At 34.7% G+C, this 72,089-nt stretch overlaps 2 protein-coding genes and 1 long non-coding RNA gene across 16 annotated transcripts; 1 reads left to right on the forward strand and 2 right to left on the reverse strand.

Moving 5' to 3' along the window:
- Nucleotides 1-12,151: 12,151 nt before the first annotated feature.
- LOC110737423 lies at nt 12,152-21,303 on the reverse strand. 14 transcript variants are annotated; one of them, XR_002514404.1, is made up of 8 exons: nt 21,029-21,300; nt 16,652-20,825; nt 16,151-16,286; nt 15,705-15,857; nt 15,287-15,355; nt 13,094-13,541; nt 12,809-12,850; nt 12,152-12,552 (listed from the first exon to the last, which is right to left on the reverse strand). It is a non-coding gene; the product is annotated as an uncharacterized LOC110737423 (long non-coding RNA). The 14 variants fall into 14 exon arrangements; XR_002514394.1 differs by having other exon boundaries at nt 12,152-13,541; nt 16,652-18,662; nt 18,782-20,825; nt 21,029-21,302; XR_002514406.1 differs by having other exon boundaries at nt 12,152-13,277; nt 13,374-13,541; nt 21,029-21,302.
- An 8,546-nt stretch (nt 21,304-29,849) lies between these two features.
- On the reverse strand, nt 29,850-31,157 carry LOC110737321. Its single transcript, XM_021917681.1, has 2 exons — nt 30,265-31,157; nt 29,850-29,997 (listed from the first exon to the last, which is right to left on the reverse strand). Exons 1-2 carry the CDS (start codon nt 31,155-31,157, stop codon nt 29,850-29,852), a joined length of 1,041 nt encoding a protein of 346 aa, XP_021773373.1.
- A 1,312-nt stretch (nt 31,158-32,469) lies between these two features.
- LOC110737424 (vacuolar protein sorting-associated protein 32 homolog 2-like) lies at nt 32,470-50,386 on the forward strand. Its single transcript, XM_021917788.1, has 7 exons — nt 32,470-32,897; nt 42,859-42,958; nt 44,410-44,495; nt 44,755-44,846; nt 45,774-45,888; nt 45,997-46,192; nt 50,023-50,386. The coding sequence occupies exons 1-6, from the start codon at nt 32,823-32,825 to the stop codon at nt 46,186-46,188; spliced, it is 660 nt and encodes a 219-aa protein (XP_021773480.1). The 5' UTR covers nt 32,470-32,822; the 3' UTR covers nt 46,189-46,192; nt 50,023-50,386.
- The last annotated feature ends 21,703 nt before the right edge of the window (nt 50,387-72,089 follow it).

A 72,089-nucleotide genomic window follows, 5' to 3' on the forward strand; every position in this document is an offset into this window, starting at 1 on the left:
GGGATCGAAGCTTTCGCTTTGTAGGACTGTTGGATTAGCGAGGAATTATCCTCTTTATAGGTTGGCTTATTCTTTTCTCGCCCAAACAGTAATCCCATGACGTTAAAGTCAAAGCATGGGGGTGCTTTCTCCTTGTGGATAGGAGTTAGTATTTCATCTGTGAAGTAGCAATCCAAGAAAATCTCAAATCCCGGTTGTCTTATGTCGTTTATGAAAAATGGCTCGGGAAATTCATGGCATGGATAGTCCTCTCCTTCTTTTATAAATTTACCATTAAGTGTAAGAGGGTACTGATCCATTAAGATTGCTTTCTTTTGAGTGCGAGCATCTCTACTTGCCTTGGATTTTTCCTAGGCTCGCTTGAGATCTTTCCGAGCCGGTTCGAAACCAAGTCCGAAAGTGTCTAACTTAGGGAGGCCAGGTGACTCCAGTGATTTTGATATTCCTTTCTTCTTTCCTAGGGTCATCCCAGGAAAATGTCCTTGTTTTTTCATCATAGCATTCACAATCATGTTGGAATGGGGGTCATGGAAAAGAGGGGTCCTTTCATCCTCCTGGATTAAGAAGACTTCTTCGTTAAAACCCCATAAGTCTTCATCATCCTCGTCGTGCTCCACATTAATGATTGGATTTTCTATAGACTTGATCCTCATAGGCGAAGCATCGATGGTGATAGGAATTCCCCTTACTATAGCTTTTACTTGTTGGTGAAGATATGAGGGGACGGCCTTTAGGCCTTGAAGCCAAGGGCGTCCCAACAGCAAATTGAACGAAGCTTTAATGTCTACTACTTGGAAAGTAGTATCATGTTCTATTACTCCTGCCGTCACATTCAGGGTAATTTTACTAAGATCTTGACGACAACTTTTGTCATAGGCCCTTATTCCTTGTGTAGACGGAGTTAAATCTTCATCCCTTATGCCTAACATTCTCGCAGTTCTAAGTGGACAGACGTTGATGGCCGATCCGTTGTCTACAAGAGTCATAGGAACATTCATTCTCTTGCAAACTACTGTGAGGTTTAATGCCTTGTAGTGTTTGTCACCTTCTGGGGGTAAATCCTTATCAGAAAAGGTGATCAAATTAATTGGACTAGGAAGGTCACTTGTGAGGAAGTTGGCTAATCCCTCAGGAGTAGTGTCAGAATCTATCCCTATTTTGTCCAAGGCATTCATTACAGCCAACCTATGTTCTCGAGATGTTGCCAAAAGTTTCCATACGTTCATCTCAACTTTTGTCTTCTTAAACTGCTTAACAATATCATTGTCTTCAATGATAGGTATGGGAACTTGTTGTGTGGTTGGCATAGGTTGTGTTGAAACAGGAGGTTACATTCTCCCGGATCTTGTGAGGACGTCTATCGATGAGTCTTCTTCAGCCCAAAAGTCATCCATGACACAGAAGGTGGAGATCCTATTATGTCTTTTAGATAGACATCTTCTTCATCACTGTCCCAAAATCCATTAATGGTTGCATCGTCTTCTTGTGGAACTTGGACTAGTTTCTTTTCATCAATCATTTTCTGAACCAAATCTTTGAATTTGAAACAGTTTTTGATAGTGTGACCCCCTGATTGATGACAGTAATACCTATTTTTCCTTTTCAATGATTCGAATGGTCTCGGTTCGAGAGGTTTGATCTCGCCACTCTTGGAAAGCATTTCGAACATTTGTGTATATGGGATCCCAATTGGATTGTAGATTCTATTACTCTTCTTGGGTTTTTCAGTGACTTGTAAAGGAAAACGCTTTGCCTCATAAGTCGTTCTCACTGGTGTGAATTCTCTTTTAGGTTCATCTTTTGGAAGTGGAACCTCATCACATTTATTTTGGGGTTCCCTTATAGCTTTGAGAGCTTCACGTAGTAAATGCGATACCTCCATCATAGACAGTGTGAGAAATTGTATATCTTCCTTACTTTTCGGTTCTGGAAGGTTATCCTTGACATCAAAAAAGGTTTCCTCCTCTTTTTCTGTGGCATAGATTTCTTTGACAGGTCTAATGAGAGACGAGGGGTCAACCTCGTTTTCCTCATCAGAGATAGCCAGGGCATGAGCGAGAGGTGCATTATCAATGCTGGGCTTCTTACTGGCAGGGGGCAACGACAGCTTGTTGTTGTCGATTAAGTCTTGGATAGCTTCCTTAAGCTTCCAACAGTTTTCGGTGAGATGACCCCTACCTTGGTGATACTTACAGTGTGCATTGGGGTTCCAATTAGCCGACCTCTTTTCGACTGGTGGGTCCCCAAATGGTTCAATAGGAGTTATAAGACCTTTTGCATTTAATCGATCAAATGCGGTGTCATAACTCATGCCAATAGGAGTAAAGTTCCTCCTAAATGGTTTCTTTTGTCCTTGATTGTTCATAGTAAGGACTTCTCCTAAATTAAAAGTGCCAACGTTGTTTGAGTGGGCGGATTTGAAAGAAGAAGGATTGTCGTTCTTCTTTCCTTTCCAGCCAATGTTGGAGTTATTATTGGCAGCTTTTAACTTAGCCAGGTCGTCTTCAATATTGATCCCAATGTCATAGACGGCCTTGAAGGTATGGAGATTATTTTGATACTTGAGATGCTTGGAATATTTTTCTTGAAGGTTTTTTATGAACAACCTTACAGACTCTTTTTCGCTTGGCACCTCAATCATCTTAGCTAAGGTTTCCCTCCATTTGTTAAAGAAAGAGGTGAAGCCTTCATTCTCTTTCTGCTTGAGGATCTCAAGTTCCCTATGGTCAGTCTCAACTTGAATGTTGCACTTGTACCTATCAACGAAAGCGTTTGCTATGGACTCCCAGGTAGAAGTCTTTTCTTTCTCGAGAGAAAAGAACCATTGTTGGAAAACGGTCTCGAGAGATAGTGAGAACAGAGAGGGAAAAACCTTCTTATCGATAACCTTAATACTCATTATTGTCTCGAAGGCTCTTAAATGAAAATAAGGGTTATCAGTTGCTCTGAATTTTGGGATGTCATTGGTATTGAACTTCTGCGGAAGAAGATCTTTATCCACTGAGACCCCTTGTGATGTAAGCCCTTGAAACTTGTAGTCGCTAGATAGCTTGCTTAGACTCTCTTGCATGAGGTCCATCTGTTGTTGCTTCACGGGATCATCAATCTTGAGTGTGAGGAGCTTCAGTGTCTCAGTCACGGTAACCAGTTGGTTCCTAAGCTCGTTGACTTCTTCTTGTGTTGCCATTATAGTCTTAGCTTTCCTCTTACGAGCTATGGGTTTGTCGAAAAGTTGGACTTGTACGAAAAGGTTGTCCTTGATTAACTGTCCTTCCTTTCTTGACCACGCGCTGTAATTTAAACCATTTTGTGTTTTAATTACTTGACTCGAATCAACTTGACTTTACGGTTTATTTTGAATAAAAAAAAAAAAAAAAAATATGAAAAATGGGTGCATATTTTTGGCAAAAATAATGTGCATATTTTTAGGGAACTAAGTATAGTTTTTAAATTGGAGGACTAATATCCGACTTACCCCCCTAAAAAAATGACGGAAAAAACGCGCACGCAAGACTCTCTTAAACATGGTCAAAGTATGCGTATTGGTGTGTGCGTTGAGTGTAAGTGACATGCTTGGACTCTTGTGTAAGACCATGGGACTTAGTGCCTAAACTCGATTAATGACTCAACCAAGTACTATTGATAGCGAAAATCAACCGAATTAATTAGCAAACTGGTTAATTAGACACTAGGTGATGACTCAACCAGTAATCCGAACTGTCGACAAAACGAAAGGATTGGCGTCACACTGTGTAGCTTGGCGCCAGACGACAGAGCTGTCGCCAGGTGCCACACTCCATCTGGTGGCGCTACAGTCCAGATTTTGGCGCCAATACTGGAGCTTCAATCTGGGACTGTTTTCGATGTTATTAATCAGCTAGGGTATGCCTAAAGTCGTACTAGGTCAATTCTGATTAAAATATTAGACTTTATTGACTCAAATTAATTAATTAATTAATTAATTAGGAAAAGTTCTTTAAGTCATTAATTTATTTAATCTCAACACAAGTCAAACAAACGGTTAAGAAAACATAGAATATATGCACAACATAGAAAACATAGAATATAATGCACAATTAGTCAAGTAGGCACAATATGATGCAATGAGTTTGCAACCTAACCATGGCTCTAATTCTCTAAAGTTCGGGATATGGTTTAGTAAATAGAGGGTTCATGGTTAATTGTCCGGATGCACCACGCGGAAGCCTAACCGTGAAGGGTTGGCGCGAGTGGATGGGACACCGCGAGTTTTAGAAAAAACTCGCTTCCATGGTTTGGTGAATTCAACATTCTCGGATGTACCCTTTGTTGCACGGAGCGTTCAATCAAGTAGATGGAGCATGAATTCCCAGAGGGTTATGTCCATATGTAGAACGCATATGGGTTTCAGAAAAGTGAGAAAAAATTCAATCAGGAAGTAGAATCGAGCAAACAATACGAAAAACTGGTCGAAATTAGAACGCATATTTCTGGCTCGGTATTGGGGGAAGTTGGCGCCAGCAAACAGAGACTAGCGCCAGTTTTTAGCTGTAGCGCCTGGCGCCAATGCTGACGTCTGGTGCTACGTCTAAAAGTCTGGCGCCAATACTCTGGCCCCTGGCGCTACTTCCCACATGCCTCAGCAGCTTTCTGTGCTCGATAAAATTTTCCAGTTTCGCGCAGTATTATTTCGGTCCTAGTTGTGAAAGATATTTCTCAAATTTCCTACGTGTAAAATCCAATGTTTTTAACTCATTATGGATGGTCTTTCCAATGAGATATTTTTTATGCATATGACAATAATGTTAATCAAAATTACGCACATGAAATACTTAGAACGTTTCGAGTCTCACCTACTCATTCTAAATCATTGCCGAAACAAATTCAGGAATTAAAATAGAAATCCTCCCCAGCGGAGTCGCCAAAAACTTTGGGGAATAAATTTCAAGCATTAACCTCCTAGCTTGAACCCCACTGTGATCATACACTAAAGTACGGTGGCGTCCAAAGGGAAATAAGATAGAGCAAAAGAGTCGCCAACAAGTTTTAGGAACTTGTAAACCGTTCACGAGGTGAAGGTTACACCCCATAACAATCCAAGAGATCGTCAACTCCATAAGGTCTTGAACCAAATAGGGTTCGGGGATGAAGGTACAAATCCAACCTAAAAGAGATTGAACCTGCCCTAATAATAGGCCTCTACTTTATTCTGATCGTATTCATGTGCGCTTTCTGACTAACATGTAATCAATAGGATTACCCTAAACCTGTTTATCTATGTTGGTTGAATATTAATGCACAAATAAACTATTATTGGCGATCACTTGAATTATAATCAAATTAACCCTAAACAAGATTATTAATTATCTTATTAAGCGATTACAAGTACAAATTCCCTTTAAACATGCATAAAAGGTGTGATCAAGCAATAACAATAAATATCAAGCAACATAATAAATATCATGATAATAATAATAATTATTATAGCAATAATAAGATTATAATCATAATCAAAACAATTATAAAATAATCATAAATCATGTTAAATCATAATAAAAAGGAAAATTTGCCAGGAATAATACCACCTTTCACTTGTCTTCCAATAATGGAACGACCTTTAATTTATTTCTAAATGGAACCACCTTTGACCCCTATTTTCTATAAATGGAACAGGTTAATTGTTAACCGGTTTGTGAAGGTAAACTGGTGACGTGGCCTTAAATTTGAAGGTTAAATTGGTGAGTTGGCATATTACCGTTAAGTTATGTTGCCTTTTCTTATAAATTAGGCCCCTTGATCTCTGTTCTCTCTATTCTTCTCCTTCCCCTGTTCTTTCCATACTTCATCTTTCATTTTGCGAAGGAAATCCTTTGACAATGGCTTTAAGAAAGGGAAATTCATACACTTCTGGTTCTTCTTCTACCAACAAAAGGGTTGTGAATGCAAAAATTCGGTGTGACTGTGGAAGGGAAGCCCTTATCAAGACTGTGAGAAATGGGCCTAATATGGGGATGAAGTTCTATGGTTGTCCTCTGTGGCCAGTAAGTTTTGTAATTTACTTAATTTAAGGTTAATTAGTTATTTGATAGGCTAATTGGATAACATTGTTGTGTTGTGTTGCGTTTTGTGTAGGATACACAATGTGAATTTTTTAAATGGGTGAATGAGCACACTGATTTGGAGGAGCAGCAGATGAAATTGTTAGAGAAGGATACTATAATATTAGAGATGGAGGTTGAACAAAAGATCAGAGATGAGAAGATTAAGAAGCTGCAATTAAAGAAAGGTAATTTGGAGGAGGAACTTAAAGACATGAAGAATGAGGTGTTTCAAATGAAATCTGAGATAATGAATTGTTCAAGGAATGAGAAAAATCTGTACATGGCTTTGTTTATTTCATGGCTTTTTTTTGTTGTTGTGTATTTATCTTAGGTATGTATTGTTGGCTTGACATGATTGAGTTTGTAATGGGATGGTTTCAATGGAATGAGAATGACTAAGGTCTATTTTGTACAAAGTGTTTTACAAGTTCTATATGTGATTGCAATTGGAAAAAAAAAAAAAAAAAAAAAAAACACCTCTAAATTTGGCAGCATAACTTCACCAAAAATCTGTTATGAGACTAAAAAACCTTACATTACTTAATTAATTATCATACAAATGGTGCCCATATTTAAACACCACCATGAAGTAAAAACATAGTTTTTTAAGTTGCAAAAGATTACAATACCCTGATCACAGTTTAGCTTGCCAAAATTACACAACTTTAACAAAATTAAAAAGATATCCCTAGTCTGAAAACATATGTAGTTCAAGTTGTTACAGCATCATTGTGGTTGCTGGTCAATGGTGGAGGTCTGGCTTGACTGAGTTGCTGACCTAGTCCTTGCCCTTGAACTTGAAACCTATTGTGTGTACATGCCAAAAAAAATGATGTCAGGAAAAATTAATAAAAAAATCAGATTAAAAAACAAAACAATGTCAGACAACATACTTGTGGGTTTCCATCAGCACCAAACAGCACACCAATACCAATAGGTGTGTTGTTTCTTCCCCTACCCCTTCCTCTTGCTCTCCCTCTTCCATTTCCTGAAGTACTTACAGCAACATCAACTTGACTCCCCCTTCCTCTTGCTCTCCCTCTTCCTTGTCTTGTACTAGCTGCAGCAACCTGAGTACCTCTCCCAGCTTGGCTTCCCCTACCTCTTCCATTTGACCTAGCAACTTCACCTCCCAGAATCATTCTACCACCCCTGCCAATAAGATTTGGTAGTACAGGAGCACTGTGATGGGCTGAGGAAGGTGTTGCAGTTGCAGGTGTTGTAGTAGTTGCTGCAGAATCCATCTGTGAGGGGTGGTCTGTTGGAGTTGGTGTTGGTTCAACTCTTGGCCTGCCTCTTGGTTTTTTAGGTTGTGGTTCAGTAGCTGCTGCAGATCCCTTGTCTGGGCACCCCCTCTTATTGTGACCCTTTGAATTACAAATGTTGTAGGTCATCTCAATCCCTAATCTAGTCAATGAGCCTATCTTCTTAGGATTCTCAAGTGGGTGTTTGATTCTGTTCTTCCTGGGCCTTCCAGGGCCAATTTTGATTGGAGGGGGATCCAAATTGCAGGGCACCCTTGGCCAATACCTTTCTCCTTCCAATTCCCTTTAAACATGCATAAAAGGCGTGATCAAGCAATAACAATAAATATCAAGCAACATAATAATAGTCATAATAACTATAATCATAATTAAAATAATCATGTTAAAGCATAATAATAGCAAGATCCTAGGCATGATACTAACAAGATTAATAACAAACCCTAGCATGTCACTAAGCGATAAAAATCAAATCTTTAACCCTAACATGATACTAACAATCATAAATATTAGGAAGAAAATAAAAGGCATCATAGCAATCATATTTAATATTAAAATTAACCTAGACATGATACTAGGAATTAATAACAACTTAAACATGATTTCTACATCATAACATCAATAAAAACCATTAAAGTACTTACTTTGATGCCTACCTCTTTGTAATAACAAAATACACACGTTAGTAACTTCAAGGAAAATAATAAACAAAACAATTAAATTAAATAATTGAAAGAGATATTTGGGACCAAACCCTCAGAAATTAAACCTTTCACGTCTAGGGAAAAGGCAACTTCGAATATGGTTAGGTGTTTCTAGATCTAATGAATGCGGAATTTTGTATGTAAAAAGCTAGTTTAGAAAAAGAGAGAGAAAGATGGTGAATGATTAAAGAGAATGAGAGAATTGAAAACTAGTGGTAGGTGAATGTAGATGAATGTTGATGAGAATTGGTGAATGAAAACGGAGTTTTTACGACGTTATTTATAGAGAAAATCAGCCAAAAAGATAAATTATTAAAACAGAGCATTGGCGCACAGAAAAACGAACCAGCGCCAGCGCTGGCTGTTGGCGCCAGGTGCCAACACTAGCGCCAAGCGCCAACACTAGCGCCAGGCGCTACAGTTGGCGTTTGGCGCTGATTTCAGAAATTCATGCGTTTTCTAAAATCAGATAAATATTGCAGTACAGGAGGATAAAATCGTATCTTTCCTCAAAAATGCTCTTTGATTTTAATTAGAACTCTGAAAAGTCAACAAAAGACAATTTATCAATGCTAATTGAATTAGGAATGAAAAGAACCTTCTAGAAGAATCTAGAAGACTAAAATCATTCCTAATTGCATTAGGAATGATAAATCATATTAGGCCCTCCTCTAGATCATTGGGCCGCATATAAGGCTCAAACCGGGCCCAGTTTAGTAAATTGGTCATAACTTCCTCAATATTCATCAGAATTGGGCTTATAATATATCATTGGAAAGGTCTTTGCAAGCCCCATCCAACTACACTACTATTGGACCCATATCATGGACCAACCAAACTGGATTGGTTGTTTTCTTAAAATAAGTTTTCAAAAACAGAGAGAAGAGAAAAGAAATTAAAATTATCCGCAACACTAAACTTTCCACACTTTCGCTTCATTCGATTACGATTCGACATGAAAGGTACTCATCACTGGGTTTGGTTTTGGGGAGACACAAATGGGTGTCTACAAATGTGTTTTTGTTTTGTTCTTGCTTTGGACATAATACTTTTGGACTTGTATAGTTGAATGCTTTTCTTCTTAAATGGTAACGGTGTGCACGGTTTGAGAGTACGCTTGGTTGATTCTAGGATAAAGCATGCTAAGGTAGTTGGTTAGAACTAGTGGGACCATGAAACCGGATTCTACTTGTTTGTGGCATGATGGTAGTTGCTCCCTATAGTTGATTTGACACCAATAGTGAGTTTTTGCTACATCCATGTGAGGTTCTTTATTTTTCAAGCCTTCAACATGTAATTGCTTGAGCGGCATGGATCCTTGACTATTGCGGACCTAATCTAGAAACTTAACTCATAATTCTCAAACTCGAGACCGAGCCATCTACGGAGGACAAAGACATCTTTTCGGGGTGGTAATTTTTCTTTTCTAGGTTAATTTTCTATCCTTTTTGTTCATTGGGTTTACGTACATTTGCCTTCTTGCTAACCATTTGAGCATTTTCCCTTCTTTTCAAGCCACATCTTTAGATATTGAGCCTTTTGTTTCATTTTCGTTTTCATTCTTGGTTTTGTGAAGCAATTGATCATTATTGTTGGATTTTTGGTGGAGGAGTTTGGATATTTGGTTCTCTTGAAAGCAAGTTTATTTTGTGATATTTGTGTGAATAATGACAAATGAATAAATGAAAAAAGTCGTCCAAAGTAAAAAAAAAAAAAAAAAAAAAAGGCAAGGACAATGCAAATGCAAATATTGTAAAAGTCGTCCTAAGTTAAAGAGGCCTAGACAATTGCTTTGAAAGAAATGAAAATACAAATAAAGTGAAAATAAGAAAAAACAAAAATATTTTGATGTGATTCTTTTCCCCTTTTCAAGCATTGAAGACAATGCTTCCTTTAAGCTTAGGGGAGAAGCGTTTACGCTTTTTGTATATATGATTGTGGTTATAGCTTTGAATAAGCTTGGGGGAGTTAGTTTGTTTTTGTTTGGCGATTGCTTGGTTATGAGGAGAAGGTTTGATCACCCTTTGCTTCACTAATTAGGAATACCGCCAAATTTTCAAATTTTAAGCCTACCCTCACCATTTTTGCCCTTTCGTTACAACCTTTGGGAAAGTCCTTTTGACCTAGTGGTTGAGTCATATATCGGGGGAGGGAATTATGAGTTAAAGCCAAAGGAAAGGGGATGCATTGTCAAGACGTCGAGTAGCCCAAAATTATCTCTTTTTCCGGTTCCTTCACGGAACTTTTGAGATGCTCACTAGGGGAAGATATGAGACTATTAAGGAGAACGCAGTAAGACCGTTTGGGATGAAAGTGGATTGCGTTTCTCTAGTTCCTATGCTTAGCATATTTATGTTTCAATAAACTAGGGTATCTTGAAACGTGCACTCCCTTATTTGTTTAGAAAGATTTGCATTCACTTGTACTTGTACATTTGGAAAAGTCCTTTAATGAACATTTGTTTGCTTTTCTTGTATTTTGGTTTCTTTTTCATGCTTTGCCTTGTTTGTATTACTATGAGATTTATAGGTTAATCTCCTAGGAAACATTTAGAGAGCATCACTCGTCCTCTAGGGCGATCTAGGGGTTTAAATGGCTTGTCTTTAGTTGCTAAAATTGACCGTGATTCTTGCAAAAGTGAGTTAGTGTATATTCTTGTCTCTTCTCTTCTTTTTGTTTGTTTTAATAAGCTCATCATTTCTCCCTTGGTTTTGTTTTGCTCGAGGACGAGCAAAAGGTAAGCTTGGGGGTATTTGATGGGTGTCATAATGGCACCCATTTGATGAGAATTTAGGTTGTTTTCTTCCTCTTTTCATAGCTTTCATGCTTAATAAACGCTTAGTTTTGTGCATTTGGTCTTGGTTTTACCTTTCCTCTCTTATTTTGTAGCTTTTATGCATTTTGTTTGTTTTTCTACTCTTTTCTCCTTTATTTGCTCTATTCTCGTGGTTGTAGGTATTGTACGAGGTTCGGGTCTTGTTATTGGTGAATTACTAAGGTGGGATATGCTTTTGGAGTAAGCTCATGGCAATTGGAAAGCTCAAGATGCAAGGAAGTGGATTCTCCAAGTTCTAGCTCTTGCGCTCTCAAGCAATGCTCTCATGAAGATGGGGTGTTGAACCCACAATCAAGTGCTTTTGGGACTGCCTCTCTTAGTGTTCATCATCATCGTAATTGTGCGACCTTAGCGAACGCACGAAGCCGCGAGAAATTTGGAGAAACCCAGAGATGCGCGGGCGCGCTACCCCTGCAGCACGGGCGCGCCTCCCGTGCAGCGCGGGCGCGCCTTCCTGGGTATTTGTTTGCTCGGTTTTTGTTTTCGCGCCTCTATAAATACCTTTGTTAACCCGATTTTTGGGGCAAGTTTAGAATAAGCTTCATTTCACATTTTTATCATAATTTTAGCTTAGTTGAGAGCTTCTCTCCCTAGTTTTAGGGTTAGTTTAGGAGTAGATTTTAGAGAGAGAAAGTGAGGAATTTCAGTGGTGATTGAGAGATTGAAGATTCAATGGTGACAATTGTGTTGGAGATCTTCTCTATTATCAATGAGCATTTCTAACTCTATCTCATTTATTGCTTTGTTTGATTTCATATTTGTTTGGTTTGATTTTGATGTTTGATTGTTGATGAGTGTAATTGTTCTCTATATTTTGATGACTAGTTGTGGACCCACGCGCGTTGCGCGCGGTTCCCCAAGTTATCGGTATTAACTTTTGATGGTTGTTTTTATTGTTTTTTGTATGTTCATCATATATTTATGGACATTTTCTCCTTGAGTAACCATTACTCCGTATATTCTAATTTCTCATGAAATAACTGGTTTATTAATACAAAGATTTTGAGAATAAAAAATTGGTATGTACTTATTATTTTATCTACAAAAAATTTTAAGATAAATAATTTCTCATTCCCGGGCCTTTTTTCTCGGTCCTTATATCTTTCAGCTGATCACTCTTTCTTTTTCAACTCTTCTCTAACTTGGCTCCTTCCCTCTCGACATACCCCTTTCTCTCTCCACATTAGAAAAAACATGATCAAATGAGATCTTGTTAAATTTTAACATATTAAGTTTTTATAAATTTTTACTAAAGTAAATGATGTAAAATGTTCATTGACAAATGCGAAAACTCAAACGTTGTCCATCTATAGTGAGCCTCATTCACCCAAATCTCTAGCCATTTTAAATTTGATCAGATTGATTGTAACAACCTAAGTACATGGTAGTGGTCTAGAGAGAGTAAATGCTAGAATTAATTAATCCTAAGCTAAACAATAATTTTAGCACAAGCCAAATATGTAGTGTGAGAATTTGTAAAAATTAATAATATAATTCCACCAAGAACATAAAATTTACAATTATTGTTATTTCTACCATTTATAATCTTCTTTATAACTTCATCAACACATTGGCCACTAAATTCACCGGCTGAAAGTTGGAGATCAAGAGGTTTCTGCATAGTCAGACTCATAATGCATATTGAAGTTTTAATATTGCATGTATTCAGCCTGAAAAAACATTAGTTTCATTGTCATATACTTGCAAGAAACAAGGGAAATTTGAGTATGACATTGGTACATGTTCAACTATAATACTACAACAAGATGACATCACATTTGTATAGTCCATAAGAAACATCCCATCCCAATCCACAATTCCTCAACAACAGAAACAAAAGTAGCAAAAGCATAAAAGATAAAAGTGTCAGTGCCATTAACGTGAATGGATATTGAAGTACTTCGCATAAGATAGCTTCAAACTCACCATGAACATCTTAAATTATTGTTGAAGCCTTCTTCATGCATACTGTAATTATGTAAATGTTCTTGTTTCAATTCTTCCATCATGGCTATTTTACTTTGTAAAATTCATGAAGAATTATGGAAAATAATTCAAAAGTTGAGTAAATTCTCATATTTGCACAAAAACATAGGACACAAAGGACATCCAGATTTTGCGACAAATAACCTTGAATCGCCAAATAATACAGAAAATCATATACGTAGTATAAAAGCACAGGATATATGTTACATCACATAGGATACTCACCAGTAAAATTGATAGTCTTCCACATTTATAAAGTTGTAGCTGCATAAAACAAAATACCATTTGTTCCACCACATGATGCTCGTTCCATGAACACAAGACTTATTGTAAGTCCAAAAGCATGCTTCATTTGGAACATGTCCAAGAAGCTACCTTGTGAGACATGATCAATAGTTTTAGCAGAGTCCTGCGAGATATTTAATGCTTACATCTTATATGCACTATATGCAATTAAATCAAGTAGTTTAAGTTCTCTGATACTCTTTTGAATAATGTGTATTACTTTGATTTGAGCTGCTTCATGAACTATATCAAATTCCGTTCAAAAAAAAAAAACTATATCAAATTTCTTTCTCCCAAGTCTTCATAAAGTAGACTCCCAACCTTTTACATGACCTTTACCTGCATTGAGTGTTTCTACTATCTTCACCATCTATTCAGAAGTCCCATTCTATAACAAAAGCAAAAAAAGTACAGATAAAAATATCAATATCAAAACTGGGGAAAAAAAATCAATTATCATAATATAACTGGTTACAATATGAACCATTTAAAACTCTAATCATAATAATTTTGTCAACTTGTCCAAATGATGCATATTAAAAAGATAATTATAACATCAATATATATATCTTAACACCAAAGGAAAAAAACACAAACCAACCTCGAAAATTTTTAGAAAAGCAGAAATCCTCAAAGAGTCAGCAACAGCTTTAACAGTTTCTTTAGAAACATGTATCATATCAGCTTTACCCTATACCTAAATGACCTCTCATACCCAGATAATGCAGATCATTTCTGTAGTCTAGAGACCCCTAACCCACCCTCTATTGCTTTTGTCCCGTTTAATAACAGTTATAAGCTTATCCAGGGTTTGACTGGATACACAAGTAAATCTGGCCCTTTCGCATGGCCTTCCATTTTGGATTGATTTATCATGAACTTCCCCAAATTCCCACTCAGTTCCAACTTCCAAAGATTTTTATATAACTAACCTTAAGAATGAACCTGAGCACTATCTCTGAAGAACCTTTTTGCACAAATACACACTAACACAGTGGTCTCATATGGCTAACAAGGTGTATGATAAAGTAGATTAGCATCTATAAGATATTAACATCACAAATTTCTTGCAGGGTACCTTATAATAATTGATTAAGCTAATTTACACAGAAATGTATATAAGAACACACATTTTTAATATTCAAATTATCAAAATTACAATTCAGATCTGTTCCAATTGAGCAATCAATGTAAGTAAAGATCATAATCGTCATAGTGTTCTTTACACCAAGCTCGTTTTTCCAAGTAAAAGTCCTATAACAAAAACCAATCAGCATGAAAGAGCAAAATAAAGCTCCAAGAACTCATTACCTAAACCACCTAGCTCAGTGAAGAAACAACAAATGAATTAAATCAAAGAGAGTGGTCATATAGGGTAAACCGACCCTCTTAAAGCTAACACCTTCCCCGGAAAAAAAAAAATATATGAAAAGGTCTTTAAAACTGGGCAAGCTTAACGATCTTAATCAAAAAAATAAATAAGGCCCTAACTTTAGAATGCTGAGAAATCAAATCTCTATTGTTTACATAATCCTCATCATTTTGGCAAATTATCAATTAGTCATTATCCAAATAGTCATTAATCAAAATTGGCCACATTTTAACTTTATAACTAATGTGTAAATAAATGGAAGGGAAGACAAAATAAATAAGAGAAGCCCAAGCATTCATTTTAGCACCCCAACCAACTCAACACAACAACACCACATAGGCATGAAATGAGCAATAACAACCCGCTGCGATAGAACCGGGGTAGCAGACCGCAGTAAATTCCAGAAGGCATAACTCCTAGCACATAACTCCAAATCGAGAAATTCTTGAGCCTAGATTGAATAACTTTTCAAGATCTAAAACATTGATGGAGAGACTATGAGCTAAAAACAAATTCAGGTCGATGATTTTTGGATGAACAGAACAGCAGTAACAGGACAGCACCGGAACAACAGCGGCAACAAACAACAACTACCCTCTATAGTCACTCACAACAACAATATCTAAGTTGACAACATAAATTTTGGCAGCAAACACCATATGCATATAAGCAAATTAAAAAGAGAAACAAAAATCAAACAAACCCCAATTAATAAATAATCTGAAATAAACCAAATTGTATAAAGTTGAGAAATTGCTCACCTTTATCACACAATCAGCTTCTTTATCCTCAATACAGTCAATAGATTAGCTTCTCACACTTCCCAAACCCTATAAATTATGAAAAATCAACAAATCAACACACCCAGATTCAACTTTCTCAGACCCAGAAAAATCTGTTCAATTTTAAACTACAATTCAATCCAAAAAAATTTTAAAAATGGGCACCTCAAAAATCAAACAAACCCCACTTAATAAATCAACTTAAATAAAACAAATTGGATCAGATCAAGCAACTGGGCTATCAAATTAATAAGTTCAGCATTGAATATACACCCAAGTATCAAAATTTAAGAAAATCAAAGGGTTTCAGAACATGAAATCAAAGGGTTTCAGAACATGAAATCAACATTAATTAAAAAATACTTAGTTCAATAAATCAAAAGAGGGAGAATTATACCAATCAAAAGAGAAGCGCTAGCTTAAGGAAGATAATAAAATTTATGGCGACGCAAAACATGACCAAGTACATAAGCAAGAAGCAGCATCATAATTTGAAGCAGAATTGCAACTCCTGTTGCTTGCTGCTCTTTCGCCAGACTTCCACACGCATCTGCCAGAAATATCAGCTGGTCATCCATTTAATTAGGTAATCAATTTTACACTAATTTCCATAACCCACAAAATGATGATTTTATTGGCGGGGTTTTGTGATTCTTTGAAATTTTGATGCAAAGAATTGGGGAATATTGATAAACAATTAGGTTTTTAGAGTAAGATAGCGGCATGAAACTCATGATCCCATTATTCCCATCATATCACCCCCACCCACCACCACCAAGGCGGAAAATAGATATTTTTGGTACTTTAGTAGCAATAAACCCTAAGATCAGAAAACATCTTTACCTCAGTAGCGGTGTCGACGAAAAAACAAATAGACATATCAGAAACCACTTCAAAGGAGAACTCAGAGGAACACTTCAATGGAGGAGGCTAACTGAGAGTATGCTTCAAAGGAAAAGGGGGAAAGCAGCCTCGTGTTCTCAAACGATAAAATAAGAGGATCAGAGGAAAATCAGGAAAACAAAAAAAAATTTAAGGGCACAAAGGGAAGTCCCCTGTTCCTAAGCAATAGTAACCCGAGTACTGTTCCTAAGCAACAGTAACTGAATTGCTCATATTTATAGAAAGGGTTAAAGATACAAACTATTAAAGGAGGAACTGTTTTTAAACATGTTCTTAATAATCCCTATGGTAACTGCTTCTTTTAAAATACTTGGATCGTATGCTTCCTTCTTTTACAAGATGGGCGCGATTAAGAAGATTGTATACCTAAAATTACAGTATGGAATTTAAAACGTACAATAAGTGTGTAAGTAAATAATAATAGTATAACAAATAGCATACCAAAAGTCAATAGCTTCACTTTATATTTCTTCCTCTCTCTGTGACGGACAATCAACACCCTTCTACTAAGATGCTGCAACAGAATCATTGTCTTTATTTTGAACAGAAGCGTTAGCGCTGGTGCCTTGTTCATTGCAGCTATGGTGACAACGCAAATCAAAGTCATAGACACTACGTACGTACAAAAATGTCAATTGGGACAACTTGTTATTAAACTACGAGTAATAAATAATCAAATAAATAAAACCTTCTCTATTGCTGACAAGGTGAGAAGGATAGGAAATAAGTATTCACAAAGAAAAGAAAAATATGCCAAATAATCTTACAAATATTTCAAGAACATAATTGGTTTTAGATAAGTGGTTAATACAAATATTCTTACAAAGGAAACCCAAAAAAATTTATAACTATTCATATAATTGCAAAATATCATCAACCCAAATTTAGTAATAAAATTGGATTAGATTTTGTGTTATTATACTTCCCCTTAGCTTATTTGACTTCTGCAAGTAACACCAATTAGCTTGTACCACATCATCCACATACTATTCATGGACAGAGCATGAATCCTTAAAACATGACAAAGATTAATTGGTGCTCGAAGAAGTAATAAGCTGCATAAGAGGGAAACATAATATTGGTTGATTTTCAGCCCACCATCTATTAGCCACTTTCTTCCTTGAGATATACTTCAGCTACCTAATCTATCAAATATTGCATTCAGTAAGCAGCTAGCAATAACTTTCCTTGGGCTAGCAATTAAGGTCCGGATTTATTTCAATAAAATTTAGAGCATCCATATTGATACCCACCCAAAGACACGACCATATTCACAGCTGTTTACAATTACTATAATAGCTTTCTAGAGAGTTAGATATATGAATAGAGGCCTACAATTGCCAACAAGCATCAATCTCGGGTCTGACAAACATAATTAATCAGCATGGACATAATATTGGGATGGCTACAATGATAATCTCAACCTCAATGGCTACAAAAAGGCGAATTATATTGGGATGAGCAACATTACTAAAAACGAGAAACATCCAATACAAGAATCACAAGCATTAGCATACCTTACTCCAATGTACTATGCGTACGAAGAATCATACCATTATTTTGCATTTACTTGTAGCATATTCAAACGGATTTGGGATGCTGGAAGAGAACCATTTGAATTTCCTAACTTGTCTAACCACTCAATAGTCTTCTCCCCGGCATTCTTAGTTAATAGTTTCTACTACTCTACTGCGAAATACAAAATGATTAGTATACTAGCAACACTGCATTGATTTTGTAAATAGCATAATTGACAAATCTGTACAAGAGGCCATCTGGCAGCAATACTGCACCAAAGAATCAAGTATGTTAAGTTTCTAGCACTTAGCAGTTAGCGCATTACAATCAAACATCCCTATATCAAAGACGCTCAGTTTTCCAATCACCTCAAGACAAAAGAACATTGGATGCAATTTTGAATCCGCTCCTACAGTCAAGCTTGCATATACTATATACATTTTTACACGATGATCAATATTTCGATGATTTCAATCCTTCATCCTTGTAATTCAAATCTTTAAACCAGAATATTTATTAAAAAAAATTAAAAAATTAGGGTATAACATATAATTATTAGTCAGACTTTAAAAATATTTTCCGGCCAAATTTCATGATTCATATAATTCTTCATGTAATCAGATTAAATCGCACACACATAGCAAAAAGTAGCAACAAAATTATTCATTATAATAGCTCATAACTTCAGTAATTAGAAAAAAAATATTTCAATGATTCCCTATATTGATTATACTAACAACTAAATGAAACAATGAGTAGAATTAAACCGTAGATTGTCAAATTCATACTCAATGGTCATAAAGAAGGATAAAAATTTACCTCAGATCACAAGAAGTTTCAATGTAGGAAGCTTAGATAACGCTTCAATGGGAAACTCGGAGTGCGCCACAATGGAGGAGAGAGTGAGAGGACAGAGATGTATGCTGGAAATCAGCTGCGCATAGGAAACATAGGAAAAGCTAATAATCTCTATCAGGCTTTATGAAACTCAGGCTCTTTATCGAACCACAATAGGTAAATTATCATGATAAGAAACCAGGACACTTTGAATACCTTCAAGAAAAGTTACTACTTGAACAACGTAAGATTGACACCTGCATTCAGTCCAAAGTCCAAACCTTGTTCTCATGTCCAATGTACTCCATAGTATGTTATATTGCAACCAAAGTTCCAAGAAGGATGTTCACTATGATTTTTCAGAAACTAAAGTATCTTCAGTTAATTATCCATTTCTATTTCCGGTTCTAATTACATATAAGTCTTCTATTTGTAAACATTGCAGAAAATACTGATACCCTTCAATGCTTTGTGCATTAACATTCATAATCGAATCAAGACATTATTTCAAACTAACATGTCCAAAAATAAGGGAACCATAGCTATTATTCAAACTATAAAGAACTACAATATTATATCATATGTACTCCACATATGTTAAAGTGTAGCACTGTAGCTTGGGGTGACTTTAAAAAGTTGTAAAAGTATTACCAAAATTCAACAATGCAACTTTTTTTTTTTTTAACAACAGGCTCAGATCCACATTTCATCAAATAATCTGGTGGTTTCGAGTTGGTAAAATCAACCATGGCGGCAATCAATAAGATTGGGCCAAATAATTTCCAAAGTCTAACTAAACCAAACCACAAAATAAAAATAATACATCGTATAAAATAAACCAACAATTGATCTTTCTGCCAAGCCAAATAAAAAAAAAATCACCCAAAACCTCAAATAATTCTCCATATTAAATTTAACTACTTTGAATGGTGTACACTCATCACAGCCTATAATGGTTGGTGATTTTTGTGGTTAGAAGGTCAAGAAGCATGCAATCAGGCATTCAGCAGAGTTAAACAGTCACAGATCAGATAGACAGATAAAGCAGCTATGGTTCTAAATAGATTGTTTGAGGACCGTTTTAACAGTGTCTGGATAAATCACCTGCAAAAGCTAACCACCGTAAACAATGGTCGCCTAAGGAGAGGGGCAAAACGGTCATTGGGAAACTCCCATTACCTCTCCCTGCCTCATTCTTGGTATTAATCAACGTTAAACCCTAGATTATAAACTGATGGTCACTAATTAAGAAAAACATCTTACCTCAGAACCTCCTTCAATAAAGGAGAGAAAGCTTACAAAGGCAGAAGCCATTTCAACAGAGAATTCAGAGTACGCTTCAATGGAGGAGAGTGAGAGATAGGGGACAAAGCATATTCATTCCCCTATTTGATCAACAATTCAACACAACCTCATAGTATATGCTTTAATCTGCGCTATTTGATCAACACAACCTCACAATATATGTTTTAAGAAGCATAAGTGATACAATTCTCATCGAATCCTAGCTTTCAAATAAATTTTACCCTCATACATAACCAATTGTCTTCTCTAGTCATGTTCATCAAATTTAAACATAAAAAATCAACCTTTGCCATCTGACTTTCAGTAATTCTAAAACAATTTGAACTTAAAATTTGTCCATCAAAACATCTTCAAATCATCGAATTCATTTTTTCATGACAAATAATGAGTTCTGACAAAAAAAAATTAAATAAATAAATTGACAGAGGAGGCTTAGATCAGCATAGCTTCAAACAAAAATTTTGGTTTTGCAACTCAAGCAAGGAAAAAATCAACCATGACGGCCAACTAAACCTGAAAAGATGCGTATTTGAGGAGAGAGAAAATTTCAACCCCATCAACATGCAAAACACCCATCATATTGCTGCCAAATTAAACCAAATGGCAAACTACCCAAAGCAAGAATGCCTTCAAAAATCAAACTGAAAATTGATTACTATCAAACTATTATTTATCATCACCGCCTTCAAGTAAATCTCTGATCATTCAATTATTAATTTAATCGTAAAAACAATTATCAAAAATAAAAAATCGAACTCAATTACATTCCAAAATCCAGAACAAAATACCTATTTCATCATTTCACGAGCAAGTACAAATAAAAATCGAAGAATTGAAAAAAAAAAATTGAAGAAGAAGATCGTACCCACAAGAGGATTATCGAGAAGACTGCTCATCTTTCAAGTTTGGACTCAAAGCCGAGTTTCGAGGTCAAGTCAAATAAATTTTTCTTCATCTGGGCGATCAACAGTTCACGGATATTTTGAAAATTGATGTCGATTAGAAGGTTTATTTTTTTTGAGAATTTGGATTTTAAAGAGAAAAAACTTCTATATATCGATAATTCCACATAAATTTGACTAACTGACAATTAAATTAGCGAAAACCCCAAAATTGTAGAATTGAAATTTGATGATTATTATATAATTAATTGCATACCTCATAAACTGCTTCAATGGAAGAGAGAAAGCTAAGAAGCCACTTCAACAGAGAACTGAATGAGTCGAAAATCGAGATTGAAGGAATGGAAAGGTAAGGGTCACCGGTGGAAGAGTGAAGAATTGAGATTGAGGAGAGAGAATGAGAGCTCAGATAACAATTAGGCATTTTTAGAGAGAGAGAGACTGATGGAGAATTGGATATGTGGAGACATGAGGAAAAAGCGGGGAAAAGTAGAAGAACTCAAGCAGCAAGTGGATGTAAAATTACACCGTTCGCAAGGACTAAAAAGGCATAAGTCATAACACTATTCATTAGCGGGTACTGTTCACAAGGAACAGTAGCAGAAGTTGGCATGTTTAATAAAAGGGTTTTAGATTCTTGATTTCTTTAATTGTTTGTGACTAGATGATGATGTTTGTGTAGTTGTTTGGCTAGGGATAGGGTGAAACTTGTATGATTGATTGATTGTGCTTAATTTGGGGATTGTATTGATTAATTGTTGAGATTAAAGTAATTAATTGTAATATCCCGTATTTTTTATACGTATTTTATTTAATATACATATATTTTATACGTATTTTATTTAATATATATATATATATATTTTATAAGGGTATTTAAATAACTCTAGCATTTTAATTATGATGTTTTAATTATTTATCCCATGTAAATTGGAAATATTTTACAAAAGGAAAGGTCGTTTAATTAATTAATTAATAGAAGTTGGGGTTTTATTTTAAGAAATTATGATTTTTTTTAACAAGTTTTAGTAGGGAAGGGATTAGGAAAAACTAAAGGAGGAAAGTTTAGGGTAAAAGGGGAGATAGAGAAGGGGTATAAATATCCCTCTTATGAGGCAATTCAACGTTGCCCAGAGTGGAGAAAACCCAAGGTAAACTTCTCTCCATTTTCTCTTTATTTTTCTCTTTCTTTTTTTTCTTTCTCTCTCCTTCCCTTCCCCTCTTGCCGCGCACAGCACCACCGGCAGCCACCACCACCACCACCGGTGGGCCGCCGGCCACCAGCACCAGCCGGCAGCAGCGGCGACCACCGGCAGTGGCGCCGGCCCCCTGCTGTCGGCAGCCCTGCTTTTCCGGAAAAAAAAAAAGGGTTTTCTTTTTAAAAATCAAATCTTTATTACCTAAAACTAATCTATGCTATAATCTAATTATAAATTATGAGTTTGGAGATTTAAATTTGATGTTTGGTCATTGTAATTGTGTTAATTAATTTCAGATTTGGTTTTTAATTAAAAAGCCCCAATTTTTGAAACCCTAGGTTCTTGATTCATGATTTATTGAAAGATTATGATGTATAATAGGGTAGGGCTTTGTTTTAAGTGTTTTAAAACCAAATTACAGCAAGTTTTAATTATAATAAAGTGCTGGAATTTTATGTAGAACACTTGATATTAGGTTTCTTGAAGAAATTTTAATTACCCATTAATTGGGACTTAATTTATGGTGTTTTAAATATAATTTTAGCTTATTCGAATTAAATTATGAAGGGTTTTAAAATAGTATATATTGCTGAAAATTTGTTTAGAGTGGATATTAATACTCTATTATGGATTTAATGTGTAGGAGACTTTGAAGTAAGCGATTTCTACTAGTCGTGGCAGTTTTAATAATGTACTCAAGGTACGTACGCGTACTTAGCATATTTTGATGATGTAGAATCATGATAGGCTTGATTTCAATCAATTACAAGTAGTATCATGCTAAGGTTTATGTATGGGATTGTGAATTTATGGTGTTGGTAATTGAATTGTGAAGCATGAATTATTTGTGATGGTTTATGGTTGGAAAATTATATTTTGGGCACGTTGTGTTTGAACCACACTTTTATTTATGGCATGTTAGAATGCATGATTTATTAAATTAAATGTTTAATTATGTTTGGAATATTGAAAAGGAATTTTATTATGGTTCAAATAATTTTTATTGATGCTTTAAGCAGGAGGAAGGAGCTATATAAGTGTCTATGTACACAAGGAATAAATAGTATGTTGGTGCCTTTGTGCACTTAAGATGTTTTTAACACCGAGGGATAGGATTTTTGGCGCATTATGCGTTTAAAGTGTCTTTGACACTAAGGTAGAATTAAAAAGGGTTCAACAATAAATAATATGTGGTCACTAATTATTCAAGAATTAAATTGGTATGTTTGTTTGATTGTATAATTATTGTTGATTGACTTATTATGCTTTGAGAGTCATCACCAAGTCTAATAATCTGTAAATAACGTAAAGTGAAAGAGATTACGCACCAAAACTCTTGGAACGTATATACCTTGAGTATGAACAACGGGGGGGGGAGTTATGGGGTTTCATATTTAACCATAACTTCTAATGGAGTACAGGACGATGTATATTCCTTTTTTATTATTTATTATTATGCGCAGGAATTCCGCCACCTTTGTGTGGTTTTGTCGCTGGCACGGTTAGCTCCCGTGCCAGTTAACCTCAAATTTATTTGGGGGAGGTTAGGAGGTGGAAACCCGTTCGATGCGTAATCAATGCAAAATGAATTAATTAGTGTCTAGTCATTGTGTTATGTTGATTGGTGTGTTTGTAAACAGGTGCAATGAGGTTTATTATGTGTTGATAGGTGAAAGCATGTTAGTGTGGCTAATTTACGCTTATGTACTCAGCTTTGCTGATTGTGTGTGTTTGTGTTTTTGGCCATGTCTTTATCTTGGCCCTATGATGACCCATTTTTAATGGAGAGTAGTGGAAACAAGTAGAGATAAACTTTTCAGGTATTGAAGCATGATCATGATGGGGCATGAGTGAAGAGTGAATCCTACTAGTTTTCATTAGATTACAATGTGTTTCATGCTTTATTTATTTATGATATATTATGTGTGGACTAACATAAAGGTTTGATTTGGGAACGGTTTTTGAATAAGGGCCTTTAATGGTTCCAAGTTGTAGTTTAATTTTATTTGACTTGTTCGTTTGGTTTTAAACTTTATTTTTGTTTGGTTGACTTTGGGTTGACTTGTTTAATCGGCTTTTAATTTTGAGTCTTCCGCTGTGTATCTTTGATAATTGCCTTAGCCGTTTTCACGGTGGCGGTAATGTCTTAGTTATTCCTAAATCGTATTTTTAAAAGAGTAGAATGGGTATTTAAAGGAAAGGAATTTCTAGGGCGTTGAATTAATGGAAGTTTACATGTATTTAATTCGACTAGGCCTTGAGAATTATGCTAGATTGCATTGTAGTTTCTAATGATACTGACCATTGTTTTAGGAATTACAATTGTCGATTGAGCTTGATTAGTGATGCTCCTAGTTAGAGTCTCTCGTAGTTGGCGCTAGCTTGACCTCTAGGAGATAGCTTGTTGACTCTTTTGATTGAGCTTACCATTAGTCTTCACAACCATTGACTTGCATGTATTTTCAAGTTGCTATAGTTGTCATGATTGCTTGTTAATCTCGTTCCTAGTGCTTTATTTGTTTGATTCTTCATTTTGTTAGTTGGTTTTAGTGTTTACCTTTAATCCTTAGACTTCGACCTATCTTGGGCGCATAATTGAGAGCGCTTGAACATTACCGTTCCTTATGGTTCGATCCTTGACTTGCCTCTATACTAGTATATAGGTTTGTTAAATGTTTATAAATTTTTTTTGACCGAGGGAGGATTAGTTTCAACGACCTAGTTCCACCCCTCGTCAAGGCCCCACATTGTACACATGTCAATTATTTATTGGATTGAAAAAAAAACTTAAATAAAAAACAAAAAGAACCCTAAAATCTAATTCAGCCACCACCGGCGCATATTCCCACCTTCGTCAGCACAACCCAGCCCGCCGTCGCCCAATCCTAACCGATCACCCAAGACAGATGAAACCAGCCTAGCCGATGATGAGTGTCATTTATGGCACTCATAGGGTAGTCTTTTAGGATGATTTCATCTTCCTTTTTATGCTTTCTTATCTTATTTTTGGTCCTTTTTCCTTTAATTCCTTTCTTTCTTTCTTTCCTTGTGTTTTTCGTGTTTTCTTCGTGTTTTCCTTTTATTTGGTTCTTTTTCCCTTTTATTCCTTTTCGTTGTTTGTTCTTGTAGGTACCTAGGATTTGTCTTTGCAAGGGAATGAAGATGGGCTATATTGACTAAGCAAGGAGGAAATAATCGGCTCAGAGAGGGCATGGAGAGGGCATCAAGCCCTGCCAGTCTGCCGTGGGCGCGGGTACGGAAGGCCGCGGGCGCGGGCTCTTATGCACCAAATTGGCAGATTTCGACCAGGAACTCTCCGCGGTCTGGTCGCGGTCTTGCAGCGGGCGCGGGTAGTTTAGAGAGCCCGCTCGTACCGGAGAGACCGCGGCCCTCTAATCACCCTTTGGGAGCAGGGGATTCGCCGCGCTTTTTCCGTGGGCGCGGGTGCTTTTACCGCGTGTGCGGGCTAGAAGACCCGCGGGCGCGAGTGTTGCCCAGAAAGCCCGCGGAGTTTTTAATGGGTTCCGTACCCATTTTTCCGCGGACGCGGGGTTTATTGGAGAGGGTGCGGGAATCTCGTTTTTCTTCTTTGCCTATAAATACACTTGTAATTCCTTTTTGAAAAAAAACTTTTAGATAACTTTCATTAGCTAAATTTTAGAGTGAAGTTAGAGAGAAGTTCTTGGTATTGGATTTGTATTTCAACATTGGATCAATTGAGCTTGGATTTCCTCATTTACAATCATTAATGTTAGTAAGATTTTCTTCTTCTAGTTCATCTCTTACTTGATTGATTTAGTTTCATCTTTGATTGTTTGTATTGCTTGGATTTGAATTGGATATTGTAGTTGATATTGCTTTCTCTTGATTTTGATTTAGAATGATGATCAATGCTAATTCTAATGATTTGTTCTTGAGTTACACAATGATTAGTGAGTAGATTAGTTGTTAGGGAGAAGGGGAAGCATGCTTGATTGATAATTTGTGCTAGTTGATGATCTTTGATTGATTGAATTGTTACAATTAAATTGGTTGAAATAGTTTTGCATGTGATTAATTAGATTAGGAATGATCAACCTATAAGATTAATCTAGATTGCATTGCATTTCTTAATGACATGACCCATCAATTTGAGAATTGCTTTAATTGATTGAGTTTGATTGTGAATTTCCTTGATTAGCCATTCATAGTGACCCCTATTTTGGCCTCTAGGAGATAGCTCTTGAATTCTCTTGATTTCTACTATTGTTTGTCCTTTGCAATGCTTGAATCAAACGAAGAAATTGTCGATTAGCACGATTATTGAATTAGCATGTGGAACCAATATCCCTAGCATTTAGCTTATTGAATTACTTGATTAGTCTAATTTTTCTATCATAACACCAACCATTTTCTCATTTCAATCTCCGAAATAGCTTGATTTAGGCTAAAGAGAACACCAACTAACTCCTTTGGGTTCGACCCTATACTTACCTATACTTGTTTTAGGTTGGTTTAGGATTTTATAAATAGTGTTTGATTTTGGGATAAGCAATTAACGACTAGTTTATTCCTCTATCAGCCGACAACCCTCAACCGTTTAAACAAGCCCAACCGTACCCCAACCTGACAACCTCAACCCTGATTTGGTTTATGGGCACGAGTTTGGGTGTAGGTGAGGATGAGGGTGAGGTTGGGTGAGAGGAGTAGAACGGTTTTTGGGTTTAAGTATGGGTGTGGGTTGGAGTTTCGGTGGTTCAACGACGGTGTAGGCCGGGGTTTCGGCTGGTTTAGGTTGGTGTTATCGTGATCGGTGACGGTTTCAAAAGCTCGGAGGTTCATGGGTTGGGTATGGGTGAAGGCGGATCGACGATGGTTTCGGAGGTGCGACTACGATTTAGGGGTTGGTATGGGTGACGGTAGATCGGCTTCTATTTTGAAGGCTCAGTGGTTCTAGGGCTCGGCGGTGGTAACCGGCGCCGTTGGTGGAGGTGGTGGTTGGGTTAGCATTTTAGGGATTTCTTTTTTTTTTAATTTTTTTTCTTTCTAGTAGATGATTGACACATGTACCGTGTGGGACCCACTTAACGGTTTTTTGGATGGAAAAATTAAGTGGTGGTGAAACCAATTTTTTGGTTTTTTTTTTTGTGGTGTTATAATAAAAGTTTTTTATTTTGTGGTGTTATAATCAAATTTTGAGTTATTTTTTAATTTTTCCTAATTATATTGATGAAAAACCCTATTGAGCTGACACCTCTCACAGATTTAGCCAGTCCAACTCTGCAGGTCATTGCTTGAAAGTAGAGGGGGATGTAAGGGAATCCCTTAGTTCCAAGCATTTTGTAGTTTGAACTCTGTGACTCAAAGTCACAATGTGAGTTCCCACCAACTACCAAGTTTTGCTTGATAAAATTTGAATTGTAGGTAACAAAATATTGCTTCCTGTACGGTGCATCGTACATACATTTCTCGTAGAAGAACATGTTATACAAATGTAAAGAACATACAGCTGTAGTAATAAGAGCATATTATTAAAATGTAATGAACATATACCTAAAGTAAAAAAAATATATGGCCATGTTATTTGATAATCAGTGTAATGTATTTTTAATTGTGATATAATATTCATTGCTTATTGTGAAATGTTCTCTGAATTTTGTCTTTAAATCATGTTCATTACATATTATTATCATGTTCTTCATTATTATTACAGATGTTCTTTAGATTAAAAAAAACATAAAAATGGATATCCTTTACAAAACAGTTGTATGTGCTTTACAAAACATATATATGTTCTTTTCCGCGATTTTTGTCTGTACCAAGTAAAGTACAACCGCCTATACCTTCCAGGATACTAATACATATGATATGATGGAATAAGTATCTAATCAAGGATATTAGTGATATGATATGATATATGATATGCATATTCCGTACATTAACGAGCTTGTCCTAATGGAGTTTCGTTATACATAGAGAAATGCAGACAAGGGGTAAGAGTGTAATTACACGTATATGTATATTCTGAATTAAGAGTAGGACCATTGTGTATTGGATGATCAAATACTATCATTGAACATTCAGTGGTATAATATATGTATGTGTTGGTACTATATATGCATTCAATGGTGCTAACTACGTGTAGGAATAATATCACAAATAGACAGTAGTATTATATAAGCTTTCAGTGGTATATTTAAAAATGGTCCCACTTACCTATCTCTATCCTCCTTTCTCTCTCTTTCATGTACTTTTTAATACTTCTATATTTATTATGCATTTGCAAATGCATAACAAAATTGTATTAGTACTTCCGCGTACATTAACACAGATGCATGGCGAAACAAGTACTACCTCCGGTCTATTTTACTTGCAACTATTTCCTTTTTGGGATGGTCCACATTACTTGCAACTTTCCCATATCTTTCCTTTTTTAGTAATGTTTTTAAGAAAAATTTACCATTTTACCCTTACTTTTTTTTTAATTCAACTTTATTAAACTACTAACCTTATCTTATTACAAAACAAAACTGATTAATTAAATTAATCATTCCCACCAAAATTATACCCCAACCTTTCAAATTCAACAACTCCCCAACTACCTCAATTGAATGCTCCTCATTCAATTCAGCAGATAAATTGGTGGAGTTCATTTATTTTGGAGAATTCTCCAGAATAAATCCTTCCTACAAAAACCCTAGTTTTTATTTACTCACTCCTCACTCGCCGATTCCCATCCTCTCTCTCTCTCTGTCTCTCTTCTCTGGTTTGTTGTTTTATAGTTCCTCTCTTCATCCTTTCTCTGTTTCAACTTGTGAACTCCTTCAATGGCTTCTCCTACCGACAAAAACCTAGACCTAACTTGCCATGAAACCCTAGAATTTAGTGCTTCTAGCCGCCAATCTGGGAGCGTCACCTACAAGCCCCAGCGTGGAACGAGTAACATGAAACCCGTTCTCCGTGCTTCTGTGATTGCGAGGAGGCTAATTCGAGGGGCAAAAATCGCTGAGTATGTCAGCGATGAGGAGGAGACGCCGAAGGTGGTGGTCTCAGAGGCTGCGTCCCATGATGAACCACCATTTGAGGTGGTTCCTACGGCTGAGGGTTCCGTGGTTGCTGTTGGGGTTTCTGCTGGGGTTTCTGGTTCTCCAGTGACTGAGGTAGAGGTGTCTGCTACCGGATCTGCTACCGGGGAGTCTACCCAGTAGATCTGGAGGTTTCTGAGGTGGTTAAGCCACCAGAGTCCCATGACCGTGAAGAGGGGCCTTCCTCCGGCGCTAAACACATCAAATCTGGACCTCCGAACGGCATGACGAGGGTGGAAGTGATTGAAGCTTACCTGCAGATCTACTACCCTCGTTTTAACCCTCCTCGTAATTGAATGCGAAGCGTATACTCTATAAACCCTAATTTTTTTATGCTCCTCTATTTATGCATATACTGTGAAATTATTTGTTGAAAACTTGTTTCGTTGGATGTTGCTGCAGTTGTTTTGCTTACCTAATAATTTGTTGCATTACTGTTGGATTATCTGTGAGTAGTTAATTTTCTTTGGCTCTGTGTTTTGGGATGCTGGTATTTGATAAAAGTTGATGTTTGTTTGTGTTAAAACTGTTGTGTTTGGACATGTAGGTTGTTTTATGGTAATATACTGGTTTGGTTTGCATTTGTTGGTTCTGTGGTGTTGGAGAGGTTATGTGATTGAGCTGGAGAAGTTATGAGAAATTTGGCTATATGTTGGTTGCATTGCTTGTTTGTACAGTTGTTTGTTCTACCATGTATGTAGAATCTAAGTCCCCTGCTGTTTTTGTCGACCTTGACCTAGTTTGCATGGAAGCCATGAAGGTGTTGAATTTTGTCCCTTGTATTCTGCCATTCATGCATTGAGTTCTTTTTTTGTTAATGCATATCCCTTTTGGTTTTCCATATGATGATGGGACTCATCTGATAGCTACTTGGGTGGTCTGGATGCTCCACAAACCTTCTCACAGAGGTTTTTGTTGAGGTACCAACACTCGCTAAAGCTTTGACTGAAAACACACCCATTCTGATGGAAATAATAGGTTTAAAAAAATAAACACAGATACACTTCTATATTTAAATGTTTGTTTAATCAAAAGATATGAACTTTACTGATTACATGAATGCCAAATAAATGATCCATTCGTATCTACCAAAAGTACACATAACCAACACATAATCTAACTCAAAAAGTTGTTTGAAAAGGAAAAGGTTATGTGTGGCAGTCAAATTTAAGTCCCCTAATACTATCCTTCCAAAAGTAATGCACATGTATCAGTCTGCATCTACTTACATGTGCCCTTGATCATCTCTTGTAATTGTGACTGTGTCCAAAAAATGCACTACCTGAGCAATGAGATCCCTGTCAACTTGTAGTAGTTGTGGTAGTAGACCTTGGCGGTCCAAGCTTCTCTTCTTCATGTGTGGGGGAGAGAAGTTATTACCACCTTGCTTTTCTAGTATCTTCATCATGCATGATTGAAGTGTGATCCATGTGTACTTGTTCAATATATGATCAAATTCTTCAAAAGCTCTAGCAACTTCCTTGATTAATTCATCTAGATTCCTTGGAAATGATAAATATTGTAATGATTGAATCACACTAAACAAGCCTAAATCTAAAACATTTGTTTCTGGTGATTGAGCTGGTTGGAAAATGAATTGAATGTTGAACCCATGTGCATGACAAGCCGCTTGAAATTCTTCATCCTTTGGCACCTGATGAGGCCTAGCATTATCCCATTGTATGATGATGTCCTTTGGTAGCTTTTGTGGCCATTTCTCATAGATTGTGGGGATGACATGTGTTAGCAGCATCTGCCTTATGCATTCTTTTGTGACACTTTGGATTGCCTTTGTCTCTAGAGTCCCTACATCTTTGTTCTTGCTTTTCTTTTTGGCCATTTCATACTTTACAAAAGGAAAAAGACCATATTTTCCATCATGTATCATGTTGTTTTCATCATCAAACAATGGCTTCTCTATCATTCCCATAAACATTGCTTTGATCTTGAACCTCCTTGATTGCTGTGCCCTGTATAGACCTTCTTCTGTAGGCAGTAGGTAGAAGGTTCTTGTTTCTGGATTAATGTAGAACCATTTCTCATCTAAATGTATCCATTGTTGCAAATCAGTGAATGTGGGTCCCCTACAGCTGGTATAGGGTGTATCAGACTTAAAACCCATTTTAATCTTGACACTTTGTGCTTCTCTATCAATGCTGGGTGATTTGTGCTTTTGTGTGTTCTGAGCCTGCCTTACTGCCTAAGCCTATGCAATGCTGTTTTGGGAATTTTAAGTGCAGCAGCATATCCCCTTTCAGTTGTTCTTTTGTAAAATGGTACTAAAGTCAAGAACTCATCTGTGTATTCTTTTGCTTTGCGTCTTGTCCTGGCTAATTTTTTTGTATTGACATCAACAACAATACCTTGTGCTAGAGAATGTTTTATTACCTGAAACCACCTTGTTGTTGTAGATTTGTGCACTGAATGTTTTCTTACCAAATTGGCTAAAAAACCTCTTGGCAGTGAGTCCCCCTCCATGTGCAACATAATCTCATCAACAATTGCTCTTTTCTGTTCTATTGTCATCTTTCTGCTTGCTCTGACATAGTGCTGTAGCTCTTCTTGGTTTGCATCATCATCTGCATCATATCCATCTACATCATAATCTTCATGTTGTTGGTCTTGTTCCTGATCTGAATCTGGCGACCATTGATACTCTTCATTGATGAATTGTTTTTCGTTCAATTCATCTTCCATGAGCTGCTGCGGTTGAATAAACTCATCCATAAGTTCATCTATGAACTTTGCCATGAGTCCCTTCCCTTTTTTATTTTTCAGGATTGTTTTTTTGGTGATGAAGTGGCGGCTGGTGGTTTTTGGACGGTCTTCAACGGAGCCTATTCCTGTAATTAATGGAGCTGCATCTACTAACACATCTTTAGGAATTAGGGTTTAACTTATCTAGATTTAGATAGTTGTAATTTGATAGGGCTGCCTGTATTTTAGATTTACTAAAGTAATTTCTGATGTAATCGTACTTGAATTTATCCTCCCCCCTCCCCAATTCCCTTGAAATTGATCTTTTGAAATGGGGAATTGGAAGGGATGCCCTGCTTTTATATAGGGCATTTCGTTTGAATTGAATTGTTAAATTTGAATTTTGGGGGAACTTGGTAAAAAGTCTGAAATTTGGGGAAAATTTAGGAGGGAAACAAAATGGGAACAAAATTTCCCACTCCCTGCTAGGAAATAAGGGTGGGAATTTCCCACTAATTCACAAAAGTACAATAGGTCCAAAAAGTCAAAAAAAGGACCACAACAATCCTCTCCAATTTTACTCTCCTAATTACATACTCCTACTTTTTCTAATTCACCCCTTAAAAGTTTTGCCTCGTCCTCCCAATCACCCTCAAATTTACTAGTAAAATGGACCGTAGTATCTACTATCTAGTCTAGTTTTAGAAATTTCTCATTTGCTTCGTTTTGTTCTTTTACGCCGAGCGATGACAAATTGACAATGAATGAATAATGAAAAAGAAAAATAAAACTCCCTTCTCTTAAATACTCTCATAGTTTGCTTTTAGCTTTGTTTAGCCAACCAATACCCCAAATTATACCACTTTCCTCCATTGAAATTCCTCTCAAAGCTTCTCTGAAAAATATATTTTGCTACCATTTCAAGATTCATATTATCAGAGAAATTTGCATAATTGATCAAATCAATCAATTTTTTCTCATCAAACCCCATTTTCCCAATTTACGCGGTTTCCTCCCGCTTTAAATCTAGTTCTCCTTTTTCTGGGTTTTCTTCATTGGTTTTTTAGGGATCGAACCCCATTAATTAATCATGTTTACGAGGATTTTCGGCAAACCCAAGGAGGGTACAACGAGTGCTGTTGCTACTTTGGATAAATTGAGTGAGGTTTGTTCTTATGATTTTTTTTTGTTTTTGTTTAATTAATTAATTTCATTTATGCAATTTTTTTTTTTTTTTTTAAATTTCGATCGCTTGCTATTGCTGAATCTTTTCATTGTTTTTCTTCTGTTGATTGATGAGATGGGTGTTTGATTTTGGTATTTTACCGCTGAAATATATGATACTTTTATTGGATTAATATCAAGTGTGTTCAGTTTTATTACTACTTTTTGTTCATTTTTTGAGGATGTGAATGAGTCAACAAGTTTTCTGTTAGCAGAAATTGTTTGTTGCAATCGGGCGTCATGTTTTTATTGATTCGAGCGTTGAGTGGATTGTCCTGAGATATTGTACTTCTGTGAGTTGTATTGTAAGTGGAGTTGATTCATTCTCTGGATTAACAAGGCGTGGGGCGGTTAGAGGAACGTAGACTGTTTCGATGGGAATTTCTGTTTTGGTTTAATTCTTAGGAACTTATAAAGTTGAGCAACAATTATGAGTTTACAAACCAATTTGATGTACAAGTTTTTGTAAATAATTTTGTGAATGAGGTAACTAATTCTCACTTTTATTTCAACACCCAGTCAAATTAATTACAGAAAGTGGGGTGGATTTAAGGTAATAACTCCTAATAAGTTGTTTGCTTTGCAATGTCTTAGGGAAAAAACAACAAGAGATGTTATTTGCTTATCTGTGTCAAACTGTCAAATAATTAGATTTTTCACTCAAAGGTCTGGAAATGAAAATTAGTTATGCACCTTTGTCATCATGAAACAAAATCACACCACTTTCTAGTCTATGCTTAACCCTTTGTGTTACACTAGGAACCGATTATTGCATGAACCACAAATCAGATTATGGTGGAGTTGTGTTTTAGGTCTTGGTGAGAATATGGCATGAGCCGCAAATGGTGGAAATGTAGAGACAAGCATTAGTTAGAGGCAATGGTGTTTGACAATGAAAGAGGAAGTTTACATCTGATGATTTTGCACCTCAATCTGAAATTTGGATAATGATTAGTCAGGAGTTGATCCTTAAAAGAAACTTTTTGGTGCGGGATTATACATTTGATTGATATCTAAATCTAAATCTTACAGAAGCAAACTATGTTTCCCTTGTTGCTCGGCAGTCTATTTATTGGGCTTGGTGTGTGTTAAAGTGTGAAGGGAACCTTTTATTTACACTAGGAAATAGGTTTTAGCTTAAATTGACAGAAATAAAAGAGACAGCTAGAAAGGCCTTTTTATTAAGAGATTGCTACTTAGTAGTAACTTCTGCTTCCTTGCTATTTTGAGTAGTAATTTTCCCAAGCATACTCTAAGGGAAGTTTAAGTGTAAGCAGCTTAACCTGAGTAAATTTCATGACCGGAGAGATCTCTGGACACCGCTGTTTGCTGATGAATAGTGTCGACGATAAAATGAAAGGAGGGTGGAATAGTTAAATTTGAAATGGTTGAGGTGAAAGAGGAGAGGTGACATAATGTTATGTATTAATTTCGGACAAGGAAATACGAACAAGAGAATGTAATTAAAGGTTGAATGCTTGAGTACTTGATTGATTGAAGATTGAATTACAAAGGATAAACATAACTTGAGGTTATGAATCTTATAGTAACTTTAGGCTACAACTCTGTAATGTTGACTCTTAAATTTCTGGATACTCTTCTAATTGGACTTACTACCTTACTTATACTCAAGCTTAAAGGCTACATGTGATTTACTAAGCTAAGAATGGGAACACCATCTAATGACATTGTTAAAGCAGCTTGCTTATTTTCCTTGAACTTTCTTAATTAGCTTTGTCCCGATGCCCATTGTCTCTGACCACCCTTGACCCCTGCTGTCCCTATTTCGTGCGCCTTGAGTACACCAAAAGTGGTGGTTGACTTGGCTTCTTGACTTCGTTGACTTCGTTGTTGACCCATTCCATTACATCACTCCCCCCTTTGAGTTTCACCTTGTCCTTAAGGTGGAAGGTAAGAAAACGCAGATTGACGGCTTCGAACTCCTCCCCATGTAGCCTCATAATCGGTTAACCCCTTCCAAATAAGCAATACTTCGAGCACGAACATAGACTCCTTCCGTACTGTGCCCACATCGAGGAGTTCCTCCGGTTCCACCATTAACTCCAAATCAGGTGATAGTTGCTTAGGGATGGTGGGTTGACTCGGAGTGCTGCCAAGGGCTCTCTTAAGTTGCGATATATGGAAAACAGGGTGTATCCTGCAATGTGCTGGCAACTTCAATTTATAAGCGACCCTGCCAATTTGTTCAATCACTTCAAAGGGGCCATAAAATCTTGCAGCCAATTTTTTGAAAGGCCTCCTTGCTAGAGACTTTTGCCGATAAGGTTGTAGCTTGATTAAAACCCTCTCTCCGGCCTCGAACTTGTCTTCCCTCCTCTGTCTATCAACATTTATCTTCATCACTTGTTGAGCACGATTCAAATTCATTCGCAATTCCTCCAAAATTCCATCCCTTTCATGACTCCCCCCAATCGCCATAGCTTCGGTGGGTCACGACCATAAACGACCTTGAATGGGGTCATCTTTGTCGAAGTGTGGGGTGATGTGTTGTAGGAATATTCTGCCCACGGTAACCAACGAGCCCACCCCTTAGGTTGTTCCGCAATGAAACATCGGAGCTAAGTCTCAAGGCTCTTGTTCACTATCTCCGTTTGGCCGTCGGTTTGGGGGTGATAGGCCGTACTCCGTCGAAGGTGTGTCCCTTGTAGCCGGAAGAGCTCGCGCCAAAAGATACTCATGAAGACTCGATCGCGGTTAGAAATTATGGAGGCCAGAAAACCATGTAAATGGACAATTTCTCGGACAAAGGCATCCTTGAGAGCGTTGAAAGGGTGCTTAAGCCTAATGAAGTGGGCGTATTTCGACATGCGATCTACCACCACTAGCACCGAGTCTACTCCCCGGGACAAAGGAAAACCCTCCACAAAATCCATTGAAATGTCCTCCCACACGGCCTCGGGAATCGGAAGTGGCTGGAACGGACTCTTAGTAATTATCTTGCTTCGCTGACAAACGTCACATTCCCGAACAATTTTTCCCACGTCCTTCCTCATTCCGGCCCAGAACCAATCGGTGGCAAGCCGGAGGTATGTCTTCACTTCACCTTCGTGTCCTCCAATGGGTGAGCTATGATATTCCTGCAAAAGTTAAGGAATATATTTGGAAGTGTTAGGCAAAACAACATGATTCTTATAAAAGAGTCTGTTGCCTTCAATATGAAAACCCTTAGGCCCTTCTTTTCTTTCTTTCAGGCCCAACACGATGTGGCCCAACCCAACATCCCTCTCTAATTCTCCTTCCAATTCAGCCAGTCCACAAAACAAGTTTGGACTAAAGCCCCAAACTCCAATTTCACATCTTCTTTCTTCTTCCCCGACGATTTCCCTGAAAGTGCTTCATCTTTGCGAGACAGAGCATCGGCCACCTTATTGGCTGACCCTGGTTTATACTGGATGACAAAATCAAATCCCACCAATTTTCGCAACCATCTTTGATAATCCCCACTGACTTCTCTTTGCTCGATCAAATATTTGAGGTTCTACTAGTCCGTACGAACCACGAACGACCAACCACTGCTTCATCTTTGCGAGACAGAGCGTCGGCCACCTTATTGGCTGACCTTGGTTTATACTGGATGACAAAATCAAATCCCACCAATTTCCGCAACCATCTTTGATAATCCCCACTGACTTCTCTTTGCTCGATCAAATATTTGAGGCTCTACTGGTCCGTACGAACCACGAACGACCACCCCAATAGGTAGTGGCGCCACTTTGCCACCGCCAACGAGATGGCCATCAACTCTTTTTCATAAATTGACTTACTCCGAGCTCGGACACCTAGGAGTTTGATGTAGTAAGCAATCGGATGGTCGCGCTGCATCATCACCGCCCCTAGCCCGAAGCCGGAGGCATCGGTTTCCACCACAAAACCCTCACTGAAGTTGGGTACGGCCAGGACAAGGGCTGTGGTCATGGCAATGTTCAGATTCTGGAACGCCGTGGTCGCCGCCTCTGACCACCCATAACTGTCCTTTTTTAATTGAGCCGTGAGAGGACCTGCTATTTGGGTGTAATGTTTGACGAATTTACGATAATAGCCGGTAAGCCCTAGGAACCCTCCAAGTTCCCGGAGATTTTTAGGGACGCTCCACTCCATTATGGCCCGAACCTTATCCTCATCCATGGCAACTCCTTGTTTGGAAATTACATGACCCAAATAAGCTACCTCACTTTTCCAGAATTCACATTTCTTAAAATTGGCGTATAATTGATTTTCCTCCAACTTTTGTAATACCAATCTTAAGTGACCCGTATGCTCTTCTAACTCCTTGCTATACACCAAGATGTCGTCGCAAAAGACCAAAACGAACTTCCTTAAGTAGGGCCGAAAGACGTCATTCATAAGCGATTGAAAGGTAGCCGGTGCATTTGTGAGGCCGAAGGGCATCACAAGGAACTCGTAGTATCCTTCGTGTGTCCGGAAAACCATTTTGTGAGTGTTGCTTGGTCAGACCCGAATTTGACAATACCCGGACTTCAAGTCCTACTTAGAAAAAATCGTAGCCCCATGTAACTCATCTAGTAGCTCGTCGATCACCGGAATGGGATATTTATCTGGGACGGTCTCATTGTTAAGAGCTCGGTAGTTCACGCAAAATATCCACGAATCGTCTTTTTTCTTAACAAGCAAGACCGGACTCGAGAAGGGACTCGAAGAAGGTTTGATGATCCCGGTTTCGAGCATCACTTGGATGAGTTTTTCAATCTCATCATTCTGAATTTCAGTATACCTATAGGGTCTTACACTTATTGGGTCGGCCCCATCTTTAAGAACATTAGAATGTTCATGGCCCCTCTTAGGTGAAACCGTGGAAGCCTACTTGGCATGTTGAATACTTTGTGAAACTGGTCCAGAACTTTCACCAAACAAGGATGTGGGCTGCTGGAAATTGGGCCCAATTCTTTGGACTTAACATTGCTGAATTCAACCCAAACCCCTTGCTTCTCTTTCTTTAACACCCTCACCATGGCTTTTAACGAAACTTGAGTCCTTTCAAGAGTAGGATCTCCGTTAAGGGTCACCGGCACACCTCCTATAGTGAACTTCATCACGTGCGTTCGCCAATTAGTCACCACCGCTCCTAACTTCTCGAGCCATTGAACCCCCAAAATCACCTCGGCACTTCCTAAGGTGAGTGGGAAAAAATCTTCGGTGATGGTGATTCCACCCTTTAACTCAACCTTAACTCCCTTACATACCCCACTTCCTCGAATGGTATCTCCATTACCTAGAGAAACCGTAAACTCCCCTCCTTGAGTGATGGGAATGGCCGCTTGTTCCACCACCGAGATGGCTAGAAAATTGTGTGTAGCCCCCGGGTCGATCATGACTACCACATCTTGCCCTTTTACCACTCCTCTTAGCTTCATTGTCTTGGGGTTATGTATTCCTATCACCGAACATAAAGACATTCCTTGGTTTCCTCGGTGTATCACTTTCGGGCTCGGGCGCTTCCACCTCCAACTCGACTTCACCCTCCGCTACAATTAACACACTAAGCTCCTTTCTCTTGCAACGGTGTCCTACTCCCCACCTTTCGTCACACTTGAAACACAACCCCTTCGCTCTCCTTTCCACTAGCTCAAATTCGGTTAACCGCCTCGTTCCTCCGGTGGGACCTTGACTTGGGCCTGGTGTGGTTCGGCCCATGTTCACAGACCCTTGGGACTCCGAGGCCTTGGGCCATGTTCTGGGCGGCCCGTGCCCGTTGCTGTGCTGGCTGAGGAGGCTATGAGGCCACCCTTGTTCATGGATGCATTGCTTTGGGTCGGCAGAGTTTGTAGGCCCAATTGTTTGTCCTCCCCTCCAAATATCCACTGGCTTCTTTCCTTGTTGAACTCGATTTTTCTCCTCTATCCTCCCTGCCATTTCCATGGCTCTTTCAAGATTTGGAGGATTGAGTAACCTCAACTCAAATTTCGCCCGTGGATTAACTACCCAGCATGGTACTTTCCGGCACATCCTCTAGCGGCGCGGCCAACTCAATGAATCGCCGACGATATTCCACCACCGATCCCCCTTCTTGTGAAACGGCAAGCCATTGTTCATGGAGTGTCCCCGAGTGAGAGGGACGGAACTAATTCAAGGTTCTTTGTTTGAGATCCGGCTACCCGTAGAACGAATGTCGTTTCTGCTCCCATTGAACCATTTTAAGGCGGCTCTGTCTATCGCGACCACTGCCGCCTCCATCTTCTCTCTCTCCGTTAACTTATAAAACTCAAAATACATCTCCGCTCTCGCCGTCCAATTGTCGTCGAAGAGGGGCATCTCCAATTTGCGGTGCTTCCAGTGGCCTCCGCCACCGCGGCTCCCATCGCCACCGCGCCAGCCTCCTCCGCACTACCCACCGTTATTAGGCGGATGCCACCCAGGGTCATCAAATGGTCGCCCCCTCCAGCAGGTGTGGCCACTCCCTCAAGCTCAAGTGGTGGGCTGTTTTCTCCGATACAGGCATTTCGGGAGGCGGAAGAGGTGGTTGCTGTTGCTGGTAGTCCCTCTTCGTCTTCTCCAGCCAATCAATTGCGGCTTGGGTATCCATGGTAACGCGGAAGCGATCCAAACGACCCTCCATTTTTTCGACAGCGGCCGTTACCGCCTCCTCTGTCTTCTTCCGTTCCTCCGCGATTTTCTGTCGTTCCTCCTCCATAGCCGCCTTTACGATAATCGTCATAGCTCGTGATAAGTTGTCTTCGGGCACTTGCAACTTCTCCACGATCGTCGCCACTTAGGTTTTCACATCGGCTAGTGCTCCCTCCATGGCCTCCATCCTCTGCGAGGTGTTAGTCTCCTTTTTTTTTTTTTTTTTTGACTGGAAAGTGGTGGTTTCCGGTGACGGCGGCCCAGGACCACCGCTCTGATACCAAGTTGTTATGTATTAATTTCGGACAAGGAAATACGAACAAGAGAATGTAACTAAAAGTTGAATGCTTGAGTACTTGATTGATTGAAGATTGAATTACAAAGGATAAACATAACTTGACGTTATGAATCTCATAGTAGCTTTAGGCTACAACTCTCTAATGTTGACTCTCAAATTTCTGGATACTCTTCTAATTGGACTTACTACCTTACATATACTCAAGCTTAAAGGCTACATGTGATTTACTAAGCTAAGAATGGGAACACCATCTAATGACATTGTTATAGCAGCTTGCTTTCTTTCCTTGAACTCTCTTAATTAGCTTTGTTATGATGCTCATTGTCTCTGACCACCCTTGACCCCTGCTGTCCCTGTTTTGCGCGCCTTGAGTACACCAAAAGTGGTGGTTGCCTTGGCTTCTTGACTTCGTTGACTTTGTTGTTGACCCATTCCATTACACATAATAAGGGAAGAATGTATTGAGGGTTGGCCATTTGTGCTGGCAGTTTCAGCAGCTCAATTTCAAACTGTCATATCTTGTTTGTTTGAAGTCAGATATAAGCTTCTGACGAACTCTACTTTTATCTCCAAGTGGAATCTCTGTGAAATGATTGTAATGAAGAAGATATTGCTGTCCAAAATTGACTCATTAACTACTCCTATATTTAAAAAAGTTAAAAGTTTGGACCTTTTGCACTATTCATCTAATTCTCTTTGACTAATGTTTGTGATTTATACATAAGAAATATAGTCTTTGTGGGTATTTGTTGAAATCGTCTCAATGAATAGTTCATTGTTATTCAGTTATTATTTTTACTCATTGATAAATAAAGATATTATCAGTCAAATTTTTGCATTGGCATACGTGCACAAGAGAAACACTTCACTTATTTAAATTCGAAGGGAGTAACAACCAAGCACTGGCATTCCTGTCATTCTCACTTTCAATTTACTTGTTGCCTTCAAAGTAACCTCATTAAGCTCCAATGCATTCTCTTAGGCCATGATTAATTCTCAATGCACCTAAGCTACATCATAAGCTTATATTAGCCTTTTAAAATACTTGTTTCAGAGCTAAATGCCACCATCTGGAATTCAGTTCATATGCCAGATTGAACTAAAGGGATCCATGGATGCTACTGCATCACTTAAGTTGCTAATTTTGGTTATTGAAATGCTCCAGAGGTATAAACATGTTAAATACCTTTACTAATCTAAAATTTCTTGACCCTGTTCTGAAGTCTTAGTAATATACTGATATGGCCTGCTATGCATGTACCACTTACAATTATATTTAACAAATTATTCTAAACAACTTGACAATTATGCAAATAGCTTTTTCTCAAGATAGTCATGCAGTGATGAAGTTAATGAGCTGCTCTAGTAAGACAAATCTGGAACTTTAAAAAAAGATTCAATTGTCAGCCATCACCCATTGAATTGTTGTCTTGGTGATGCCCAATGGTATAATTAGAGTTCTAATGCCAGCAGATAAACATTAGTTTCCTTCAAAGCATTTGGCCAAATACCTTTTGAGTACCTAGGTGTGGTTTTTCAGAAACACTTCAATGCCATCTTAATGTATCACTGTCTTGCTATTTTGGGTTTACTAATATGCCTGATAATCATGTGAATAGGAAGGTTTAATTTGTTAGCCCATATAATTTTATTCACAATTGATTCCATAATCATTTTTCTATGGTTTCCGATATGTACTTCTGAAATTAGGTATAGAATATTGAGACCTTTGATTCTAATGAATGATGGAGTATAATTAAATGTTGAGTTAGGCCAAAACTAGGTGTATATGTACCCATTACCCAACAAACATTTGGTCTAGAGGAAGGAAAGAGGTATAGTCATACAACAATTCGGCACCCTGGGCCACATTGTGTCTAGTACTCTAGTTATTGAAGCTACTTTAACAGAGTTTCCCTTTGGGTGGTTCATTTTTGCCAAATTTTCTCTTCCAGTTACATGAACTGGGGTTAGTGAGATTTTAATAAGATGATGCTCAGGCTAAGGAAAGAAATAACTGAAATGAGAGACAAAGAGATATTATATACATGCAGGGGAAGGGGAAGAGGAAGGGGAAGGGGAAGGGGAAGGGGAATGAGAAGGAGAAGGAGAAGAGAGTATGTTACTAACCCATAATGACTGTGAGAGGTAGGGTTTAGCAATTAGGAATTCATTTCGAGTAATTATTACATTTGGGTCACACTTTGCCTAACCTAATTTGTACCCAATATTCTTGCAACTGCTTATTTAGTTGATCGGTTTATTCTGTTTGTGATTGGATAATCTGTTTAGCTTACTTTGCTTTTAACTTAAACGCAACAATTGGAAAATATTATTAGTGCGTGAAAAAATAAAAAATACAGCAGTCAGTTAGCCTAGTATGTAAAAGGGCCTATCTCCTACATCAACTTACAGCAAGCTTTGAAATGAATGTGTGGATAAAGTAAATGATTGAGGGGAAAGTGACCAAATATAATTATAGGTTTATAGTTTGAATTTTGAAAGACCCGCTAACTGATTTGTCAAGGGTCAAACTGTGCGAAAATAAAAAATTGGTGTTCAACTTATTGTGGAAAATGTTATGAATTTTGGCTAGTATTAAATCATGCTTGAGAGAGTGCTCGAAGTCATTACTGAAAAAGGCAAAAGAACCTATTCAAAATCCTTTCACCACTTAATTACAACTGATTTTAGTGCACCTTAATCAGCACATATTATCTTTTGGTCAGTTTGGGTGCTTGATTTTTAAAGTTAATTTATTTCCTGTTGTTAGCCTTTATCCTTGTAAGTTGTCTGCCCTGAGAAATAGATGTATATTAAGGATATGTTGGCACAAGAGAATGTCATTATTATCTGACAATTGTTATTAATTTATTATATTGGTCATTTAAAAATTTTCTACGAGTAATTTACTACATATCTACATGGTGGTATTCTTAAATAAAATATGTTCTTGTTTCATTGTACTTATAGGGTTTATACAATTTTTTGTGATGTGCAGACTCTTGAAATGTTGGAGAAAAAGGAGCAGGTGCTTATGAAAAAGGCTGCTGCTGAGGTAGAAAAGGCTAAGGAATTCACTAGAGCAAAGAATAAACGCGGTATATTTTAGATTTTGGTGCTATTTTGCGTGATATTGTATAATCTATATTGATCATTTTCTATACTTCCATGATTTGTTGCCATACTCTTCCAACTTAAATAATTTATACATATATAGTTCATTATAGATGTGTGTCAAATGTAGGGGGCATTTGGTTCGCACAGCGTAAAAGGAATGGAATTAAGAAAGGGATGGAGGGTGAAAGGAAAGTGATACCCTTTAATTTAACATGTAATGTGCTGTTTGGGTTATATTTAGCTACGTACAAACCTTCCTCTTCTCATCTGCGCTCCACCAATTACTCTCATACTTATGAATCATTGCTGATCCTTTCCTACCATCGCCACCTTTACCCCCCTTTCCGCAGCCACTGCCATGACCCTCTTCCTGCTGTTACCAACCTCTTCTTGCCGCTGCCCCCACGTCACCGCTAACACCTTCCTCTCACTTATTTATTATCTCATCTAAAGGGCTACTTTAAAAGATTATAAGGTCAAATTCAAACATGAAAACTTCAGATCTGGAGTTATCATGGTCGAATTTGACCACACAATACCATATTTAATAATATAAAAAGGTGGTCTTCCCATTTTTTTTTTTTTTTAAAAAAATTATTTTTAGGGTTGGAGTTTTTGGAAGGATGTAGATGGAGTTTGATGGTGTTGAATTTTTTTGGTGGTAGTGAGGTGGTTTAGATGGTTGGAGTTTGGTTTCGGGTGGTTGGGTTGTGGATTCGGGTCGGATAGGATGGATTACGGTGGTGGGATTGTCACTGGGGGTGGTTTAGGGGTTCGGTTCGTTTGGTATGATAGATGGTTAAATTGGACGAACAAACAACGTAAAAGGGAATTAGGGTAATTTATTGCCTTTCCCTTTTCTGAACTCAAAACCAAATGCCTCCTTAGTTGACTTGGATCTTTTCCCATTTTTTGTAAGGAAAATGATAAACATAGCCCCAAAAGAAGCTAAAAAAAAATACCGAGGATAAATTAACATTAATTACACTGAACTGCGTGTGATTTTGTCATAAATTCTCTACTTAATTCCATTTTAGGAAGTATATTTAATGCTTATATTTAGCGCTAAGGGCTACATATATCATTACCCTTTTTTAATTTTAGTTTTTAATTTATGTAGTATCAATGTACTAGCCTGTTCTGCGATGCCTGTAGTGTAGTTGAAATCTAGGAATTGGGTTGGGTTTCCCTCCAACATCCTAATGTTTGAGTTTGCATTAAGAATGTCTTTATATACATGTTTTTTAGAATGGTACTGGACTACTGGCCATACTGCCAGTCTGCCATCATACTGCTAGTCTGCCATGTCTAGGTGATTTTGGAGTTCTAGCTCATATCCTTTCATTAACTTTCAATCCTTTTTTAAAAAAAAACTTATTGTTTTCCTTGAAATATACAGTGTGCTGATCCCGTTTCTGTTTTTTGTGTGAAGCTGCTATAACATGTCTGAAGAGGAAGAGGCTATATGAACAACAAGTAGAACAGCTTGGAAATATGCAGCTACGAATTCATGATCAGGTTGCTCAATTGACTTCAGTACATGTGACATAGTTCAGTAGTGTCTATGCCTTTTTTTCCTCTTTAATGAAATAAATCTGTGATGTAGCTGTTTAACAGTAGTGTACTTTTATTTGTGCATTGCATTGAGGCGTCCTGGGTTTATCACTTCCTTTTCTCCCTTGTTTGGGTGCGTCTGGTTTATAATTATATTATTTTAGTGGGAAAGGTATATTTATTACTTCTTTGTTTTCTTCTTGTCGCTTCTGTTGGCTTGCAGATGATATTGCTTGAAGGGGCCAAAGCAACAACAGAGACTGTTGATGCATTAAGGTCTGGTGCCTCTGCTATGAAGGCCATGCAAAAGGCAACGTAAGTATTCCCTTAAATTTGCTGTCGAGTTAACGTGGGTCTACTTTTAAATGTGGATTGGATGTGTTTCTTAGTGCTAAAACCCTGGTTCATAACCCACAATATTAAGGTCTAGCCACTCATATTTTCGACCCCAAGAAGCTTTATTACAAATTATCAGCACTGGGTAAAGTATGTTGTAGATTGTTCATTCAAGTTTTTGATACCAGCTTATCTAGACTAGTAAAATTTGATAGTGTTATCGTAATTTGAAAGTATAAATTATCATTTAAAGGCACAGATGACAAACCCACTCTATTGAACCAATTTTTTTTGGCCATCTTAGTTCTTTTATTATTTATTCATTTTACTATTATGTACTTCCTCCATTTTTTTTATTTTTCATTCGCAACGTTTGGAATTCACGCTTGCCAATGCACAATTTATAATTTAAATATCTTAGGTTATGTTGTAGTAAAATTATAAATAGCTGATAATATAAAAGTTCATTTCGGGATAAATCTAACATGATCCCATATGACTATTTTTTTTCCATGGCTTTAATCACAATACACGATCAAGGGGAGTGTGTGTGAATACTGAATAGTGTTAAATTTCAAACGTTGCGATTAAAAAATGATGGAAGTATTACTCTTTGCTCTTTTGAGAACTTGTTTCAGGATTTGGCTTACCGCTTACTTGGGATAAGTAGTAAGGGGCATGCTTAAAATGCGTAAAATTCCTTATAAAATAATATTGGTAATGTCTGTGGCTTGGAGAATTTTATTGTTATAGAGAGTAATATACTTTTAACTAATTATACAATGTACACACATTTTAATAAGATGTGAAAGTTTGTGAATAATTTAAAGGAGAGAGCATGATATGCGTTTGAACTTAGGTGATTAATAGAATTCTACCCTAATATTTCTCAATTTTTTTTCCCAGAAACATTGATAATGTGGATCAAACTATGGATGAGATTAATGAGCAGACAGAGAACTTAAAACAAATACAGGAAGCTCTCTCTGCTCCAATTGGTGCTGCAGCTGATTTTGATGAGGTACAATCTTTAATTTATCCTATCTTTTTTTAATGAGAATTTTAATGGCACTGTCTTGACTCTTGACATCAAATTTTTCTCTTTTCACCCCGTCCCCCATTCTTGAAGGATGAATTAGAAGCCGAGCTTGAAGAGCTAGAAGGTGCTGAATTGGAGGAGCAACTTCTACAGCCAGCTACAACTGCTCCTGCTGCACCGGTGTATGTTTCAGATGGAAAACAACCTGTACGCCCTACACCTCAGAAGAAAACTGCTGAAGAGGAAGAGCTCGAGGCATTGCAAGCAGAGATGGCACTTTAAACAGGTTAGCGTCCCTCCCTTGTATCAATAGATTTGCCGGGTGGATGTGAGGGTGTGAATTTAAATTATTCTTACCTTGTGCAAGACTATGTGCAAAACTATGTTGAAAATCCTTAAGCTCCCTTTTTTAGTCCCTTTTTCTAGTATCTTATCCAAATCTACCAGGAAAAATTCTGAACATATTCACCAACTAGAAGTACATGTTTGATTATGAATTAAGATTGAAGTATAAACATATTAACCATCCAAGAAATGACGAACTCTGAGGCTAAGGTCCTTAGTTTGTGTCTTGGTTTAAGACCACTTATTGTTTTTTAGTTTTTACAAATTATCTTTCAGCTGTTAACTTGTTTTGTTGAGTTTTCATATTTATATTGTAAGTTATTGCCATTTTTTGTCACCTATCCTATGTCTTTGTTTTTTTATGTGCTATTTAGTTTCAGTTATAACTTATTACTATGTGTCTCTATCATTATGATAGTGCAATATGAATTGGTAGTGCAAGAGATACTTTGTACAGATGGTAGAGTGGTACTTTAAAAAAGGTCCTCCTAAATATTTGTGGACGTTTGTGCCACTCGAGCTGGTAAAAGAAGATTCAGAAGCTAAATTATATTTTGAAATTGTCAATCCTCAGCTATTCCTTGATGGCTTCAGATTGGACCATATAACGTGAACTTGGATTATTTTTAACGGTGCAACTCTCAATTAATTTGGGCTCACGCATTATCACACCTTGCTGCTATTTTGTTATTTTTTGTTGTGAACCTAAACATAATATTATAACTCCTCTTTTTGCCATCATTATTCTTAATTTTCTTCCCTATTGCACTCTTAGTATTTCAGTATTGTTTGGATCTAATTCTACTAGCTTCTGTTACTTCAGCTAGTATATAAAAAGTTGAAGCTCATCTGCAGAGAGCTTTGACATTATTTGTACTGGATTATAATACTAGTGAGCAAAAGTCCCTGGAGAACATTCTCCAGGGTAGAACAAGGCACAAAAAAATTAATCACGTGTGTTTGGCCGGTGCACTTTCAACTTTATGCAAATAGCCAAATATCCTTTATTTCGTTCAAGGTTTTGGAGCACAGAAAAATTAGTAATTGATTCTTTAGTTTCCATTACAAATCTGATTACATCTTCACTGTCCTTTTTATCAGTGTGGGTAAGTGAGCTTTTGACTGAATAAAGACACAATCCATGCCTAAAACCTGAAATCAGAACCACCCACGAACCAGTAGTAAAGAAGGTTTCAATTAATTCTGCCAAGTAATAACCAATTACTAAGGGCAGGGAGTTGAAGGCTCCAACCTCTAAGAGAAAGATGACATAGTATGTGGATTAGCGGCAATAATGAGTGGTATTTGCTTTAACTGGCGGTATTACTAATTTTATTGGGTTCTGACATTTGAACCATTACATTTTTACAACTACAACCTATCAAAATTCACTAATTTAACTCAATTTTACAACGACCTATCAAAATTCACAATATCATTTCACAACCATAACATCATCAATGTCAACATTAATTCAACAATAAATTAACTTCTTCATTAATAATTCAGCAAGAGGCATCTATGAAAATAGTAGCAAGGTTGAGAGTAGGAAAATTTATACCGTGGGTGGTTTATCCACAAATGTACTTTCCTAGCTTCCTTGATGCTTGCTTGTTGCTCATACTAAACCCAATTTGCTTGAAAATCAATCTTCAAAGGAACCCTCAATTCAATTTTGAAGTTAGGGTTTGTAGACAATTGAGGTTTTTTATATGCAGTTTAAATTGATGAATTGTTGAAGTAGATTGAAGGAAATTGTTGCTAGCTACTCTCTTTGGGAGTAAAAATGTGGTATGTGGGAGGATTTTTCAGGATGGACTTGTGAACTTGATTGTTGTAGTGGTTGTGTTGGGTTGTGGAAGATTGTTGTGAGCCTTGCTTGGGTTGTGATTACATAATCTTTGTGGTGTTTGTATGGCAGTTTGCTGAAATTGAAATTGCTTAATCATGTCTAGAAGGAACCAACCAAGAAGTACCTCTTCCTCCAACCTTAGGACCCACACTCGTCCACTCCTATCAACACCCCACAAGTGGACACCATAGGTATTTCTTTAAATAACTTGGAATGCTCGGCTAATTATCAAAGGATAAGTAGAAAGAGAATTACGCCAACCGAGATTTTTAATTATGGGATAGCCGAAGCCTTGGGGGTATAGAACGATCTGAGATAATTATTCTTCCAAACCAAAATGCCCAAATGGCTTGAGCTTCATGCCTTAACCTACAAAAGGCTCACCCTTGAATTTCTCTCCTTTTTGCATCTCCATCGTGATAGTGAAACCTCACCTCAATACATAACCTTCCAACTCATAAACGCTACCCCACAAAGTGTCAATAAAGCAAAGGCTTAGAGACAAAAAGATAGGTCTTGATTGAGAGTGGTTTCATTCAATGACCATATGACCATAATAAGAAATTGCACTCTTGTCAAATGGTGCCGTTGCCACTTGCCAGGGACTTTCCTTGACTAAAATGCTTGTAAGTGTTAAATCTAAATTTCAAATCTGCAGCAAAAGAATTATTACTGTTACCTTAACAAACTATTGAAGTATAGAAAATTTCAGAAAGGTTTAGCTCTGAAAGTTATTGTGAGATCAGAAAATTAGCATCAGTAAAAAATTTGCACAAGTTGGGAGATTGCATTTCATCAGCATCAAATCTTTTTAATTTGTGATCAATTATTCCTTGCATAAGGATGAAGATAACTTTGCTATATTACCTCAAGGCAAGTGGATATTATGGTCTGTTATCAATGAGCTTTGCTGATTTTTATAAAGTTGAGGAGAGAGCTATGTTGTTGGAGAGGAATTGCATTTATCAAAGTGATTGGTGAGTTTAGTAAGTGAGAGATTTTTGGAAAATGTCTCATGAAAAAGGTTGCAAACCATAACCAGAAATCAATGTTTATGTGTTGATCCCAACCTGTGGTACTGGGATAGTAGTTTGTCGTGGGAACTGGTGGCTAGTGGAAGGAGGAGGATAGTGTAGATGCCAGAGGATGTTAGATCAATCACATGCATGTTGCCAATATAATCTTTCAATTTTTATCAGTGAGCATATGCAGCTGTGAAGGTTCCTTCTGGTATTTATTTTTTTAAAAAGTAAACCTATGAAGAGAAGAGTTGCTGATTAGGTCTTCGTTTCATGCATTCTTTAGGTTACTAGAAAAATTTGCAAATTGTACTATCCCTTTCATATTGCTTACCTTGGTTTTTGGATTTAACAGTAAAATACAATCCCACTAACCCTTTGAATCATCTGCCTTCTCCTGCATAGCTTATAGCCTTAGTATTGTCCTCCTTGCTTGCCTAGATAGTTGAGTTGCTTTGTTCTTGCTTCATTGATGGTGAAGAAAATTAATTCATTGAGGACAATCACAAAAAGGTAAAACTAATTCAGACCAGAGATGTGAATATGTTGAGTTGTTTTTCTAAAATATCATGTGGGTCTATTGTTGTATGAGTTGTCTAGTACTACTACTATGTGTACTGTAAGCTGTATAGTGGTATTGCGTCAATTCTGATAACACTGTTCTTGTTCTTCGTCAGGATTGTCCCTGAATTAGAGCGTGTTCCACCTATTCTTGAATATCATCTTGTAACACCCCCCACCCCCACCCCCACCCCCACCCCACACCAAAAAAAAGTAAAAATAAAAATTGTATTGGTAGGAGATATAATTGCTTGAAACACAGGTTTATTTGTTGTTACTTAAGTTTACAATATCCTTGCTCAAGTTGAAGCCAATATTGACCTAGTGATTTGAATGCAGATTGTCAGTGCTAGAAGGCAGGAGGTGGTGGTCTTAACGTCGATGTAGCTGTATAATAAGCTTATTATTGCTGTGTGTGGCAACTTTGCAGGCACATATTACCCAATCTTTGATCTTTTGGTAATAAATTGTGTTGTATAGGTTGCGTGATGTTATAGACCGTGTTTCCTCTTGGGAAAACGTCATCTTGATTGTACCCTATTCTCAATGTAAATTTCAGATTTTCTTACATTGTAATTTCTGACTGTCATTCTGTAAGACTCTAACTAAGCAACAATCCACAGGTGTAAAATGGATAACACAAGTCTTCAGACTCTTGCCGAACATTTACAACCCTTTTAATATTTTGCTGCTTCTCTGCTCATACCAATATACCATTACTTAAGAACTGGAGTAACTTTTGTGGATCTAACAAATGCCATATTCTATTATTCTGGAATCGGAGTACTCCTGTTTGAATATAAAATTCACGTTGAAAGTATATAAAGTAAAATTGACATTAATAATCTCAACTTAGCGTAATTTGCTCATAATATTAATTATTTGACAACAATTCTCAACTAATAGGGATTTCATATCACCTTTGATTTCCTCTGCCATGTACAGCGACCTCTTTGTCTGCACAACCAATGAGCCACAACATCTTGCTCTAGCAACCACCAATTTCGGAACATACCAATGATACCATCTTTTCTTTAACATTTCCCACCTGTGTTTACTCAATTAGGATGCCGACATTTTAGTGTAGTGAGAACCAAAGAGCAATGATGTAATAGGATTCCAATACTTCCCCTGGACTTGAACCAACTACGAGTAAGATAGTTGGCATCCACAATTAGGAAGTAAGTGTAAATAAATGTTTTGCTAACAATGCATTAGAAGCTTAGACACTCCTAGTAGACTGGATCGTTTCAATATATTTCCTCCAATTTTATTTATTTATTTATAACACCTTATTTTGGCAATTTAAGGAAGATGGTAGCATAAGTAAATGAACAAATTTTTGCTCTTGAATGAATAAATGAACAAATTTTTGCTCTTGAATGAATAAATGAACAAATTTTTGCTCTTGAATGAATAAATGAACAAATTAATTGAAATAAAGGTTTACCACCTATAAGAAGTTGTTATTTCAAAAAAAAAAAAAAAAAAAAAACCTATAAGAAGTTGGAACGATTTAAATTCTACAACTTTAACTTGTTCGTTTACCTTTTCTACACTTCCTCAAATAAGGTGTAAAATAAGTGTACTGCAACTTTGCAAGTATAAGAAAACTGAAAAAGTAATTCATATAAAGTTGAGATTATGTTGAACAAATCAACTATATTGGGATTATTATTAAAAATAAATTATATTTTGAATTAATTAAATTATAGTAACTGGTAAATTTAGACGAAGAGAAGAAGAAACAAAGTAAAAGATCTTATACCACTTCATCACAACAATAACTCAACTAAATTGCCAATTTGTCAGTTGTCACTTGTCGATTAAGTTATTATCCATTAATGGATGGATTTATCATTTTCTCTATAGTATGATGGTTATCAAACAATCAAAATAATAGTATATGACTATTCAACAAAAACAATTAAATGAATATGACATCATGTTGATGTTAGCACATGTCATCTAATTTCGATAGTCTATTAGGCTGACATAGCCAACACATTCAAAGTCAATTAATTACTGACCTCGATTTTCAAGATGGTGGAATGCTAGGGTTTTTGTGTGTTGTCGTGACCTAAATTCATTTCCTTTATGTAGGTTCTTCAATTGGTTTAATTCATATACCAACATCCAACAATATTTGTTTTATTATGCTATACAATCATCATCATGTTATTGCTAGTGATTAAATTAATCAAATAGACCACATGAACTTTAAAAACTCAGTAATGGATAAAAATAAGGATGATTAGTGCAGGGTGGACAATCGCTTAAAAGAGTCTCAAAATCTAATATTTCGTTTTATAAAAGTTTTTTGTTTTTTGTTTTTTTGTTTGTTTTTTTTTTAGTAAAAATTTATTGATAATTTGATTTAATCTTCAATTTCTTCATAGAATTGATGATTTAGTTAAGTGTGTTGTTAAAAAAAAAAAACTCACATATCTTAAATACAAAGATATAGGCCCTAATTTACAAAGTTACACCGGCTATTGTCATTGTTAGCATTTGTAGCCCCGTCTCTGAACAAAACATCATATTTAATTTTTATAATTTTTAATGAATCTCCACCATCTACATTGTCTCAGTAGAGGTTGTTTAGCGCTAACATGCTACAATTCTTCATATTTGTATGTTAATTCCAAATATATATAATCTTTAGTTTTCTTGGTCACTATGGAGGAATTCCCAAGCATAGGTTTGATCAAGCGGCAGAATCATGATTATAAGTTCTTTCCTTGGTTTATTTTTAAAACATTGTTTAGGAGTTTCTCTGATATTTATTGGCGATTCCCTTCTAATTTTGTCCATTTCAATTCACAAGTACAGTACTACTTACCATTTTCTTTCTTATTCTCCAATTTAAAAAATAAATGATTAAGGCCCTGTTCTATTCACCTTAAAAAAAATAATATTAAGTATAAATAATTTCAGTTCAGTAAAAATAAGTTCAGTTCAATATAATTAATTTCAGTTCAGTAAAATTAATTTTAGTTCAGTAAAAAATAAGTCCAATTCAGTAAAATTCAGTTTTCTTAAAGAAGAATTATAATAGAAAATCAGTAAAAATAATTTCAGTTCAGCAAAAATAATTTCAGTTCAGTAAAAATAATTTAAGTTTAGCAAAAATAATTTCAGTTCATTAAAAATAATTTCAGTTCAGCAAAATTAAGGTGAAAAGAACAGGGCCTAAATATGCTAACATGACTAGAAAATAAAATTAAACCTTGTAGATCAGAGGAAGGCCAAGACACTATGGGATTTATTATATGCACATAATTATATTGATAGAGTATAAAATATAAAACATATTCCTGGGCCTCAACCATTAGCTTAAGCTTTTGGTTGAAATGGTCCACTAACATTAGGGCTGAGCAAAATTATCCGAAAAACCGAAAACCCAAAAATCCAAACCGTAACCGAACCGAAAATTAGGGTACCCGTTCCGATAACCATAACGGTTCGGGTACCCGATCCGATAATTTGTTATCGGGTACGGTTATCGGGTATCATTTTAAAATTAACGGTTACCCGATCCGTTCCGATAAGCAATTTTTTCTTTTTTTTTCGTACTTAAATCTATTTATTCAAAATCTAAACGATTATTTTACTTCGTAATCACTTCATAATTTAAATGATTAGTAATTATTAGTAATTTGGTCATGATCATGTGGTGTTATTGCTAATTAGTGTTGAATGATATCATAATAACTATATTATAAAGTCTAAATTTTTTTATTGGATATCATATTGGGTACCCGATAACCGAACCGAAAATCCGGGTACCCGAACTTATTGGTTCGGGTAATGGATATCATTTTTAGTGTTATTGGTTATCGGGTACCCGAACCGATAGTGTTAACGGTACGGGTACCCGTCCCATGCTCACCCCTAACTAACATGGTATCAGAGCCAGCGTGACACAAAGGTCACGGGTTCGAATCTCATCCGCCCCTCCTTCAAAGTGGAATTAATTCGCACCAGGTATGGGTGGGCCTGTGTTGCATCCACATTTCAAGCTTAAAGGGCCTTTCATGTGAGGGAGAGTGATAGAGTATAAAACATATTCCTGGGCCTCAACCATTAGCTTAAACTTTTGGTTGAAATGGTCCACTAACATATATAATAGATTGAAAATGTTCAATCACTTATTTGCAATGCATAATTCTATATACTTAGGGCTTGTTCTCATTGACTGAACTCAGCTGAACTGAACTAAATTTATTAATTAGTGATTTTTAACTACTGATTAGTGATATTTGATTATATATACATATACATATATATATATATATGTATATATATATATACATATTAAAATATTTAAGAAAAAATATACTACATAATTAAAATATTTATGGAAAATATATTAAAAACATGAAACCCCAAAACATTTTAAAACATATACTATTTAATTAAAAAAATAAAATATTATTATGACAAAAGAACACAAACACTTTGTAAAAAATTATCACAACTAAAAAAATAATAATAATAATAAAAAACTGGAACAAAATTAAACAGAGCCAACCACCCAACTGTATACCACTCTCTTTATTGTTATTATTATTATTATTATTAAATATTATTATTATTATCATCATCATCATCATCATTATTATTATTGTGGTTGTTGTAAATAAGAGCTTAAAATAATGAAATTTGGCTTTATATCATTAGCAATATCATTAGACATAAATTGAACTAAACTGAACTAAACTGAACTTATTAGAGCTGAATTGAACTAAACTAAAGTAAAAATAATCGTATGAGAACAGACCCTTAGTATATGTAATGGGTGTATGTGTGTGCATATGTAAATTAATTGCTTTCACTTATTTGTAATTAATCAATTATTAAGGAAGTGATTGTAAATAAGTTTTTTATTTTTAATTTTCTTTTAATTAATGACACCCTCAAACAATTGAGAAAAACAATTCAGGAAGAGATTGAGAAACTTGTTAGCAATTAGCTGCAATGTTGGTGTGTAATCAAACACACAGCCTTAATTGGGAGGTAGCATTGAAATGCAATTAAAACGATAATGGCTTAATGTATGCTTCGATCATGCACATGGATATTACACAATTCATTCTGCACCTAATATACCATATACTACACGTACTTAATAAAATAAATAAAAAATAAAAAATAAAAAATAAAATAAAATAAAATAATTTAACATAGAATATGAAATATTTCATCACCTAAAACTAATCCTATGTTGTGTAAAAAAAAATAAAAACTAATCCTATATTAATTTTTTTTTTCCTAGAAGTACAATGGATAAAATATCACCTTCATTCCATTGAGTTTTATTTACATTTTGTTTAGAAGTTACATAAAATTTTTCTACTCGTACCTCTCTACTCATAAACTAAATACATTTATCAACTTACATTACTTTATTTATTATTATTTTTTTAATATGTTAGTGGACCATAATTAAATAGAAAGAACTTAGTAAAATGGAGGGAATAATTAAGCTAAATTACGAAGAATATCATAGAAGTAAGAAGGGTTAGCAAAAGCGTGCATGTCATGGAAGTGGTCATTTATAGTAAGACGTTAAGCAAATAAACTTCCTTTTTGAAGAGATCAGATCGATGATCAGATGATAATTTTTATCCAAGTGAGTGCTCTCAGTTGTACTACTCTAACTCAGATCATATCATATCATGTGTTAAAAGTATCACTCCATTCTCATGCTTTTTTACTCTTTTAGACAATGACCCATCGATCATTGCAAATATTTAAAGTAAAATAAAATTCCCATCATTCTCAAAATATTTCCTAGATATTATGAATAAATAAATCAACAACAACAACAATAATAATACAACACCTCTGTTTCAATTTATTTGCAATTAACAATGTTACATTCATCAAAATTTAGGTAAAATAAATTCATATATAACAGGTAAATAAAGAGGGTAAAATTACATGTAATGAGAAGAGAAATAGAAATAAATCACAAGTAAAAAAAATATTATTGCAGATGATTTATAATATCCATTTATGTTAAATATTGCAAATAAATTCAAACTGATTTTTCATATATTTTGACTGAGTCATAGCAATAGCAACACTAACTTTCTCATAGTATGCATGCCGATGATTTGGTGCATCGTAAAGAAAATAAAGCAAAGAAAGCAACATATATATTGGCCTTGGATCCCACAAAAGATCATCACACCCAAATCATATTTAGATCCTTTTACAGATTCTCAACAACTTTATGTATGTATATCTATTTTATATTGTTTTTCTATAAACTTTTTTCTTTTATTAATTGAAATGTTATATATATATACATTAAAAAATAAAAATTGAATATAATATACACATTAAAATTTGATTAAGGTAGAGTTATTCTCTTGATTTAAGATTTAATGATAATTTATGTGTGTATCCTAGGAATTAGATTACGTTTGTTTTGTCCCAAATATTTACCTCAAAATCCAAAAAATTGGTGTGTGCATATAGATGATCGAGCATATTTTTGCATGCATTACAAATTTAATTTTTTGGTTCAAAACTAAAGTGGTCCACGCAACAATAATATTGCTAAAATGTTTATAAGTTTGGATAGTGTCAATTATTTGGACATGCATGATTAATGATGTCAGATAAGTGTAAGATTCCAAACATAAATTTATCTTCTGTATGTAAAAACAATTCCAACAAGATAATTGCTTCCCATTATAAATCTCTTTACTATTGAATATTTGAAGTTCAATCATGACTATTGGAACAACTTGAGCAGACTGTTAATTTCAGGAACAATTCGGAATTTATTTTTACTTTTTATAGGCAGCTGAATGATAGGTTTCTATTTACTAAATATTGGGGTGTAGTACAACTAGGCGCATAGCTGATATTTGTTTGGAATACATATAGGAGAGCAAATTGATAAATTTACTTAATTTTTGTGATTTTATATTGCTACAGTATTGGTATCTTTAATATACGATACATGTATTTCTAAATTGCTCCATTTCTCCATGCGCGGAGTTTTAGGAGAAATTGGATAAAGTAATAATATAGAGGTAGTGGGGTAAGTAGAATAATAAAAATTGTAAAAAGAAAAAGTAGTAGAGAGAATTGTAGGAGAGAAAATATGAAATGAATAAAATATTATTTAGGTTGGGTTCACTAGTGAGAAAAATGAATTAAATAGTGTAAAATTATTCCAAATAAGGAAATGGAGCAAGTATTTAAAAACGGCCGAAAAAGGAAAGTGAAGCAAGTATTTAAAAACGGAGGGAGTACTGTTTATAGCCATTATAGGTAATAGTGGTACAATATTTGTATCACTGGAAGGAAAAAAAAACACCACTCTTTTGTCTTATAGCAGCTATTTATTTGCCATGTAAATAACAGCTATGCGCCAATATTTAACCGCTATGAAGTAGAGTAACTGCTAACTATTAATCATTTAAGACGTGACCAAAACTTCCTAGCAATAAAATAAGAAAACATATATAGTATTTCCTCCGTCCCATGATAGTTCTTGCTTTCCTATTTTGGAGACCCAAAATGGATTTTTTTTTTTTTTTTTTTTACGAGATGTTCTTCTTATTTATATGTTTGGATATTATGTAAAGATCATTGTACCCTCATTTTTTTAACTTAGTTCATTGTAATTCCTAAATTACTCTTAATTTTTCCATATGCCTTGTACTTTTTTCCACTTTCTCTCTCTAACTTTTTGTCTAGAATTGTACTTTTCACCTTTTTTTATGTACTTAATTCACTTTATCGAAGGATTCTTGGACTCTAACCGTTAGAGTCATTCTAACAGCACACGTTGGTATTTAACATGATACTAACAACAAATTATATCGATACCAACAAAACAATTTTATGTTCGTTGGTATCATTGAATAAGTGGTTGATATCACGGTGATACTATCTAAAATATAATGAAATATCAACATGTGTTATGACATTATTTTTAAATGACTCTAACAGTTAGAGTCCTAGAATTCCTCCACTTTATAATCTTATCTAGCTTTTGTCTACATATATATATATATTTCATCCACTTTTGCCTTATATTTCTTAAATATCGTGAAAAAACACAAACAAAAACTATATATTGAGACGGAGGGAGTAGTAACTAAAAACTATACTAGTTTTTTTATACTTCGAAATATTCTTTGATGATTTAAATACTACCTCCGTTTCTTATGTGCAACAAAGAAATATTTTATGTCTTTAGGGGGAGATAAGGAAAATCCCTCAAACCTCAGGGTTACAAAGTGGATATAAAATGATGTCTGCACTCCATCACCTAGCCTCAATAAACCTCCATTGATTCTTGATATAACATGAGTAATTATGGTACATAACAACTTCACATCATATACTCCGTATGTACATCTCTCAAGGTAGCTAGTGGGTGTCATTTCCTTTTAGATATCAATCAAGCTTCAAGCCCAACATTTGGTTGTATGTAATTAGAGTTGGTGATTCGAGTCTATAAGTTGAGGTCGGGTTAGATTGCAAATGATGTTGAAAACAATCAAAACTAGTGTAAAATTTCATATACTTGTACTCCATAATTTTTAAATATATACGAGCTCCATTTGGATTCATTAGTTTTGGTTCAGATCAAATAATTCATTTGATCTCTCTGTAGTTTCAAGTCAGATTTAAATCAAACTATTTGGTCGAGATAGAGATAGTTAACTCTAAATCAATGTAGGAGGAAGGAAGTGCAAATGATCAACTATAGTAGAAACTATTAACTCATATACCCCTTGTTTAATTACATAAAGTGATATGCATCTATCATTAAAAATCAAAGAAAAAAAAAATATAAAAACTATTCCAAATACCCCATATATCTAAAGATGAGGGCAAGTAATCATTAAAACAAAAAAACAGATTGGTTACTTGAGAACACCCAATTTAAAGATGATTTAGGAAAGTTGATATTATTCCAACTCATCTCATCTTGCTTTATTTATTTATTTACTTACTTACACTTAATAGATTTTAAATTTTCAATTTTTTTTTTGGGTAGGTAACTTGGACTAGAAAGCAAAAAGATTCACAAAAAGAGAGATAAAGAGGTAGAGCTAAGTTGCAAGATCCAAGAAAGAAAGAAGAGGGCCACATTGGAAAAAGGAGCAGAATTACACATAAGCTTTGTTTCAATAGAAAGACCAAAATTATGCAAAAAGAATAATAAAGGGTTTTTGTGACCCCATTTTAACAACAAAAGAGTAGCCGCTTCCTTTCCTTTTTTTTTTTTTTTTTTCTTTTTTCTTTTTCTTTTCTTTTTTTATTTTTTTATTTTTTTATTTCAAGACTGTAAAAGTTTTTATGCTGTGGAAACTTTGTCTCCAGTGCTCCTATTCTCTTTTCAAACTTGTTTGCAATTTTCATTTTTTTTTTAATTTTAATTTTTATTATTTAATTTATTGTTATTGTTATTTTTTTATTTTCTATCAATTATTATGTGAAAAAAGATTGAGGCTGGTATGGAAGCTTGTCTTGTGTTGTGGGGCAGTTTTTGTAATAGTAACGATCAAAGTGTAAAGATGCATTGCCTTTCAAAAGTATGTTTTGCCTTTTATTTTATTGCATTTTTAACTTTAATTTGATTATTTGGTGTGAGCTATCTTGAACCACAAATTTTACAGGAAATTACAAATTGGTCGTTTTGACTTGGAGAGATTTATATTGACTTAATTTAAGATGTATTTGGATGATTATTTTGATTTGATTTAATATATATGTCAATTGTAGTAGGGTTTATTCTTTTGTTTATACCTAGCATATACTTGTATTAATTTCAATCACAGAGGATTTTGAGGATAGTTGTCAATTGGATCAAGTTAATCTTCTAAGTCTAAAACTTTTCATTAGTTTAGAAGGTGGACGTGAGAACATGAGTTACCATGCTCATATATATACACTTTATATATGGCAATAGAACATGCTTAGAAGGTATGTATGTGAGAACATAATGTACATTCGAAGAAAAGAAGTTAGGGTTACATTTGTAGTAGATCATATACATACACCCGGTTTTCAGTAATTTACTGTACATCGGGTACACTTTTGTCAGATTTAGTGTCACTTTTGTCAAATTTAGTGTCACTTTTGTCAAATTTATCAATAAAGCATAAATAACTCTTATATATGTCACGGTAACTTTTGTGCGTTTTAGTGTAACTTTTGCACATTTTATTGTCACTTTATAACGGATGTTCAGTAATTTACTGAACATCCGTTTTATTTAAAAGTTTGTGTAAACTAAAAACATGAAACATACCATAGTGCAAGTATTAAATGAGTGTTAATTGTACATCATGCTCTAATCTAGTCTTAAATAAATGAGTGTCACGCTGGCTTTGATACTATGTTAGTGGACCATCACAACCAAAAGGTTAACCTTATGGTTAAGGTCCAAAAATTTGTTTTTATACTTTATGACATTCAATAAATATTATTAATAACTCATCTAAAAATAAGAGGGGAAAGGGATAGAGAGAAGACCCTAATACTGCCATACGAATTAGGGCACCAAGTAAAAATATAATTATCGAGCCTTACGCATATGAATGATGTGATGATGAACATAAAGTTGTTTAATTAATTAAATATTTATACTATTAACAACAAAATAACGTCGTCTTATAATGATTATATCCTTAATTGGGATCGATGCTCGAGGACATTGCTTCCTCATGAGACACTAGTTCCTTCCATCATTACATAATTTTTAATCTTTTCTATAAAAATAATGCTATAAAAATAGCAAAGATTACGACGGCTAGAAAATTTTAGGGAAAGAATGTTTAGTCTTTGCTTATTTGTCCACATTCTCACTAGTCATTAGTGGGAGAATTATCAAGAGCATTAAGTTTAAATAGTCAAAAGTTAACAATTTTTTGTTATTTAACTATAGTGAAGATCAACAACACGTTTAAAAGGTTAATCTTCAAAAAAGTTGGATCGAAATAAAGTGGGAAAAGCAAAGTTATGGACTCTTTTCAAACTTTCATAAGTACTCCTTTGGCTGATAATATAATTAAACTAGGTTAGATCTCATGTTATGCACAATGATCTTTATATATAGTTATATATTATAGATTGAGAAATATTATAATTATAAATTAGTCAAGAAACAATAAAAGTATGTGATATGTAAATTTGATATTTGCAATATTAATTGTAGCTTCCAGTCAAGAAAATATTTTTTTTTAATTGTAAAATAGGTCACTAATTATTTAAAAATATTTATTTTTGGTATATATTGCCCAAATTTTTTTAGAAAGATTTGTGAATAATTCTTTTATTTTAAATATAATAATTATTACATGTCAATAGGGAATATGTAAAAAAAATGTGATTTTTGTAAATGATTTGTTTCCTTAATTAAAATATTTTTTTTTTAAAAAAAGAAAAAAAATAATTAAGGACACACCAGGAGATGACACGTGTCATCGCTGGTGTGTCTTTTTTTCGATAGTATTGATGATTTGTTTTCTTAATTAAAATATTTTCTTAAAAAAAGAAAAAATAAATAACTAAGGACACACCAGGAGATGACATGTGTCATCGCTGGTGTGTCTTTTAGTACATAGTATTGATGATTGATATTGATAGCAAAAACACCTATATAACTACATAAGTTGTTATACCAAGCAAAAATTGGTCTAGTGGGTAAGTTTATATCACACAATTAAAATATTGTGGGATCAAACTCCACTAGAGCCACTTTGGGGTGAGGTTAGAATTCTCTTACCCTTTTCCTCCACTTTCAAAGTGTCTAGCTCATTAACTCGGGTTGGGAGAACCTTTGAGAGGTTCCGACTTGATAGAGCCCTTCTCCGTATCATGCCAATAAAAAAAATTATTAAAAAAAAAAAAAACCCTATATAAGTTGTTATAATTGGAGATTTTAGAAATAGGCATGGGGAGCACACAACCAATTAAGGAGGAGGATATTGTTTTTTTTTTTTTTTTTTTTTTTTTTGAGACTGTGCTTAATAAGCTTCAAATACGGTTTAAAGTACCTATGTTACATAATTGGTGCAACATTTTTTATATATAATTTATGTATTTACAAAAATCAATGGTTAATGTAGTGTGTACTGTAATGTAGATAAGTCAAAATGTTGTCTGTTGTAAAACAAAGCTACTGGTATTTATTAGGGGTGTTGTTTGTTATTTGGATAAAAACAAAAATCTTGTCCAATTTAAGCTGAATTAGTGATTTGAATCCTTTTCCCTTTTTAATTTGGATCAAAACATACTGTGTGTGTGTTTTTTCCCCTAAAAACCGAATCTTGGGATTAGAATGGATTAAAGGGAACCAAAAAAGCAAAATTATCCGAAAAAATCAAAAATCTGAACTGTAACCGAACCAAAAATTTGGAGCTTATTTGGCATTGTTTTTTGTTTTAAGTTTTCACTTTTTTGTTGTTAGTTTTCAAAATTATCATGACTTTTACATATCAAAAAAAATAAAAAATTATCATGACTTTTAACAAGTTTAACTAATTTTTGATTCAATTATATGACATATATCATATTATTTTGAAAAATAAAAAAACCAAAAACCAGAAAACCACAACGATGTCAAACGAACCCTAGGTTACCCGTTTCGATAGTCATAGCAGGTTGGGTATTCGATTCGATAATTTATTATCGAGTACGGTTATTAGGTATCATTTTCAAATTAACGGTTATCCAATCTGATCCGACAATCAAATTTTTTCTATTATTTTTCCTACTTAAATCTATTTATCCAAAATCAAAACTCCTACTTTACTTCATAATCACTTCATAATTTACATGATTAGTAATATTATTAGTAATTTGGTCATGATCATCATGTGGGATTATTGTTGGTTAGTGTTAAATGATATCATATAATAACTATATTATAAAGTCTGAATTTTCATTATTGGATATCAAATTAAGTACCCGATACCCACTATGAAAATCCGGGTACCCAAATTTATCGGTTCGGGTAATGGATATTATTTTTAGTGTTATTGGTTATCGGGTATCGGAACGGATAGTGTTAACGGTACATGTGTCAGATCCATGCTCACCCCTAGTTTGAATTAAGGATGACAATTCTAAATGGATATTCGCAAACTCGATCCAACCGATATAAAATAGCGAACGAAAATCCACGTTAAATGGAAATAGAGCGAGTGACGGATCAGGTCGGATTCGGGTGGGCCTCAAGTTCATCCTTCACCCAATCCGTCATCCGTTTATCACCCTTTTTGCCATCCACCCGAATGTATATATACATATAAATTATTTTTTTTTACCAAAAAAATGTTTTTTACCTTATATAATCTACTATATATATATATCTGAAAAATAGTAGTTTTTAAAAATTATTAAATTTCATTTTAAAAAAAAAGCCCCCCCTTACTATATTTGTACTACTCTTACAACTTTTTTTTTAAGTTTTTTTTTTTTATTTTTTTAATTATTGGTATAGTTTGGAATTGGAAGATAATTAATGATTTATTGTTCAAGTTTGAAATTGGCTAAAAGATTTTTTTTTTTTAATAAACAATGTATTAGATAGTTAGACTAAAAATTATAATCATCACCTGCTAAGCATCCGATCATCTCGTTTCACCCGCAGATGACAGAGGGATTCGATACGGGTGATGGGTTTTGCATGTGACGGATGGAGCGGATGGTGAATTCGGGTAAATGCGGGTGAAGCTCCATCCGACCTGAATTTGATCTGTTGCCATGCATTCTTAGTTTGGATCCATAAAAATCAAACAAACCAAAATTTCTGAAAAGCCTAAATTAGAAATTCAAATGCTCAACTAATTGAATCTAAAACTAATACTAAATATATAAACTGATAAGATCATTTCCTTCCTATATTGTACACATGCATTGTAATACCCCCTATTTTCATACGTAATATAATTTAAAATTTTATTTTTATAAAATATTTAAATAATTTGAAATGAATTATTAATGGTATTTTATTAATTAAATAAGAATTATTTTAATCAAATGTCCATTTTATTTATTTAATAGTCTTGAAAATATTTTATTTCATGATTTAGAAACTTTAGGGCACATAATTTTTATAAACGGAAGTTTTAAAGTCAATGAGATTTTAAGAAACTCAAATGACTAGTTTGAATAGGAGAAGAGATCATAGTGTAGAAGGGGAATTTAAGCTAGGAGGGTTTTGAGAGAGAATATAAATATCTATCATATGTGCAAATTAAACCTTGTCCAAGGTGGAGAATACCGAAAGGTAAAATCTCTGTCTTCTCTTATTTTCTCTTCCCTTTAATTTTCCCCTCCTCTTTTTAATTTACACACACACACCACCACCACCACCACCACCACAACAGATGGTTGTCGCAAATACAGGGCTGGCAGCAGCCGCAAGGAGGTGGCGTCGACCACTAGCTCTCCCTTCCCCCTTGTTGTCCGTGTGTGTTTTTTTATAAAAAAAATTCTCTTCTTTTGTTTTAAAATTATTCTAGTCATGATTCAATTATTATTTTTGGGTTGTGTGATGATTTTTATGATGTTCGGTTATAATTATTATGTATATAATTTTAAGATTTAGTTTTTTAAGGACATTTTGTGAAAAATACCTCATAAAGCACTTTTTTTGCGAGAAACTAACTAATAAAAAAATGCTGTAAGAAACTACCTTATAAAAGGATAAATATTGTAAGAGACTACCCTTGCCGGAAAACGATGACTTTTCGACCAACGGTAGTGTCTTACAACATTTACCCTTTTATAAGGTAGTTTCATACAACATTTTTTTATTAGGTAGTTTCTCGCAAAAAAAGTGCTTTATAAGGTAGTTTTTCACAAAATGTCCTTTTTTTTTTAATTAAAAGCCCCAAATTGAAAACCCTAGGTTTCGAAATTAATGTATATTGATGGAAATTGATTGGAGATGATTGAAACTATTAAATTAGATGTTTTTTAACATATATAATTACAACAAATTTTCATGTTTTTATAAAGCTAGAATTTTTATATTAAGGTTAGAATTGTGTTTCTTGAAAGGATTTTTTTATTACCCATTAATTGGAAATAAAAGTATGGGTTTTTAATTAATCTTTAGCTTGTTTTAGAGGGTTTATAAGTAATTTAAAGAGTGTATATATTCTTTCTAAAAAAAAGAGTGTATATATTGCTGGAAATTTGTATTTAATCGGTATTAATGTCTCTTTGTAATATTGGGTTGTAGGAGATTTCCAAGTTAGTGATTTCGTGTAGTGCCGACTTTGAGATCATATCTAAGGTATGTTCGCGTACTCGGTAATTATTTAAGTGTATAGAAGCATGCTAGGCTTTGTACAATTAATTCCATAGTCGTAGTATCATAATAGGTATGGATTGAAATTGGTGATTGGATTGATGTTGGTGATCGATTTATGATGTATGAATTATTTATGATGGATTAATGATTGGAATTAATCATATTATTGGCGTGTGGAATATGAACTACACTTTTATTATTGGCATGATTAAGAGAATGTTTAATTAAACTAAATATTTAATTTGGTTTGGAATATAAAAAGGGAATTCTATTGTAGTTAGTATAATTTTTATTGATGCTTTAAGCATGTGTATTGAACTATCAAGTGTCTTAGTGCATAGGAATAAATTATAATGCGATGCCTATGTGCACTTAAGGTGTTCTAAACATTGAGGGATAGGATTTGCAGTGCTTTATGCACTTAAGGTGTTATTTAACGCCGAGATAGTTTAAAAAGGGTTCAACATTAAACTTTATTGTGGTCACTAATTGTTCAAGGATTAAATTGTATGTTTGATTGCTTGAATGATTTATTATGTTTGATTGTTATGATTTAAGAGTCATCACCAAGTCTAAATATGTAAATAACGTAAAGTGAAAGAGATTACGCACCAAAACTCTTGGAACGTATTTACATTGAGTATGAACATATGGGGGGAGTTATGTGGTTTTATATTTAACTGTACCATAGCTTCTACTGGGAGTACATGACGCTGTATTTTCCTTTTATTATTATCATGCGCAGGATGTCTGTCACTTCATGTGACATTTGCCTACCCGGTTAGCTCCCGGTTTAGTCTACCTTAATTTTCTTGGGCAGGGATTTGGTTGTAAACTCGTTCGTTGCGTAATCAAATTAAATAAGCAATTTAGTTATCTATTTATTTGTTGGTTGTGTGTTGTATGCTTGAAAATCAGGTGCAACAAGGTAATTAAGTTGTGTATAGATAGGATTAAAGCATGTTAGTGTGTACAATTTACAATCATGTACTTAGCATAGCTGATTGTGTGTTATATGTTTGTTTGGCCTTGTCTTTTCTTGGCCTTATGACGATCCATTTCTAATGGCGAGTAGTGAGGAAAAGTAAAGAGGAGTTTTTCTGGTGATAAAGCATATACATGATGGGCATGAGTGAAGAGCGAATCATGTTTAGTTTCCATAAGAATATGAGATGGTTTATTGCTTTAAATATTATATATTTTGCTTGTGAGACTAACACAATGGTTTTAACTTTTATTTTGGTTTAATTAAAGGTCTACAATGGTTCCATCTAGTAGGTTAACTTTGTTTGACTTTGGTTTGACTTTACTTTTGTTAGATTTGACTTTTAAGTTGACTTGTTTTGAAAGGTTTTTAAAGATCGTTTTCCGCTGTGTGTCTTTGATAATTGTCTTAGCCGTTTTCACGGTGGCAGTAATGTCTTAGAATTTCCTATTTTGTATTTTTAAAAAGAGCAAAACAGATATTTTAAAGGAAAGGAATTTCTTAGGTGTTACATACATTTCATGCTCTCATAAAAAAATTTCTACCCTAAACACATTAATGACATCATCTTTGTTATTTTTTCTTTTTCTTTATGCTAAATCCTTCCACCTATTATGTCTGAATTTTTTATAATAAACTACCAATCTGAAATTTAATGAGAATAATGGACTATTTCATTCCCAATGAAATTAAAAACACTTCTTGCTTTTATTCTACCTCAATTTTTTTGATTGCTTTTAAAAAATAATAATAATTTTATACCTCCGTCAAAGACTCGATCCATTATTATTTCAATATTAAAATTTCTCTCATAAATGTATACAACCATTTTTTTTTTCTTTGTTTTGTTTTGTTTTATATACCAGTGGAAAAATAGCTATTCGTAATGGGCAAAAATAGTCTACCCATAACGGGCAAAGGATGTTACGTGTGCCGCCATTACGGATAGACTATGTTATTAATAACGGGCAATTTTATATCGATTTTTAAATTTTTCTGTTACAAATAGGGTATTACAGAGAAGGATTTTTCTACTAGATTAAATTTTGTTTAATATTCAATAGTATTTCAATTAATTACAAGAAATACTTTAAAATTTTAGATAATTAATAAATTTGTTGTTATTTTTGTTCAACAGTATAATGTACCAGTGATAAATTAGTTTAATGATATAAAAAACGCAATAAGCCTAATTTTCTTTTACCTTTTTTTTTTTTTAATTCATGCATTCAAGAAAAATCTATAGCAAGCAAGCTTCAAAGAGGTGGAAAGCCATCGATGAAGTACATGAGTTTAGTACGAAGGCTTTCAAAGTGCCTAAAGATCATATAGGATGTGTGTTAAAAAAGTCTCCCATTATTGTTGATATAATTAAAAAATGTCAGGGTGATTAGACTTTTTTTTGCTGATTAATTTACAATTTTGTCACTTGATTATGAAGTTTATTTATCAAGGTGATAAATTGGGACACCCTCTCTTTTCTGATGGGCATTAAACTCCACTTTTCATATTAATTTTCTTTAAATAATACTTCATTTGTTTCTTTTTCGTTGACATATTTTGACCTTGTTCACTATTCAAGTAGTAGTAGTGTAGGGAATTTTTCAAACTCAACTTTGAGTCCTACTGTGATCATGTTATTAAGCATGGTGGCATCCAAAGGGAGGGAAGCTAGAAATAAAAGTGTTGCCAATAAGTTTTAGGAATTTGTAAATCGTTCGTGGGTGTGAAGCTTATTACAGCTCATTCACGATCATAGAGATCGCTATCTCCATAGTGGTCCGGGACCAAGATTAGATATTCAGGGATGATGGTACGAATCCAATCTAAAAGAGATTGAACCCGCCCTAAATCGACCTTTACTTAATTCTTATGATATTCATGTGCGCTTTCCGATTAACATACATTCATCAAATTAATCCTAAGCATATTTAATCTACGTTGATTGATTATTAATGCACAAATAAATCTATTATTGGTGATCACTTGAATTAAAATCATATTAGCCTATATTAAATTATTAATTATCTTATTAAGCATTATTTAAAGTACAAATTTCCTTTAACCTTACAAGAAATGGCGTGATCATGCAATAACAATATATTATGAATAATTAAGCAACATATCATCGACACAACAATCATCATCATCATAACAATAACATCATCAAAATATGATGAGCAAGATCATAGGCATGATAATAAACGGACTAATAACAAATCCAAGCATACCACTAATAAAAATCACAGCTTTAGCCAAAACATGATACTAGAACATGATATTAGAACGTAATATTAGTTAATACCTTAAACATGATACTAGGAATCAAAATCAACATCCTAACATGAAACTAGAAATTAAAATAATATTCTAAAGCATGACTTCTACATCAAAAGAACAATTAAGTAATCAAATACTCACTTTGATGCCTTGTACTTCTTTCTATAAAAATAATACACATGTTAGTAAACTTCAATAAAGATGAAATCAAACAAATAAATCAAATAGGAATTGAAATATAAATTTGGCATCAAAACCTCAGAACTATCAACCTTTCACGTCAAGATTGAAGGCAGCTTCAAGATTGGCTAGGAGTATTCAAGGTTCATGAAGGAGGTATGGTGTGTGTTTGGGAAAAGTATCAAGGATGTGTTAAGATGTGTTCAGTAGAAAGAGAGAGAGAAAGAGAGAGAGAGAGAGAGAGAGAGAGAGAGAGAGAGAGAGAGAGAGAGGGGGGAGAGGGGATTAGATGATAATTGTTGGTGATCAAGCTTATTCATTGTTGAAAACGAGGTAAAAAAGACATCGATATAAGGAAAAAAGAGGGTTGAACGAACATAAAAAGAGTCAGAATTTAAATTGAAGTAAAACAGGTTTCATCGCAGCGCGACGGGTCCATCACGACGCAATGGGACTATCGCGGTGCGATGATCATGCATGCAGTTTTGTGGGTTTTTTTCATAACTTTTGATCTGAAAATTGAAATAAGATAAATAATATATATTTGGACATATTTTGAAGTCTACTTTACAACCCATGCATTTGGAATCAAATTGATATCTTTTGCAGAATAAAATATATAATTGAAATAGTGGAATAGTGTCAGTTTTGGATAGAATTTGGTATTTCGCTCATATCTTTTTCGTTATGCTCTAAAATTGGGATCATGATACATCATTGGAAAGATAATTTCAAGGGATATCCAACCATCTAAGGTTTGGATAAAAAAAATTAGGCACGAAAATAATATATGGACGTTTTTAAATTCGGATAGAATAAGGATTATCAAAATGAGGATTTTTTACTCATCACTGTGAATGGTTTTTGGGGAGACAAAATCAATAATAATAATAATAATAATAATAATAAAAATAAAAATAAAAATAACAATAACAATAAAAATAATAATAACAATTATAATTATCACTAGGGTAGACTTTGCTATAGCTAGAGGAGTGGGGGCCCAGATTGTATCTCGGCTTCCCACTAATTTATTGTAAGTTGTATAACTATTGTTTTTTGAGAAATAATAATAATAATAATAATAATAATAATAATAATAGTAACAATAATAATAGTAACAATAATAAAAATAATAACAACAATTATAACACTAATAATAATAATAAACAATAACAACAACACACAATAACAACAAAAATAACAATAACAATAATAATATGGGAATCATATGAAAATAAAAATATAATTTAAAAAAAAAAAGATGTTGTCCAAAAAAAAAAACGGATCGAGGTAGTATATACTATATATATTGATAAATAGTGGAGATGTGGGAGTGCAAATTCATGGGAATTTCTGATTCCCACAAAACATTATGGGAATTGAATTACCAAGTCCCCCATTGGTAATTCAAAATTTCCATGAATTATAAATTACTTCATAATAACCAAACAAGTTGAGCCATTTCTTAGGAAATCTGAAGAAGGAACTAATGAAATACAAATAACTATAGAAATTTAACATCTATTTTTCATAGTCATGTGGGTCCGATTAGATTTATCTTAACATGTATTTTTCAAATATTAAATTTTTATAAATTTGCTAATATTAGTATCTAAACTTATAGTTTTTTTTTTAATTTTTATTATATATATATATATATATATATATATATATATATATATATATATATAAACTTAATTTTTTCTAATCTAGTGTGAATTAATAAGTACTTAATGAGATACTTCACTAAGACGAACTAAACAAAACTTTACCCTCTCTGTTTTCCTATCTACCAACACTCTATTCTTCTCATCTTATTTTCACTTACTTAGGTATAATAAGTTTAGATAAAATAAAGTTAAATAAGAGCTAATAAATTAAAATAAGATAATAATCGAACTAACTAAATATAAGGGTTGATAAAGTAAATAACATAAGATCTTGTAAAAAAAAAAATAGTGAATAACATAAGATAAGAGCAAATAATATATTTACTGCCTTATATATTGTCTAATGAGGTAAGATATTACTCCATCCATTTTTATTTAAAAGTCGCAATTTAACTTTAATTTGGGCACAACTCATTTACACCACTTTGATCGATGTTTTTACTTTATAAATAAAATTAAATATAATGATGTATAGTAGGTGTTATAATCTTTGCAATGCATAATTGGCGAATATATAATATTATAATTTATATTTATTGATAATTAAAGATATCACTAGTTAAATTTCAACATTGCATTGGTAAGCATATCGGTCAAATTGGGGCACTAGAAAAGATAGATGGTAGATTGGTAGAGTATGAGTTGTTAAGTACGTGTTGAATTGTTGATAACTCTAATAGATGAGTCAGGTCTAATAAGTTTAGATAACATAAGTTCAGAATTAAGACTAATAATGTAAGATAAAAGACAAAATTTTAAAAAAATCGGATGTACGATAAAATATTGTACATCCGTTATAAAGTTACCGTAAAATGAGCAAAAGTTACTCTGAAATGAATAAAAGTTACCCCAAATATGCATACAAGTAACCCAATACAAATAAAAATTATCTACACTTTATTTTATTAAAAAAAAAATCACATTTTAAATGACTAAAAATCAATTATTAGTGATTGAATACAGTGCATGCATGGTTCCTACAGGCGTGGGTACCTTGCATCGTACAAACTTTTCGCGAAAGAACATATTATACAAATGTAAAGAATATACAGCTGTAGTGAGAAGAACATACTATTAAAATTGTAATGAACATATACCTAAAGTAAAAAGAACATATTTGCACCAAAAAAAGAGTGAAAAGAGCATATATATTCATGTTCTTTGATTATCAGTGTAATGTACTTTTATTTATGATATAATGTACATTGTTTATTGTGAAATGTTCTTTAACTTTTGTCTTAAAATTATGGTGGATCTATATAAATAATGTTCATTACATAATATTTTCATGTTCTTTATAATATTACATATGTTCTTTAGATAAATTAAAAAAAAAAAACACAAAAACATAAAATTGGATGTTCTTTACAGATAGCTATATGTTTTTTACAAAATAGTTATATTATTTTTTTAAAAAACAACTACATGTTCTTTCCGTGTTTTTTGTCTATACCAAGCAAGGTACAGACAAGAGACTGTTGTAACTCAATTTTTTCACCCAAAAATAGGCAAAAAAATTACTCTAAAATTAACTAAAAATTACCCTTATACTACTCAATGTACACTAATATTAGTGTAAATCGGGTGTATACAAAAAAAATTCTCAGTAACTTTTTCGAGTGGCTGACCATACCGTATGACAGAAATTACTTATAGCGGTTATTTATTTAGGAATTACTTATTCTATTTGCTAGTTTTTAGGAGTATATTATTTAAATGTTCGTATATATTTTAATTTTTATTCCTTAATTAGCAATTTTATTGTAGGTTCAAGATGGTCATGATGTGGCTCGGCTTTTGTGATCTTAAAGCAAGAACATTCGTTTGGTCTAAAGATGAAGATGCTTCTTTTTGTCTTTACATTACCTCTACTGGTTTCATACTTTTTAGTCCTTTGCATTTCATCCCATCACTTTTAATTATTTCATTCATCATCATTTTATTTTTTTATTTTTTTTATTTTTATTTTTTAACAAAATCA

Source organism: Chenopodium quinoa, unplaced genomic scaffold (assembly GCF_001683475.1).
Source record: "Chenopodium quinoa cultivar QQ74 unplaced genomic scaffold, ASM168347v1, whole genome shotgun sequence".
Classification (NCBI taxonomy): domain Eukaryota; kingdom Viridiplantae; phylum Streptophyta; class Magnoliopsida; order Caryophyllales; family Amaranthaceae; genus Chenopodium; species Chenopodium quinoa.

Bases quoted from the DNA above. Each gene is read 5' to 3' on its own strand.
- LOC110737321 (XM_021917681.1), bottom strand. From the start codon at position 31,157: ATGGGTTTTAAGTCTGATACACCCTATACCAGCTGTAGGGGACCCACA. The intron at 29,998-30,264 runs GTAAGTAGATGC...TATTTCCATCAG, and splicing joins AGAGATGATCAAGGGCACAT to AATGGGTGTGTTTTCAGTCA.
- LOC110737424 (XM_021917788.1), top strand. From the start codon at position 32,823: ATGTTTACGAGGATTTTCGGCAAACCCAAGGAGGGTACAACGAGTGCT. The intron at 42,959-44,409 runs GTATATTTTAGA...TTTTGTGTGAAG, and splicing joins TAGAGCAAAGAATAAACGCG to CTGCTATAACATGTCTGAAG. The intron at 44,847-45,773 runs GTAAGTATTCCC...TTTTTTTCCCAG, and splicing joins AAGGCCATGCAAAAGGCAAC to AAACATTGATAATGTGGATC.